The sequence below is a fragment of the Podarcis raffonei genome, chromosome 3, assembly GCF_027172205.1.
Source record: "Podarcis raffonei isolate rPodRaf1 chromosome 3, rPodRaf1.pri, whole genome shotgun sequence".
NCBI classification, from domain to species: domain Eukaryota; kingdom Metazoa; phylum Chordata; class Lepidosauria; order Squamata; family Lacertidae; genus Podarcis; species Podarcis raffonei.
Genome location: NC_070604.1, coordinates 73,189,470 through 73,261,558, shown reverse-complemented (window position 1 = coordinate 73,261,558; position 72,089 = coordinate 73,189,470). Strand labels below are relative to the sequence as shown.

At 42.5% G+C, this 72,089-nt stretch overlaps 1 pseudogene; it reads left to right on the top strand.

Moving 5' to 3' along the window:
• The first annotated feature begins 49,874 nt into the window (after positions 1 to 49,874).
• On the top strand, positions 49,875 to 71,739 carry LOC128411580 (sulfotransferase 1 family member D1-like; annotated as a pseudogene).
• Positions 71,740 to 72,089: the final 350 nt, after the last annotated feature.

Genomic DNA, 72,089 nt, shown 5'->3' with positions numbered 1-72,089 from the left:
CCCCCACTGTGCTCTGGTGGGGGAACTGGTCCTGATCCTCCGCTGCTCCCTTGGGAGTCCCCTCTGGTCCCTTGTTTATGGAGCGTCCCCCCTGGGACCCCCCTCGCCCTTACCATAGGCGCCCCCTTCTGGGAATCTTCTGATTCGCTGGAGAAGCTCATGGAATCTCTCGGGTCACTGTCATATTCCCCTACGCTCCCCTCTGATTCCTCTCCTCCGCTCTCTATTTGCTCTCTCCCCTGCTCTTCTGCTCCTGAGCCTCTGACAACTCTCATTTGCAAAAACTTTTAAAGCATCAAAGCCTGGATGGAACTGAACCTTCTATGAATGGATGGGCGCCTCTGGAGAACAGAAGACCACCTTTAACTTCCATCCATTGTGTTTTGAGTTTACATTGGCCACATTCGCACACCATACACTTAAAGCACTATGATACTGCTTTAAACAGCCCACCAAGGATTCTGGGAGCTATAGTTTGCTAAGGATGCTGAGAGTTGTTAGGAGACTCCCATGTTGGCACATAAGTAGAGGAGGGATACGGAGAGCCAAAGGGTTAGCATGTTGGTACCTGATTTATCATACCAACATTGTTACATCTGAACTGTCTCTCTCTCTTGCTCTCTCGTTCTCTCTCTCGCACACTTATTGTGGGTCTTTTGACTGTGCTTTGAAAATCTGTAACTCATGTTCGAACTTGCAGCAACAACTCATTCTTCTCCTATCCATCTGAGATCGCTCCTACATAAATTAGAATTTCTGCTTCATTTCCTCTAATTTCATACCAATTTTGGTATTTTTTCATCACCTCTGCAGTAATGATCTCTATCCCTACACCATTATTATCAGACCCCAATACAGTATCTTTTCCATCTCTTCAGCAACGATGCCTCTTTTGCCCACAAATTCATTCTAATCAAGACTGGAAGCCAAAATGTTGGATCTAATAGAGACGGTGATATTTTACCAAGCTTTTACTTATATGCTGAAAATCAATGCGGCACAGAGATTGCTCTGCTAAACGAATGCAAGGAGAAAGTGTATTTGTGGCTTGGCTGAGCCAAAGGAAAGTGTAGCAAAAAGAAGAAAGATTACGTAATCCAAATTGTCTCAGCTACCTTCTTTATCATTGTTATTCGCTCTGATTTCTCCAGGGGTGGAATTCAACATGGAATTTTCCATCTTATTTTTCATGAAACTTAGAATCATTTTAAAGAACAGGGTTCATGAAGGATACTTCAGTGAGTTATAAATCTTGAATAACAATTAGATTGTGTTTTACTTCTGATGAATACCTGTTTCAATTCAAGTTAAAAATGATAATCAGGAAATTGACTCATCATCACTGACACATCAGTTTTTAAGGGATTGTTTTCAGGGGCCTTACAAATTTGTAACATGAGCTCCAACCTACACACATACCACAGGGGGATGCGTCCCATTTTGTCACTTGAGACGAAATGGGAATGTGCCCCCTGCTGCTTCCCTGCCCCCTTGCTGCCACCCCACTGTTGGCAATGCAGCTCTCTCGACTGCATTGTGTGGTGGCACATGTGAAGTGGAGGTAGCGCCTGTCCGTGAAGTGCTAGCAGCAACAGCAGCTTCTGGCAAGATCTCATTAGATTTTGCCAAAGTCTCACGACGTCTCACAAGAAACCAGTGCCACTGCTGCTGCTGCTTCACCACTGGCAGCGGAGGCTGCAGGGCAGGTGGTGGAGGCAAGGGAGGTGCCACCCCTTAGGTTTCTGCCACTTGAGGCAGGTGCCTCAACCTGCCTCATCTGTGGGTTGGACCTGTCACCAGGGCCGTCTTTACCTGGGGGTGCAAGGGATGCGGGGCACCCGGGCACCGAATCCTGGAGGGTGCCAGGTGCCTGCCGCTGAAGCCGCCTAAGCTCTTAGCTATCTACCTGTTATGAAATAATAAATACCTTAATTTTGATCAAGCTAGGAAAACAAAATACATATATACATAAGTATTACCAAAATGTATACCTACTGTTTCACTAAAGGACTTTTGACTTTGTGCACTCATTTACCAAAGACTCGCCGCGCCAGCGACGGCGCTTGTCATTCACAGCGGCGACGCTTGCCATTCACAACAGAACTGTGCACGCGAAATTAACTCTTACATCAAACTATTATGTTACGTATTGTATTGAGCTGGTATGCGGCAGCGGGGTCAGCAGCAACTTTGACACAACTGATGTTTCTCCTAAGTAGGTGCCTAAACAATGCTTATAAGTTTAAGTGTGGTGGTGTTGTATACTTAAATATAAGTCTATTGTAAATAAACTTTCTTTTGCAAACAAGAGATAAGGCATAAGAATGGTATCTGACATAAGCATAATAAAAGTTAATTTGGGGGCTAAACTAAATTTGGGGGCGCTGGGCGGATCTTTGCACCCTGGCGCCACATATCCTAAAGACAGTGCTGCCTGCCACAATGCCCTTCTGTACACATTCAATCTCGAAAGTCCTGAAAGAAAATTTTCTATTTTAATTCTGAAGCTACTGGGGCTTCTCTATTACGTCCCAACACATCCCTGCTGTCTCTCTCTCATACACTTTTTTTTCTCTCATGCTATTTTTGTTTAACATAACATCTAGCCTGAATATGAGTTTACAGACTACGTTGTAATTTGTTTGCTCCTAATAAAGGTATGATTATCCTGTTAAAGTTTTGATTTTTTTAAAAAAAATATTATACTGTTACAGCTGCAAACCTTTTATAAATAAACAAATGCACTGTAAGGCTTCGGCTTTCTGACCTTCACTGCAAAATCATGGATTATTCCCCCCAAGTCAGTTTTCCTTACAAGGTCAGGTTTGATAGACAAATAGCTAGACAGCTTAACTGCTCTTGCCCATAGTAGATCTCCTGTAGTATTTGATGATTTCTAGTTTGCTAAAACTCCTTTTAGCTTCTGCTGGGAACACTGGCTGTGTGCAAAAGATCCGTAGGTAATGCACACTTCATTAAAAAAATAGTTGTATTATTATTTTTCTTTTTTCTTTTTTTGCAAATCTTATTCCAAAGTAGACTTCATTTTGTTTTAAAATTCAATATTTCACAAGGAAACCTCTCTAAAAGAGCTGTAGGATATTTGCGAAGTAGATATCTTGAAGGTTCTTCCATTTCCCCAGCCTCTAGTGTCACACATTTTAGGACTGAACGGAATGTAAGACAAATTATATGGTTGCTTTAATCTACCATTCACCCTCAGTTCTCCTTCCATTGTAGTGAAGTGGCAGCTTGGTTTTTCAAGATCTCTAGGCCTTGGGGAAATGTACCCTTCCCACATCTTTGGATTCTGACAAACACTTTTACCAACAGTAAATCACAGGACAAGGAGAACCTTGTTTTGATATGAGGTTTTTTTGGCACAATTCTTAATGCAAGAAAGTTTAAAATGAAGCTGGAAACAATCTGTTTAAGATCATTTATGTTGTATTGTCAAAGGCACAAATGCTCTGAGATTCTTCATTTTGTGTTTAAGTGGGACCATTTGGTTTAGTTTAAAAAGCTCTTTAGAAAAATTCAAGACAATGTTCTGCACTATCAAACCCAACACATCTTTTGTCTGACCATCTCTCCCAAATTTGTCCTTGGAGCTAGTAAGACTCCTATTCATGAGATGTACTGTAGCAGTTGGCACCCTTCTCAAATAAATGTTCTTTTCCCCGCCCCCAAATCTCCCTCCCTCTGTGTGTGTGTGTGCTGTAGTTCTAGGGATGCGGGTGGCGCTGTGGTCCAAACCACTGAGCCTCTTGGGCCTGCTGATCAGAAGGTTGGTGGTTCGAATCCTTACAACGGGGTGAGCTCCTGTTGCTCTGTCCCAGCTCCTGCCTACCTAGCAGTTTGAAAGCACACTAGTGCAAGTAGATAAATAGGTATCCCTGTGGCAGGAAGGTAAACAGCATTTCCGTGTGCTCTGGCTTCTGTCACAGTGTTCTGTTACGCCAGAAGCAGTTTAATCATTCTGGCTACATGACCCGGAAAGCTGTCTGTGGACAAACGCCAGCTCCCCCGGCCTGAAAGCAAGATGAGTGCCGCAACGCCACAGTCGTCTTTGACCAGACTTAACTGTCCAGGGGTCCTTTAACTTTACTTTTACCTGCTGTAGTTCTGTTGAATTTTAAGGCATTTATTTGAGAGGTTTCTAACCCCAGCACAGAGCTGCATGCCGGCAACTTGTAACGCAACATTTAAACAGGTTTGAAATTGTATTAGATTTGTACTTTTGACATGCCCTGAAAAGCACGATAACTGTCCAAATGGATTATCCAGAGGCACTGTTGACTTTACTGGATGTAATGAGAGGCGCTGGTACTATTACCCTAGCTTTAAATATTCTGGCACTCCTGCCAGTGCTTGGAAGTCAACACCATTGATTTCAGGAGAATGCTTTTCCTGATGCAAGTGTACTTAGGATCTCAGCCCATGTTTCATAACCAAGTCATCAATAAAAAGGGGGGGATCCTTTCCATACTCCACTCACTGTCCTACAGCCGAAGCCATCTAAATGCTGATTGGAATTGATTCTGACACAAATTGAATGCTCCTGATCTCGCGTCTCAGTGGTAGCCTGGAAAACGGGAAGATTTAAGAGGCTATTTTTAAAATTTATTTTTTGGGAAATTCTTATTATACCAGAGTTCAATACCCTGGCAATCCATAGTCACCCATCTAGGCACACTTAGAACAAAATGTCCACTGCATTGATTATGCACGGGACTGAATAAATCAGTTTAAAGAGTGCATTTACCACTTTCCCACAGCCATTTGGCATATGTTCCTTTTAAGTTTTTGACAAAAAGAACCCTCTTGATGGATGAATTCATCTCATAAGTGGGCAAAACAAGGCCCGTTTCTACAAGAGTGGAGTGTGGTTATGAAGCAGTCCCTCCAGTAACTAAATCGGATGCACCACACTTGGTCATTAATCAACAGACAACATCTCATCCCTACAAACGCATAACAGTAATTCATCACCACCCTGAAAGACCCATTTGAAGTTTCTCCTGCTTATTTAGTCATATTGGAAGTCTCTTTTTAAAACTTCTAAATGTCTTCTCAAGTGACCTTATAATACCAAGAGGCATGGATCTTTCAGCCCAGCCCCGTTTGAATATTATAAAAGTGAAAAATGTGGTGGAAATAGAGGAGATACTCAATTCAGGGGGGAAAACCCTGTTTTGCAGAAGTCCCACATTATCCTGTGTTGAACTCGGTTCATTTTGCCAGGATTCACTTAGATTCTCTGATCCCTCCAGACCATATAGGTCTTTTAACTATGTTTATGCTGCATCAGAGAGATCAGGATACAGAGAGATCACACAGGTATCCTAAGGTCTACAATATTCATAGCCTGTAGGGGCAGGAATTAAACTCCATAAACAACTGTTTTATTACCACATTTTTGTATTGGATTAGATTGTTGTAAGGTGTACATTCTTTGTTTCTTCAGCTTGGAAACTGCCTTGAGTATTGTAAAATAGAAAGACGCTATACAAATTAAAAGTGAAATGAAAAAAATTAAGCCTCAAAGTCCAGTGCAATGTTGCAAGTGATGAACCTCACATTCAGGTCATATCTGCATTATACATGTAAAGTTGATATTTCCTCAGAGTCCCTTCCAACTCTATAATTCTATGATCCTACTTTAGACAGACGTGGCTTTCCCCAAATAATACAGTGGTACCTCGGATTACATACACTTCAGGTTACATACGCTTCAGGTTACAGACTCCGCTAACCCAGAAATAGTACCTCGGGTTAAGAACTTTGCTTCAGGATGAGAACAGAAATTATGATCCGGTGGCATGGCAGCAGCAGGAGGCCCCATTAGCTAAACTGGTGCTTCAGGTTAAGAACAGATTCAGGTTAAGAATGGACCTCCGGAACAAATTAAGTACTTAACCCGAGGTACCACTGTACTAGGAAATGGAGTTTGCTAAGGGTTCTGCAAATTGCTAGGAGATCCCTACTCCTCTTATAGCATGACAGTTCTCAGGGTGGTTTAACAATCAACACCTCTCCAGGGAACTCTGGGAATTGTAGCTTTGTGAGGGGAACAGGTGGCTCTTAACAACTCTCAGTCCTTGATGTGCCCCTGGATTGTCACCTTTCTGCCCTCTTTTCACCTTTTCTAATGGTGGGACACTAGCAGCAGAGATACTTTCCTCGACAGCTAGGAGGGGGCTTCCTAGGGCAGACCACCGCCCAAAGGGAGAGAGATCAACAAAATCTCTTTGGTTCCTGAGATGCCTTCTGAGGAACCATGGGATTGCACTTTGAGGCATGTGAACAGCTAATTTCTTCTAAATGCTCTTGACAATTTATCCTTTCATGAGGTTCGCTGCATCTAATTGCATTTTCTTTCTCATCTGTTAACCATCATTGTGTCAACTGTATTGCCTGTATTTATTACTACTAGCACAATTTTAAAATAAATACATATGTATATATTACATTTATCCTGATAGAGGTGAGATCATAGTGAGTCCATAGAAGCATGAAGCAGAATCCAAGCAAGAGGCTGTCGAAAGAGTTTGCGAGTGGAAACATGACAGGCCTATTAAAGAACGTGAGTCATAAATGGAAGTCATGCAGCGCTGATGCAAGGGGGGCGGGTTGGACACAATGTATTGGGGGTTTCCACACCAGTAGCAATATGTAGGAACAGATTTACAGGATAGACCAAGAATCCTGTCAGATTTAATGAGGAACACAACAGAGTGGCGCCTGCAGCTTTGTACAGCCAACTTATTTGCTTATTCACTCCAATGGGAGCTTCTTCTCCCAATGCAAATTGCAGGCATGGGGAACTCAACCCAGAGTGGGACCACTGCAGAGGATATATGTATTTTTAATGTATATTTGTATTTATCAGTAGATGCTAAATAGTGACACTAAATAGCTGTTGGTTATGAGGGTTATAAATTGTGTAAATACAGACATAAAATATTTGCTTCAAGCTTATTAGGGGCTAATTTGTTATGTTTATCTATGGGGCAGTACATAGCTGCTTTATCAAGTGGGCAGAAGTGGAATGAAATGTAGATCAGGCCTGGTTCACACCCTTAGCAGTGCTACAAAGCTGCCTCCATACCCTTCATTTCACTCTACAGTTTGGGTCCCCAAGAGGGATGAAGAGCAGGAAATAATTGATTGCCAAAAGATCACAAAGGAAACTCTGCTAATTATTCAACCCAAACACTGAACTCTTAATTTCCTCACCACTATTGCCCTATTCTTTCAGATGACTTGCTGAATCAACACACTGGCGAACGAAGAGCCAAAGAGTTTCAAAATGCTAAAAGCAAAATTGCCTTAGCAATACTCAGTGGGTGGCCACTAATAAAGTCCTAGATGGGACCAGACAGTTGGACCTGGGACATGCAGCCCTCCTGTGGGCTACGTTCCTGCAATGCTTAAAGTGTTTTTACTGCTAGTTTCCTTCCTCAAGCAGAGCACCAGCTGTAAGACTTGCCACCCACTGAGCATCACTAATGCAAGTTAGTTTCAGATGCTAGCACCTAGCTTATTGGTCTGTAGCTGTCAGAGGTGATTGGGACACACAAATACCTTTTCATCCAATGAAGTGTTTCTTATTTACTCATCTTAATTCTGGGTGGGTGGGGGACAACCTCACAGAACTCAGTGCAGGCTGTTCAGAAGTAGACATGTTTCAATGCCATTCACAAGGCATCGCCCACTTGATTTTAGCTCCCTTCTCCCATCCACATCGTTCACATGCTTTTGAAAATTATTCAAATATTTCCATATGTGTACATATAGTACATAAACAAGCACATCCCTTGATGAAAATCAACAGAATAATTTCACCCTAGTTAACAATTCTTCTGAATCTCCAGTGGGCTAAAAACTAAATCCAGTTCTCCATGTATGAGTTTATTTCCCTCCCCTCTGGAAGGCTACAATCCTATATACATTAAGGTAAGCCCATTGAATTCCATGGGGATTATATCTGAGTACATAAATGGGTAAGTTTTGCCACCAGCAATGTAGTTCATCATCTTCCTAGCCAAGCTTCACTAGATAAAACATAAGAACATGGGGAGCTGACTTCTGTTGAGTTGGATCATCTAGCTCAGTTTTGTTGGTGTTGATTGGCAGTAGATTTCCAGTAGACAGGGATCTATTCTAAGCCTACCTGCAGATGGTGGAGATTGAACCCAGGACCTTCTGTGTGCAAAGCAGATGCTCTACTAATGAGCTATGGCCTTTCCCCAGTACGGTGGTACCTCGGTTTAAGAACAGTCCGGTTTAAGAACTATTTGGTTTACAAACTCTGCAAAACCAGAAATAGTGTCTTGGTTTGAGAACTTTACCTCGGTCTAAGAATGGGATCTGAATTGTGGAAGGAGACTGGTGGTGGGAGGCCTCATTAGGGAAAGCGCCCCTCGGTTTAAGAACGGTTTCGGTTTAAGAGTGGACTTCCGGAACAGATTAAGTTTGTAAACCGAGGTACCACTGTATTATATTTAGATTCTGTTTCAGTCCTGGATTTTAGGAACAAATTAATCATTTATTTTTCATTTTACTGTCTCAAAAGATTCCTTCATATAACATAGAAGAACTATTGGATTTAATGAGAACTTTTGGTCTGTCTTTTATTATCACAGTTATAGCTTGCTGAAACCAGACATTTTTAGGGCAGGCCCACCAAATATAACCATTGTCTGCCTGAGGTTGTCCAAATCTTCAACAAGGATTATTTTGTATAAGATTATAATAATTAATGTTTCTTTATTTACTGCTTTTCAACGAATGCAGAGAGCCCCAAAGGGCTGATGATATATACATATCTTTCTCGAGCTAAGATCTGTTTGGTCATTGTTTCATTTATTTTTCATTTTTCATCATTTAAATTATTTTTCTCTTAAAGCAATAGCTATATACTTTTTACCCTCTTGAGTAAATATATACATATATCCAACATGATATTATAGTTCAGTTCCTTCCCCATTCAGGTGTAAATTTATGTTCAGCTAAAGATTTAGCCTTCGATCCTAAAATACTTTCAATGGGCCCAGCCATCCCAGAGGGTGCTAGAAACATTAGATCTCCTTCTCTAAGGCCACAAAAAGTTGTTAAACTCTAGAGAAGGACAGCCAGTGTTGGATGTCTCCTCTTCCCTACACCATGGTACTTTCAGGGGCCCTTGAACTTCTGTTGGAGCATTAACATCAGTAAGGCAGAAAAGGTGCATGTCATGGGCAGATAGAGGGCATGTTGGTGGGAGGCAGAACAAAAGTAGGCAAGGATGCAAAGGATCCAGTGCTTTCTGGGTCTCCAAACACCACCACTCCCTGACCTGTGGGAAGAAATGAAATAAAACCAATGGGCATTATTTACAAATTAAAATACTTATACCTCACCTTTGGAATCATGGAATCCTCAAGCTGCCTTGAGAACATAGAATTACACAATATAACTTTAAAAAATACATAGCATTATATCCAGGAAATAATCAAACCAAATGGAACAACCCTTCTCCCCGTCCAAAGAACTTCCAAAATTCTCTAAAATAGTGCTGCCTTTCCCAGGTATCGAAAACAACCATAAAAGAAGCTGGATGAACAACCTTTGGGAGGGAATTCCATAATTTTAACACATAACTCATCATATATATAGAACTACCTCTTATCTTAGAGTGCTCATTGAAGATATTATCATTTTTAGAGATAAATCAAAAGCAATTTTCTGCTTAATCTCATCCAAGTTCCAAAATAAGAAGTATAGTATTAGATTATTATCAATATTCATTGGTCTTTTCTTTTGCTCTGACCATGAATGTGAATTCCAAGGGTATCCCATTACCTTTTTGTTCCACAGATCAACGATATCTAATCCAGCATCCTAATCCAATATATGATTGCCACCAATTTCAGGTGTCAGGAATATTCAAACTCCTATATTGATCTCTCTTTTGCAAGAATTTTCAGTTCTACCCCCTCCCATTATTTATAAATTTAATACATCTTATTCCATTTTTAAAAACATATTTTATCTGATACACTAATAGGTAATGTGGGAAACAGAAAAGGCAATTTCAAAGGGCCATTAGATTTTACTACATCTATCTGAGCCATCCATGATAAATTCATCTCATTCCATCTCCTGATATCCTTCTTGATTTCTTTACTATGGATCATAATTATTCTCAGAGTCTTTAAATCCACAGATAAGTTAATGCCCAAATGTTTATTTGAGACTTCTTTCCATGGAATAGAACAGGACTGTCTCCTGGAGCTTTTTGTATCGCAAACCTAGCTTTTCAAATTTGGTTTCATTTAATAAATAGCATGATGCTTTGCTACACTGGCGGAGGATTTCATTCAATACTTCTTTTGAAGACTCTATTAGTTCTGTCAAGGAGATTACCAAACTATCGTCTGAAATTATCTGTACCTTTATCCTATCCGCTGCCTGTTGCCTGCTATAATTCTTTTTATTTGATATATATATATATATATATATATATATATATATATATATATATTCCTGCTAATGAGTTAACGGTCAAAACAAATAACACAAGGAACAAAGACCACTGCTTCCCAAACAGCCACGCTCTCTAAAGTATGTTTAAATAACTAACTATGTTGGGATTCAGAATTAGACATATTTACAAGCCCAGTGGAATGAAAAAATAAAAGTGCTTCTTTTTCTTTTTAGCTTTCAAATCATGGTGGCGGTTGGTTTTTATACACATGTACGTTATTGAAGTGTACCTTGGTTAGATGGGTGTTCAGCAGAGGGGTGGGCAACCTTGATGTAATTTTGAAAGCTTTCTACAAGTGATTGGTTCAGATCTCCAGCAAGAGTGATCTGTTTCTCTTCCAGCAGTCCAGACAAAGAGGGAGAGCCATCATACAGCCACAATAAAACAGGAAAGCAGAACATGAAACCTCATTTTTAATTATGAGCCTGTTACAATTCTGGAACTTCAGAGTCAGGGGTCGTTATACATATGGGAATTAGAACAGGCTAGATTTGCATTACAAACAGTTATAATTAACTGGTTTGGCATCATCATCACTGTACATAACTTCAAGAAATTGATGGGCAAGTGTGAAGAAATAACCAGTCCTCAATACTCTTCCACCAAGACTCCTTCCTTGTTGCCCTTCCGCCAGCAGGTGCAGGCTTTCTTGTTCTAACAGGTTTTGGGGAACTAATTGGTTTTAATGAAAGGGCTCGTGCTTTTCCTATGTTTTTAGCTATTCTTGTTTTTATCTGTAAACTGCTTTGAGTCCCTGTTAGGGAAAAAGGCAGAAAATTTAAAATGGTTTCTCCATTGGGGTGTATGGGGTGTTAGTGGACATGTTGTGCTCCTTCTGGGGTAGTCTGCCCACCTTTAGTCCCCATCCAACACTCAGCTCTCACCTGTGGCTCTTAGAAGCTGTCAGCATGTGACAGAGGTCACACCCTGGGAATGGATTCGACTGGCTGGCTAAACCAGGTGAGGGTAGCCGATGGGTCTCAAACACTCAGTGAGCTAGGGACTCCCCAAGCTCTGGAGGATTAAGCAGACAGGACTAATAGTGGGTCCAATAGTCAAGAAAGTGGTTTCTACACATGCTGCAGAGGGAAGTGGGGGGCAGATGAGGTCATCATCCCGGGAAGGTGGCTAATCTAGGAGAAGGAAAACTATAATCCTAAACCTCCGCTGCCTCATGGGATATCTCCGGGAGAAGAAAGATCTAAGCAGTAGACCCTACACAAATCTGGAATGGAGTCTTAAGATGGTTGGATGGCATCTTGGATGCCACCTCCCAACAGCTCCTGCAGCCAAGCTGGTACCAAACATATTGCTCTGCTTTCCTTTGAACTACATCAGCAAGGCCAAAGGGGGCAGCCCAGGACCTTCATACACTCTGCCAGGGCTTGTGCCACAGGGACGTCACTTCAGTGCTGCTAACACAGCAGTTTGACTTCACCCCTGGAGATGCACGCCATTGTCTTTCAAGACAGATAGATGCCAACAACAAAGATCTCTCCATCCCCTCTGCCTTTATTATTTTATTTATTAAATTTGTACACCAGCCTTCAGCCTGCAGATATCAGGGCAGTTCACAACTTAAAAATATGGGACCTTTTCCCACCAGCCATCATCAACTGGACAGTTTTCTGTGTGCAAGCACAGTGAGTGGTGAGTTTTGAGAAACCATGGCTATCAAAGCCCTGCTTCCTCACAACAGTTGCTGTCTTCAGCTGCTCCAATTTCATGCACCGACCTACAGCCCCTGAGCCTACCTTCAGTTGCCAGAAGGGCTTCACGGTAGCTTGGGAAGCAGCAGGGCAGCTAAGCATAGCAGCTGTCGGAAAGCAACAGGAAAACAGAGGGAAGAATTCTAGGGACATGACTGAGTTGTAATTGTGATCAGGTTGATTAGCAAGTCTGCCACACCTGCTGGGACCAGACGTCAGCAATGACTGTTCCCCCACCACACACACACACACACACACACACACACACACACACACACGGCTTTGTCCTCTGGAAGCTCATCAGCTTGGTTTTTATTTTTTGTGCAATGTACATCTTTCCAAGGATATCTCACTTAAAAATTTGCATCAGTGATTTGCAGAAGGTTGAGATTCCCCAAAGAATCATGGTTTAATTGCTGTTATTATCTTCATAAAGCTGTCCAGGGTGCATGTGTGTGCTTTTATCCCGTGGTTATTTAAAGCTTATCTCAAAGACATTGATAGCAGTGGAAGGTCTAGTGGAAGACTGCAGTCCTGGATTTCCACTAGCAGAGTTATGGTAAAAATAATAGGACTCCTAAATCAATCATTGGCTTTCTCTAATTTATGGCATTGTTGTATTTTCAGGCCCAGCCGTGGCATACACAGCACATCATTATGGGGGAAAGCAGTTACTCGATAATATAAAAAAAGATAACTGCAGAGATAGTTAGTGCCAGCCCTCTGAAGAAAAAAATAAAATACTTAGACAACGGGTAGAAAGTCAATATTATAAATTGAAATGACAAAAAAACCCACCCTGAGATGCCTTAATAATAATAAAAAAAAACCAGCCCCCCCCCCCAAGCTTTAAGAGTTCACATTAGTTTTAACAAGTTGCACAATGCAGTTGATTATATGATACATAGCAGAACTTTCAAAAGCGGAATGAGATGTTGTTAGACATCTTGAGAGTTTCGCGGTGGTAGGAAATGCCCAGCTCTTGACAATGGACCCATGTGATTTGGTGACACCCAATTCCATCCCTCACCCACAGAGTATTTTCTGCCAGATGGTGGATCTGCAGTCCACCAAGAGCAAGAACTAGAGATCTAACCATTCTAGTCAAACTTCCATTTGGAAAATGCTTTGAAATTTCATGAATTGAAATTCATGAAATTCATTTCAATGTTATGGAAGGTGTTGTTTCTACTGCTCAGGCTGTTTTGCTAATGCCTAATGGAGCTGTGTCCATGATGTGCCTTCAAACATCTCCATCAAACATGTTGGATACTTGAGCATTCCTCCAGGCCACCCTTCCTCCACCAGATGCCTTCCAGATGTTTTGATCTACAACTTCCATCAGCCCCAGCCAGCCCTTGTCATTGCTTCAGGCAATGACTCCCTCAGTTGTTATTTGGGAATGAAACCGGAAAGCTATCTGTGACCAAATGAGAAACCGTGATGACTTAAGGGTTTTCATGACCATTCCAGCATATTTGGGACACTCGGAGGATATGAAACTGCATCATGATCTAGTCACAGCTGCACATTGGCAAGAAGCCCTCTGTGACTTCTAAACAAAGTACTTGCTGCTAGACATCCTGGTGTACAATATAAGAAGCCAACACTCTCCATATGCAGACCAAAGGGAAGCCACGTTAATGAAGATGGTTCTGTTTCGGGAAGCTCTGCATTGCACCTCTTCTAAGCTGAATTTCCATAGGAAATATAGGTCTGCAGCACTTATGGGAGAGCATCTGTTTAAGTCAGCGCAAAACTGTGATTTCAGAAGCATTTAGGACTATGCATTTGTTTCTTTTGCTTCTTTACATATACATTCGGATGTGCAGATTTTATAGAAATTTGCATCATGGACTCATCCCTTGAGCCCTTTAGGTATTTTACAATGTTCCTTGTCACTACTGGAAGTCTATACCTGTGGTCACCAGGTGCCTCATCTCAGATGGTGGAGGTATCTGAAGAACAGCCTTTGCCAATCATCTTAACACAGGGGCAGACTGATGTAGGAACTTCAGTACCTAAGGTTGAGTACAAACCACATATTGAAATTAGATTGAAAGCACATTTCCCCTCCCAAAGAATCCAGGGAACTATAGTCCACCCTCTCAGAGAGCTACAGTTCCCAGCACCCTTAAACTACAGTTTCTGGGATTCTTTGGGAGAAGTCAGGTGCTTTAAATGTATGGTGTATATGCTGCCTATATCCCAAGACGTGTAGGCCTTTAAAGGCATCTCTATGAGATGTATACTACATCCAAAAATCCAGCTCTCTTCCCTGGCACTGTCAACTTACCTGAAGCTTCAGAACAGTGTGCATCAGTCTGGTTTGGCGCATAAGCGTGTAATTTGTACATATGGCTCATGATGAGAAGTTACCAAAGAAGTTAAAGTGGACGCCGTGAATTGTGAGATTTATTTATAAAGGTCTCCTGATGAGGTAAGAATACGATATCATGATGTGAGGTAACATGCAAAACAGAGGTTCTCTGCATGAGATGAAAGAAGAATCTTGGCACTAACAAAATTGCAAACAATGTGAAAAGTAAACCCCATTGAATTGTTCCTAGGGCTGCATATAAAAAGCATCTGAGTTGGAAAATCTGCCCATGCAATCCTCTGCACACTAACCTGGAAGTAAGCCCCCTTGAATTCAAGGGGGCTTATTTCTAACTAACCATGTCTGGGATTTTGCTGTTAGGCTTCAATTCTGCACTTGGTTTCTTGGGGGTAAGCCCCATTGGACTCAATGGGACTTCATTTTAAGTGGGGGTATATAGCACTAATCTGCTAATCTGCAGTTTCTTCTTATTTGGGGAATTCCTTTAAAATTCTGCTTCTGTTTGGGTTTTTATTCTTCCTTCCTCACCTTATTGTTTACAATCTCACTTAAAGTGCACTGTAATTCATGAGGCCCTGCTTGGATTCTTGAAGGTCACTCGGGTCTCTGTATGTAGTCATACAATTCTGTTTTTCAAAGGTCAGCAGGGGGAAAAAAGCAAAACTCTCCTTTTGGCCTACTCTGGCTCTGGAGTAATCTGATACTCTAGGAATCAATATATTCTCGAGACAGCGTTCCATGGAAAATGTAAACCTTAATGTTATCTGATATTTGGGTTGTACAAACTCAAGCAAATTGCCGAAACTATAATCCCAGGCTGTGAGTCGCTGGTCCAGATCTAATCAGTAACATGCTCTTCTGTCCATCAGCAGCATTTCTGGTGTAGCAGAGGAAGAATGGCTTGTGCGTTACTGCAGTTATGTTTTTAGCTTTAATAAGATGTGTAGAGGACTGAATAATGCTACATAATTTTAACAAATTATTAGAGCATTTTAAAGCAAGTAAACTATCCTATACGGTTAGTTCATCTGGGATGGTGATTAGCTTAGCGGTAGAACACGTTCCTGGACTGCAGGAAATCCCAGTTCATTCTCTGATAACTTCCATTAAAAGGACTGCAAGGTTTGGGAAGGCCAGAGAGCAACTTCTACTCAGTGTAGATTGCACTAGCTATGGGGGAAAGGGAAGGGGAGAGAGATGGATAGGGAACTACTGGCAGATTGCTGAATACTGTAAAGCAGATTGGTAGGGATTTTATGAGTGTTTGTGAAAAGGAGTGCTTGTGTCATGGGCCAAGGGGAGATGCCTTGGTGAGAGTGGTCAGACAGGGAGGAGTGGGACAAGACTGGAGAACTGAAGGGACTCAACCCAGGGGAGGGGACCAGCAGAGTGGGGGGGGGGCAGTGAGCAGAACTCATTGGGATCTCTGACCCACGGCAAGGGGCAAATAGGTTGCATTGTCATTGGATACTCCAAGTTCAGCATCCCAGCTGATCAAACACTGCCTTCAGCACCACCCCTCTGCCAGTAAAGAATCACTCCCTTCAGTGGAGAGACTAAAAGATAAATCTTACAGTGAGCTGGTCTCATCGTACCTACCTCCATCATCAAGGACAAGGAGACGAGTGCACCAGCACAGGCTGCCTCCTCCACACACTCACCCTACTTGGCAGGCTGCTTGCTTGCCAAGATCTGAGCCTCAGGACATCAGCCACATGAATGAAGGTGCCCACTCTGCTCTTCAAAAGGGGTGTGGGGGGTGTATAGGGTGAAGTCATTGCTGATGTCTGGTCCCAGCAGGTATGACAGAGAGAGAGAGAGAGAGAGAGAGATATGTTGAGTCAACATCTTAGCTTCTGCATAGCCATATACTCTAGAGCTCCGCCATACTTTTTGACTTAGTAACCTGTGACCAGACTTACATTTGGACACTAGCAGATTGTGGAATAAAGCCTTCTGCATGAGTGAGAACCAAGACAGCTTGCAAACACAGGTGGGTTTTCAGGACAAGAGAGGTGGTGTTCACCTCTTTGGGGTCTATTCAGGTTCTCCTGAATATTCTTCTGAGAGGACAATGCTGTGGTGATTGTATATAACCCCAGCCAATGATACTGATTCATTAAATGTGTCTATCATGGGAGAATCACTATGCAATGAGAAGTGATGATAAACGGTGACCATCAGTCATGACATTTCATCTGTTGACTAGCAATAGGGAAGCTTGAAGAATTCAATAAAAGTCAACTCTGATGCAAACTGACTTGATCTATAGCTCCTGGAATAATGTGTGGATCAGATCATAATTACGCTTTGGATTTCATTCTTTGAATGTTGTGGTGAACAGATCTCAACTCAAAAAATGTACCAAAATGTTATTTAAAATGTGTATTTTAGAATGAAATAGGTTATGAATGTATATATTAAGATAAGATACATATCTGAATGCATATTTTGTGAGACAATGCATTTTTTTGAATTTTCGTGCAGATTGATTCAGAAATGGGATGAAACAGATTTGTTCATCACTAACAGCAATAGCTGTTTCACATGCTGGAAATCATCACTTGATATTGTCATCATTGATGGATGGTTTTTCAAGTTCTAATTCATGCAAATTGTAAAGTCATCCGACTTTCAAAAGTGAAGTTCCTTTGAGCTATAAATATAATCAGGCTATCAAAAATAACCAGATGGAGACATTCTTTATCCAAGCAAACAAATACTAGAAAAAAACCAGAAACATGCATATATATATATATATATATGAATATGCATTGAGCACAGTTTGAGGATGTTCTTAGAAACACCTGGCTCCTGCCAATAATTGCATTTGTGAACCCTTGATTGTTAAAATTGACTGGTCTGAAATCTGCTGTTGTAATTATGGTCTTCCATGGTTGCATGGATTCTCAGTAAGCTCTTTCATTTAAAAATGTCCGCTAAAGTCATTCTTTAAATATTTTCATGCTTCAAAGAGGAAAGTGTCTTGGAGCCAATACTTTTTGGGAAAGGCTACCAGAATGAAGGCTGTGTGATTTCATAATGGGTTGTGCTTCCAGACAGCAGGAATTCAAAAGATCCTGGGAAGAAGCAGAAACCAAAGATCTGATGAGATGAAAGCATTAGAAAAAAAACACCCTTCCAAAGTGGAATAGTTCAATATGTATTCCAATATGTATTCTTTTTTAAAGGGGTGCAAAAAAATTCTTGCCCTTACCTAAATCTGCTCTTGGAAACTGAATAGAGATCCCTAAATCAGAACTACTAAAGTTTGGTTTGGAAGGAAGAAAAGTTCAAAGCTAAAATATTTCAGTCATGATGAATTTTAAAAAGGAAGAGTTCAGTATTTTTTCTGAATTAAAGTGAAAATTCACCTGTTTGGTTTTTGTCTGGTTTATTTCTTCTGATAGTGTCCCATTTGACAAGATAGCTACTTAAGCAGGGAACAGAAAAAGAACCCACTAGCTGAAGTATTTTTTGCCATCTTCATCAGGCAGAAGCATGACTGCTGCATGCTGAAGATAAGTAGAACATACACGGTAGGCAATGCCTGCCTGCCTGCTCTACAAGTCCTGGGAAAGACAGAAGGTGACAAGGATCTGTGAGTAGTAGATCTTTGCAAAGCCAATGTGAGAACTTTAGAAAATGAGGCAAAGCAGAAATACGTGGGGCCATCCCTCCACAGTCAATAGTTTAATTTCCCATAGTCAGTTTACTAAGCAATTGCCATTGACATATCTAACACAGCTACACAAAATTAACTTAGTGATTTTTGTAGTCAAATTGCCCTAAATAAGTTTTCATTTCTCAAAAGTGTACACATACTGCACTCTCTCTCTCGCTCTCTCGCTCACTCGCTCGCTTGCTCTCATTTGTATATACAATGGAACCTTGGCTGTCAAACGTAATCTGTTCTGGAAGACCGTTCGACTTCTGAAACGTTTGACAACCGAGATGCAATGGGCGGTTGGCAAATTCCATTGAGAAAATGGAGAAACCCACCTCGGAAGCTGTTTGACTTCCGAGGTGCATTTGAAAGCAGAAGCATTCACTTCCGGGTTTTCAGCCTTCAGGTTCCAAATAGTTTGGCTTCTAAGACGCTCAAAAACCAAGGTTCCACTGTATATATAAAGTATATATAAGCATTCCAAAAACTGGAATATGCCGTAGATTAGCTTGGAACCAAAAGTATGGGTAGGATGGAGAATTGTGTTCAGATTCCCTAGCCACAGGGGGTGAAATGCGGAAACAGCAGATTAAAAGTGGGTTTGATTATATGACTCAGAACAGAAAGGAACATTGTACAAAATGCCTTGTACGGGTAGAATAAAGGATAGAGGCCACAAACTGTAGATTAGAAAGAAGGCCCCTTTCAGATATCTAAGACACAGAAATGCTCCATCTGGAGCAGGACTCCCCTGTCTTTTACTGTTTGTGATGAAAAAGTAGGGAATGTGCTTGTATATGGAATGCACATGTGAACAGCACAGAAGTTAAGTTGTGTGGCTCCTGAACACACCCACACACACCCACGCAAAAGCATATAACGCAGTTTGCATTTGTTCATCTGAATACAGTCCCAGACTTTTCAGTCTGGAAGGAACTGAAAAGACTGTTTATGTATGCTACAACAGCTGCAAGGATGCTCCTTGCCCAGAACTGGAAAGATGACAAGATACCTACCAGGGTGGATTGGCAGGTGAAATTATTCGACTACGCAGAGGTGGCAAGATTCACCGGATAAATCAGAAATCAGGAGGATCAAAACTTCAGTAAAGAATGGGGTAAATTTATATCATATCTGAAAGACCACAGTAAACACTTGAACTCTTTGGCAGGTTTTAAATAACTCTTGCAATGATATATTGACCTTGGAGACAATGGAGGATTGTAAATTAGATGGACTTATAATATGCAGTTTAAAAAGCTACCTAAAGAACCCATGGAGGGGAGGAGGGAAGTCTCGAGATTCAGAAGAATCTTGTGTAATTTTTATTATTTGTGATTATGAATGTGAATGAATTTGTAAAATCAAATAAAAACTTTAAAAAAAAATAATACAGTCCCAGACAACAAACTCTTCAGGCGTAAGGGGGCAGAGACATCTAATGATTAGCAAAATTTGCAGACCAACCTCTGATGACACTACTGTGTAGATTTCAGCTACTGACCTCAAAGTTTCCAGCACTACTTGCCAATCCCCTGAAACAGAGGTTCCCAAATTGTGGTCTGAAGGCAGCTGCTTTGTCACATGATGCTGGCTCCCTTCTGCATTTTAAACTGGGACATCATATCATCTAAAATTACACCAAACAATTTTTGAATACCTTTTTTACATATAACCAGCTAGCCACTGCCGCAACAGCAGTGGGAGTGCGATTATGAAAATGTCCAGGTAGGCATCATGTTTCTCAATACGGTGAACAGTTATGAGATCGCTTTCCCCTGCTAACCTTGTAACACCACAGAAATGGATCAGGGTTCTTTCCCAAAACAGATAATTTCCCTATGCAACCTGAGACTCAAGAAAAGATCAGGAAAGGAAAGGGTGTGTGGGATTTGGTGGGGGCTGAATGAGAGAGAAGGGAAAGAGAAACCAAGAACCCTTTGCCAGATCAGTTTTTATTCCAAGACAGAAGAATTCCAGTACTTGTACATACATACATACATACATACATACATACATAATTTTATTTGTATGCCGCCTTTCCACAGTTCAAACCATGCTCAAGGTGGCTTTCAGCATGAAATAATGTGTAACTACAGCATAACAAAAGGTAAAAGGTTAAGGTAAAGGGACCCCTGACCATTAGGTCCAGTCGTGGCCGACTCTGGGGTTGCGGCGCTCATCTCACTTTATTGGCCGAGGGAGCCGGCATACAGCTTCTGGGTCATGTGGCCAGCATGACTAAGCCGCTTCTGGTGAACCAGAGCAGTGCACGGAAACGCCGTTTACTTTCCCGCCGGAGTGGTACCTATGTATCTACTTGCACTTTGACGTGCTTTCGAACTGCTAGGTTGGCAGGAGCAGGGACCGAGCAACAGGAGCTCACCCCATCGTGGGGATTCAAACCGCCGACCTTCTGATCAGCAAGTCCTAGGCTCTGTGGTTTATCCCACAGTGCCACCCGCATCCCTTTTAACAAAAGGTAGTCATAAACAATAAATAAAACATTGAAACAATACACAGCCAAACTGAAACATTTCCACATGAATCACAAGAAGATCTAAAATAAAGAGACAAAAAACGTACAGCAACAACAGCAAACAACATTCCAGCCCAAGAGTCTGTTCAGCAGCCTCAGGTTTTGTAGATGGAGTCTGTCCAGATCCCCATTTTTGCAGGCCACATGGTAAAAAGGCCTGCAAGGCATGGAGCAAGACTTCCAGACTCGCAGCCAAGATGGTCTCACCTCGTTCATGGCTGGTTTTTTACTAGGCACCAAGTTTCTTCTTTGAGCATAGCTTGGAAAAATGCATAGAACCATAGAACTGTAGTGTTGGAAGGGACCCCAAGGGACATCTAGTCCAACTCCTTGCAATGTAGGAATCAAAACTAAAGAATCCCAGACATATTACCACCCAACCTCCATTAAAAAAACTCAAATGAATGAGTGTCCATCACCTTCTGAAGTAGCCTGTTCCACTGTTGAACAGTTCTCACCATCAGAAAGTTAGTCCCAACATTAAGCTAGAATCTCCTTTCTTGCAGTTTGAATCCATTGGTTGGAGCCTTACACTCTGGAGCAGCAGAAAACAAGCTTACTCCATCTTCCATGTGACAGCCCTTAAGATATTTGAACCTAGCCATCATATTGCCACTCAGTCTTCTCTTCTGCAGGCTAATTCATTAGCATCTCTAAATAGGGAATTAGAAAACAGGTGCTAAGGAGGACTAGGCCTACTGTGGATCTTTGGAAAATCCAGTCTAGTGCACTGTCAAGTCTTTGAGGTTGCATTCCTAAAATGGTATTAAAATGCTAGAAAATGCAGCTAATGAAACATAATGCCATAATAAATTAGTCTGTAAGGTGCTACAAAACTGGTCGGTGTTCCTGTCAACCCATCTGCATGGTACACTTAGTGCTGAAAGTGGGACAGAACAGAGTCCAATGTTGCCTCGCTTTGTTTTAAAAAGACCCAAAACCATCTCACTTGTTTTCAAATCTGGTGTAATCTAAAGAAAAATCTCCCCACAGCCCTCCTCCATCCCACTTGGAGCACTGAGGCAGGGCCAGCCCACCCATGAGGCAAGGTGAAGTGACCACCTCAGGCAGCAGGATCCACAGGGGCTCTAAATCACAGAAGCTGCTCTAATACACCAGATGCCTGATTATTATGAAGCAGCAGTTAATTTCTATTCTGGAAGATGCTATAATACAGACGTTGCTGCACCTTGTTGCACTTAACCGAAAGGCGCTCTGCACATGCTCAAGGATGGCTTTGAGCACTTCAGAAATCCAGAGCTGAGAAATAAATCCTGGAACTAAACCCAAATAAACTGGCTCAGATTATGGACAGTTATGAAAGCGATTTATTTGGAGTAACAAACACCACGAACTTCACGTTGAAATATAGTCCCGTTCCGTAGATGCCATGTCCAAACAGGCTGGGATCTTTCAGAAGCCTGAATGGTGATATCATAGACCACAGCCTGCTGAGGAATGCTGTGGGGCGGTTCCAAGGCAATCTTAGACGGGAAGCAGGGCAAATAAAGCTCCCTTTGCATGGTTTTTGGGTAAGGCAGCTGCATGGAGTTCAGCAGGAAGCTCTTTGTACTGCACACTCCGGTCACAGACACAAAGAAAAAGGTCAAGAGCTTCTGCATCTGTATGTGTCATATTTATGTCACCAGGAATCAAATGCTTACAAGGGGAATCTGAAATGAAGCACAAGTGCTGCCAATGTGCCCCGGAGAACTAAGAATCTGGAAGGAGCGAAGGTGTGTGTGTGTGAAATCTCCCCTTCCACTTGGAGAAATTGCACAGCTAGAGAAACAATGGCTGAGGGGTAAGCTTTCAGCAAGAAGCACAGATGCGTATTCAGCTGTGCAACTTCCATTAAGGCTAATCCCCTTGACAGCCTGCCTTTAAGGATCTAAGAGGGCGAGGCAGTGCAAGTGAGGAAGGGCTATTCTTCTCCACAAATCTTGTAATGGGAAGAGAGGAACAACAGTTGAGTGGTCATCCGAGAGAATTAGGGCAAGAGGCATTAAGATTCTCCAGGGCTGTTGTTAGAAATTATTCTACTTGCCATGATAGATTTAAATAGTGAATTTGATCCAATTTGTTGTTTGTGGAATTATTACCCAGATAGGTTTGAAGGGATACGGAATAGTGGAAGCGAGAGATTCTGAAAGTAATGCCAGTTGCGCTCTGGGAACAGGTCCATGGAGAGAACACGTTTATTCTATTTAGATTTCTAACCGGCTGCCCCAAAAAGTGAAGGAAAGAAAACCCTGCCAGGGTCATAGGATGGGGCAGCTGGAAGAAGCGTCTTCCATCTCCCTCCCGGAAGAGAAATCTGTGGTTACAGAAGCGGAGACAAGGATAGGCTAGAGGGAAATGAGAGGTGGCATCCTATAATAATGCTTTGTGCGTTAAATATTAATGCCCTATCTCATCATCATACTGACTCATAAGGTGACTAAGAATCATAAAAATGCATAAAGCCACAGACGTTTCTGCAGTAGAAAGACCTGACATGTTATCATATGGATTCAGCTGCTGCAGCAAACGGCGTTGAAGGCCGCGGGGGGAGACAGTGGGTTGATCCAACATTGCCTCTCCATTTGCAAAAGGGTGTTGGGGTCAGAAGAAGCTCCCATTCGTGGAAGGGAGCCGGCAATTTTTGCTGATCCACGCTTTCCCCTGCAGCCACCCGCACACCCCTAACAAGAATCTGCTCTGGAATGTTGGGGGACCCTAACAAACAGTGTGGGAACAACCTGGCTAGCTTTAAAAGAGGATTAGACAAGTTCATGGAGGAGAGGGCGATCAAAAGCTACTACACATGATGGTTACTATGTTCTGCCTCCACAGTTGGAGGCAGCCATGATTCTGAATATGAGTTGCTGGAAGCCACAGGGGGCAACAGGGTTCATTGGCCCGATCCAGCAAGCTCTTCTTATTTCCTTAAGTGGAAAGTGACACAGAGGACAGATGGGGGAATCAGTGAAAGCTGCCATCTGGTTCTGTTAGGAGAAGCCTCTATGGGATCCAAGTCCATTCTGTGAAATGAAGAAGTCCTCACAGGTCCTGCATTGTTCTGAAGAATGGCAGACAGGGGGGCTGGGAAATGGATGGAGGATGGATAGTCAAGAGGCCAGGCTTCACAAGACTGATTCTTTGTTGCCTGCCACCTACCACACCTCAGAAGGTGGAGGCTGCTCCGAACATTATTGTAAGGGTTCATAGAGGAATAGACCAGCAGGTTATCCTGGTCTCCAGCTGTTTAGGGCATGCTTTCCATTTCATCCTTAGAGCCAGGGAAAATTCAGGCAGGCCTGGTCAGAGGAGCAATAGCTGCTGTGAGCTTTCTCAGCCTCCCACTGAGGGAGGATTCAGATAGCATTCTGTCAGAATTCCACCTGCCCTGTGGCTCTATAAATGAGGGGGAAAGACAGGCTGGCTTCTGTCAGTGGTCAGAGGGCTAAGAGCTACTGGAAGGTTACACAACATTCCTCTCAGTTGAGAATATGTGACACAACTGCCTCAACTGGCATTGGCTATTTAGGGAGGGGGGTGTCCAGAAATATTCAGGGAGATTCCATTTCTTGGTTGTTGTTTTTCCTTTTTTTAAAAAAGAAACACACGATTTTAAATATTTAACTAAGCCACTCAGAGCCTTCAGGACGGGAAGTGGGATATAAATCTGATAAATGAATTAAAAGGTTTAGAACGAGCAACGAAACATTAAATAGCAATCCAATAACACCAGCTGATTAAACTACCCATTAAAATACCACATACTGTATGCTAAAATAGAACTGAAATCTCCAGAGAGTGAGACCTACTTAGTTTCTGCTAGTAAAATGTTCCAGTGAAAGGGAGGGGACATCACTCAGGGACAGGGAAAATGAATAAAGTCTTTGGCATCCCAAGTGAGAGGCTCTCAAAAAGTACCAATACAGCTAGCTAAGGATGGCAGACAATTGTAAGCCAGGCCAGATTTTATGGTGACTGCAGATCTGAGATTTAGGTTACATCCACACCATACATTTAATGCACTCTTGTGTCACTTTAACAGTCATGGCTTTCCATCAAAAATCCTGGAAACTCTGCTTTATTAAGGGTACTGACAACACCATAGACCTACAGGTCTCAACACCCTTAACAAACTACAGTTCCCAGGATTCTTCTTTTCTATGGCATGAGGTATAAGGGTACATTAAATATATGGCATGGAAGTGACGTTAGTCCTCAGATCTTTTGGAGAGCTCGTTGAATTACAGGATGCACTGAGGGCTGTTCTGTATTCCCCCTCCTGTATTTATAGTTGTGAAGCGGCTTGCAACAGTAAACAGAATAGTAAACATGTTTTTTAAATGGTGCAGGAAGTGACCACATGCCACTCCTGTGTAGGGCCACTGAACATACAACAAATGGCTGCCACGAACTGTACAACATGGGGCAACATTTTGTTACACATGCAATGGTCCTTTGTTCATAGAATTACACAGGAAGTAATGTATGGTCACTTCCTGTATCATTTTTAAAAGCATTTTTTTACCTGGCATGGTGGAGGTGCTGTGATCTGAAGCTGCTCCAAGCGCTTCACACTGTTAAAAGGAATTTTTAAAAATTAAGAACAGCCTTAGTATACCTTATAAGTATTCCTCAGCTGAGGCAGGGGAGTTGACCGTTTTTATGTGCAGATTTGTTCCACACAGGAACAAAGCAGAACATAGGTTAAGATGTCAACAACTAACTGTCTCATATAGAATCAGACCCTATCCTAGTACAGACCACCCTGCCTCTGGAGCCTGTTTGATCTTCTAGAACAGGGCAGGCAATCTGTGGCCCTCCATATATCATTGAAGACCAACTCCCATCAGATCCAGCCAGCATGACAAAAGGTCAGGGATGATGGGAGTTGAAGTCTAACACAATATGGAGGGCCACAGGTTGCCCGCCTCTGCTTTATATAACCTTTGCCTGTCAGGGTAGCCTGTACTGGCTGTGTGGGCAATTGGTCTCCTTGTACCTCTGAATCCAAATATGCTGGACAAAGAATTGGACACAAACTAGAGAGACCTGTGTTGAAATCCTCCCTCAGCCACAATAAAGCTTACTGTGGGTCAAGAGGACCTTAGACCACTCATTCATTTTCAGCCTAATCTAGCTTGCAGGGTTGGTATGAGAATAACATGAGCATTAATTTACCGAAGGATGGGTGGAATAAGAGCAGAACTGATAAATACAGTTTGGCCTACACGTATCATACTTCTTGAGTTCTTCAGCGGCACAATAAATATAGGCTGAGTTGCTTGCTGGGTATGTGATGAAACTCCTACACAACAGCTCTGTTCCATATTTAATTCCAGCACAGACCCACTCATCCCTCATTCTCATCAAAGCATTTGCTTATGTGAATTCCCCTGTAAGGTCCCCAGAGCAGCGGCACTGACAGTCAGTTTTGTGATGTTGGTCTGAACCAGCAAGTAACCACCTACTGAATTAATATCTGGTGTAGCAGTGGGGACAGGCTATAAAACCAGCCGCTTATTTGACAGTCCTACTTCACAAAGAGCTGCAGCATAACGAGTCTGACCGGAATCAGAACCCAGTGAAACAAATAATAAAAGTGTATTAAGATGTGACTGAAGTTAAATGGGTTATAAAATATCGTACAGGGTTTGTTTGTTTGTTTGCTTGCTTTTTGCTGTTGCTGGATTATTACATTTTGAGCTTTTAAATTTGTTTTTCTTTCATTGCTTTATAAATTTCACCCTAGCTGCTTATTGTACTTCTGCTGTGGGACTTTTTTCATCATTTGGTAATAACAAACATTTCTAAAATAAATCCCTTTAGAAAAGATCTGGATACCTTACACCATTACAGAGGAGGAGGACAAGGAGGAAAAGGGCTGCAGGACCTCGCTCTTCGATTGTCCCAATACTTGAAGAGCAAACAGTGCAACCAAAAGACACGTAGAGCAATGGTTCCCTAACTTCCCTCCCCTATGGACCACTTGAAAATTGCCTGCTGTAGCAATTGTAATGTTCTGTGCTAGAAGTGGTGTGATATTTTTTTAAATTGTATTTCAATAGGCATGTTGCGGGCCACCTGAACAAAGCTTGCGGATTACTGGTGGTCCACAGATCAGTTTGGGAACCCTGGCACTAGAGCAAGAAGTCATATCTCAAAGGGGAGATCATTCCACAGACAAGGTGCCACCCCACAAAAGGCCCTGTTCCAAGTTTTTGTGAGATGAACTTCCACAGGCTACAATACAACGAATAGAATATCTTATGAATATCTTAATGGATGGGCAGGTCTGTATGTGCCTAAATGTTTGGGGCATTAAATGTCAGCAAAAAAACCCATAAACATTTTGGCTACTTGGCAGCCAGTGCAGCTCTTTCAGCACAGGTGTCCTATATGTACAAGAGGATGTTCCACTTAGCAACCTGCTTACTCTATTCTGCAGCAGCTGTAGCTTTGGAACCAACCTTAAGGGCAGCTCCATATACAGTGCATTGCAATAATCTGGGCCTGGGACTGGCCATGCAGGGGTCTGCGTGGCTAACCAACTCTGGTCCAGAATCAGTTTTAACTGGGGAATTATTATTTCTTAAATTTGGGGGAACTACTGCAGAAAAGACTCACCCCTAACTCCTGCTGTGGAGAGGGCATCAGTGCCTTCTCCTGTCACTGAGGAGCCTTGTTCTTCTGGGCATGTGACTGAGTAAAACAGGTGTTGGGCTGGCACTGACACCACCTCTGTTTCCAAAGATATGGAGATTCCACTGCTAGAATGGGCAAACCTCACAGAACTAGCCCACACCAAGGAGTGTCTATTTGTTTGCCCAGTCCCAGGACTCTGGCTGCATGCCATGCTGAGAGCTGTGCCCACCCTGCTCTTCAAATGGAAGGTAAAGGTAAGGAGATGCAGCTCATTGGATCAATGTCTTAACTTGTGCTTAGCCATGTGTTTATACCTATGATGTACCTGCTGCACCTTGTAACCTGAGCCTTCCCTAGGTGTTGCTCTGATTTATGCATTAAAGCATTTTGCAGAAACACAGGTGGGAGTTTGAATTCTTTGTCTGACAGTGATGGCCAGGACACAGACCTTACATAAGGGCAAGAAGTGAGGGATACATTCTAGTGCACAGACCTGTAAGATAGCCAGAGAACTATGGGAATCCCCATTCTTTCTAAAACACCGATTTCTGTGACATAACATGAACTCGGAGTCATAGTTTATGCAAACTCTTTTACACATTAGTCCAATTTATATTCCAAGAGACAGAAACCAATATCTTCTCTTGTATAAAACACATTATTTTGGTTCATGTGGAAACTTTACAAATGTGCGTTGTTATATTTTGAATGATGTGAATTTTTTTAAAAAATAAAAAAATCACCTTCAAATAGAAACAAATCAAATTCCACAGGAACAGCTATAAAATGCCTCAGAAAAGTGAGAGTGAGCACTGATAATTGAATTTCCTCTCAGTTTAGAAAATGAGAACAGTGGAGAAAAGTGATGAGAACATCTGGTGTGTTCAGCGGGGTCTTGCTGCCAGAGTTTAATTGTGTTTCTGCTCCAACAATCAGTTGCAAAGCAATACATGAGGGCATGATGGGATACATTAGATATCCCATCATACATTATATATACATAATAGGCCAAACAGGCTCCCCTTGTGTTAGTAGCTAAGGTTGCAATATGGATTCCTCCTGCCCCACTCATGGCAATCTCAGACCCACGGAAGCAGCTGCAGCTGCAGACAATAAGGTTTCGATATGGTACTCATTTACTGAAGAACAAACCCTACTACAGTCAAACCTCAGCTCCCAAATACCTCCATTTTGGAACATTTCAGTTCTTGAACACCAAAAACCCAGATGTAAGTGTTCCAGTTTTCAAACGTTTTTTGGAAGCCGAACATCCGACGCAGCTTCCGCTTGAGTGCAGGAAACTCCTGCAGCCAATTGGAAGCTGCGCCTCGGTTGTCGAACATTTTGGAAGCCGAATGGACAACTGAGGTTTGACTGTATCTGGCTTTCTGTGTTGGGTTGCACTGGAAATCTGATAATTTGTAACACTTCAGAGGTAGCAAAAAAGATTGGATTGTTGTTCTTTTTTCTTTTTTCTTTTTTGCTGAACTCTGAGAGATTTGGAGAACGATGTCCTGGGGGACAACATGGTTTTATACTGTGGACCTGGTTCATCAACACATCTAAAGCCCTAATCTAAGTCGTTGTGAGCCTCCTCTGAAGATCTTAGTGAATGGCAGGAGTGCCAACTAGGCCCCACAACTGTGGGTGCCATGTAGCGTGCATGACCCTGGCACCGAAATTTGTGGATGCCCGGCTCCTTCATAGGGAACTTTGTGGGTGCTCGGGCACCCTGGGCCACAGGGATTTGGCACCTATGGTGAATGGACTGTGCAGTGGGGAGGTATTCTGTCAGGTAACCTTTTCCCCCAGGCCTACAGCTGGAAAAACTCCTGTAAACACCAGAATTCCATAACAGGTGCAGCTGTGGACGGTGGCTCTCAAATCCACAAACTTTGAGGTTGGCCCATCCTGAATGGGGTTGCGCTCCCTCTGAAGGAACAGGTATGTAAATGGGTTGATCCTTGTTCCATCAGTGTTGCCAGATGCACAAGTTAACTCAGTGCCTAGGAGTGCCTTCTACCTTGGCTGTTTGTAGAATGCTCTCCCCAGGGTGGTTCATCTGATGTCTTCATTACATATCTTTCGGCGCAAGGTGAAAACATTTCTCTTTCACCAGGCCTTGGGCCGATTGAGATCCTATATTCTTTGAAATGTGTTTGTGGGAGGAGGGGATTGTTGGTTTGTTCTTGTTCTTGCTCTTGTTTTGTGTTTTTATTTTTTGTTTTTATCCTGAGATTTTTGGATGAAGGGCGGTATACAACATAAATAAATAGTAATAATGATGTCTCTTTGGGACTGTTTCTAGACTCATTATTTCCTTCATTTCCCAGTTCTCTGAAACACAACACAGCCTTCTTTCTTTCTTTCTTTCTTTCTTTCTTTCTTTCTTTCTTTCTTTCTTTCGTGAGAGGAGCAGGGAGACTCTCTTTCACCATTCAGCTCTCAATTCCTCAATGGATTTTGCAGAACACCTGTGATACACAGCATATGTAGTGTACTGATTAATCCGGACTTGTTTGGAGGTTCATTGGTGCAATTTATTAGTGAGCAAAAAGGATGTGTCATGTTCAGAAATCCTAACACCACTTTTGTTTATGACAATTTCATTATGACAACATGTTGAGTGCAGGGGGTTGGCCTCTAATTTATTACCATGCAAGGATTTTTAACCACATCTACCCCATAGTAAATTTGCCCAGGCTGGACTTTTTGCATTACTGCCATTACGAAACTGTGCAAAAAAAGGGGGGGAGACAGCAAATCAATTTCATAGTCGGTGCTCACGCAGCAGGAGACAATTCATACTGACATTTGATACCTGCTGGCTGCTGCTTCCAATTATGCCAGATGCCGGGAGAGCAGGGCTGTCGAAATAACAGTGTCGACGGTGCAATCAGGTTGGTTAAGATTCGGGGAGTGTGGTTGCGCTTGGTTCAGCATGTCGTCAATTCCCCACCATAAGCAAAAGAGTGACACCTACTCCTTTATTTTGTTAACTTCTTAACTGGCAGAGAGACACCCATTAATTCAATGTAAAGCTGCATCTTTGGCTAGAGAACTGAAATCTGCCCAGAGGCTAACAATCAAAAAGATTGGAGGAGATGTGAATGAAAAGTGAAATAAACATGATAAAAAAAGCTATAATAATACAGGCCTACTAGACGGTACAACAAGAGTGCATTGCAGCCCTTGAGGCAAGATCATGCGAAACACTTGTCTGGCGGCTCACAGAACACAAGAGAATGGCCATGTCATCAAATCAGATTCATTGTGCATCCCCAGCATTGACTTAGAACTTGGGTAGTAAGTAGGCAGGACGGAAAGTTGAATACAAGGGCAGGAAACTGCTGGGGCATTCACTGATCTGCTGAGACAGAGCAGGGCACTCATCCCTTTGCAGCAGATGCCTCAGCATAAGTTGGGAAAGGAGGCCAGCAGGGGATGTTTGACAGGAAGCATGAAACTGCACAATTCCCCTGGCTCTCTTTCTTCCTCGCCGGTTTCGAGGGTTAGAAGGGAACAATGGAGCTGTAGAACGAAACGCAGGGCCATTGTTAACCACAGCACACAATGCTTCCCTTAATCAAGCCCTTCTCAGGTGCAAGGAAAGATAATGGTCTAAGATAATGGCTATGCCAGTTAAGCTGGACCCAAGCTCAAAAACGTCCCCTAATTTCACTCCCCAATTCCTCTTTAGCTTCCATTAGAGTAGACCAAGGGTGGCACTGTGGCATAAACCACTGAGCCTCTTGGGCTTGCCAATCAGAAGGTCGGCGGTTCAAATCCCCACAACGGGGTGAGCTCCCATTGCTCGGTCCCAGCTCCTGCCAAACTAGCAGTCCGAAAGCACGCCCAAAAGTGCAAGTAGATAAATAGGTACCACTCTGGCAGGAAGGTAAACGGCGTTTCCATGCGCTGCTCTGGTTTCGGTGTTCCATTGCGCCAGAAGCGGCTTAGTCATGCTGGCCACATGACCTGGAAAAACTGTCTGCGGACAAACGCTAGCTCCCTCGGCCTGTAAAGCAAGATGAGCACCACAACCCCAGAGTCATCTGCGACTGGACTTAACTATCAGGGGTCCTTTACCTTTACCTTTCTTAGAGTAGACCAAGGGTCAAGCTGGATGACAGGAGCATGATTCAATTTTACATGTCACTTTTAAAAAGAGGAAATAGCAGACACAGAGGGGAGGGGCAGTCAGGATCAGGACCACAGCATGGAGAAAAGGGATATAAATAATAAAATTATTAAATTATTATCTGCCGCAGCCCTTTTGAAAATTGCTGCCCCTGCTCCTGAAACTATTTGTTCTGGGATGGAATCTGACCTTGGGGTAAGAGGCAGTTTCTCTCCCAGGGCAAAGAGCAAATTCAGGAGCAGTTTTAATTGGGACCTTGGCATAGATGAGAGGAAGGCTTAACACACACATACCTTGCTATGTTCCATGGTCCTGAATGTGATTAATCATCACACACACATACACACACACCCGGAGAAGGGGGATCATTTTATCTGGCAAGCAGAAATGCTTGCGCTGATGGAGCAATTGCCATAGCGCCATGCTGAATTCCTCCCTCGGATGTAACCTTAAGTGTGTTTTCAATTACCAGTTTTTACTAATGCCAATTTTGAATGGAGAGTTGGTCAATCAACTACAGTGGTACCTCGGAAGTTGAACGGAACCTGTTCCGGAAGTTCGTTCGACTCCCAAAGCGTTCGGAAACCAAGACATGGCTTCCGATTGGCTGCAGGAAGCTCCTGCAGCCAACCGGAAGGTGTGAAAGCCGTGTCGGACATTCGGGTAACAAAGAACATTCACAAACTGGAACACTCACTTCCAGGTTTTTGGCGTTCAGGAGCCAAAACATTTGAGTCGCAAGGCATTCGTCAACCAAGGTACGACTGTAGATCTATCTCTGTGAACTAAAACATTAATATTGTTGCACCCCACCCCAATCTCCGAGCAGTGCAAAATTCCAGGGGTTCCAAGGGCTTACCCAGGATACGTGTTTAGTTTTGGAAATGAGGCACAGTGGTGACTGTGGTGTCTTTATGATTTAAGGTTTATTTACATATATATACAACCTGATCCTATGTAGGATGAGTTCACAGCATGAACTTTTGCATCCAGCTTCTAGATCACATCACTCAACTCTCCCCTCTGGCCTTTTGTCTTTCTAACTAACAGACAGTTGAGGGAGGGAGGGAGGCCCACCCATTTGTTCTCTCCCACTAAGCCACTTCTTTTGTTCCCTTATTGACCCATGTTTAGCAGGCCATTATCAGGATGGTCCACTTATTCCAGCAACTGAATCTGTGCCAGATCCAGGAATTAGAAGTGGCTACGGCCATTCAGCCTAACCTCTCCACACATTCATAATAATATGTTTTGGTATGTAGTGGTGGGTATTTTTCATTAATGAACAAATATCTGTCATATTAGATCTACATTAAATGAATAGTTGGGACTTTCCATTTAAAATGTTACTTTTAAACTGAAACAATGAGACCTATGGCTAATTCTAGCCCATAATAAGCCTCAATGGCTGTCACTTTGCAATGCATCAATGACTCAGTTGCAATTATACACTTGGGAAGTTTCAGTCTAAGAATAATTGGGGGGAAACAAAGGAAATCAAGCTTCTTTCCTACCAGAAGCTGAATTCAGAAATTAGACCTTAAATAAATATCAAATTTTATAGATATATTTGTTTTGCAGGGGGAACAATTCCCAAACACTTAATTGATATGCATGTTAGGGACTTTAAAAAACGGTATTTAGCATGAGCTGTCTTACAAACACATTATACAAACATTGCTTACACTGGACTATAACATATTCCTTGACGTCAAACAAAAGGAAGGCGAGTACATCTAACTAGCTGACATCTATCCATCTGCAACCCTTGTCATATTCTACATCCCTTTTGGAATTCAGATTGTGATCTGCTTTGGACATAGGCTTGTCTTTTTTCATTTATGGTTGCCAACCTTTTAAAGTCCATGGACACATCTGGATTGTTTAGCAAGTGCTGTGAGCACTACCCATTCTGTGCATTTCTCCCCGCTCCAATCAGTCTTCCCTCCATGAGTGACAGAAAGAAAAAACAGGTTACAGACACCTTGGGTTACAGACACTTCAGGTTACAGACTCCGCTAACCTGGAAGTAGTACCTTGGGTTAAGAACTTTACCTCAGGATGAGAACAGAAATCGCGGTGTGGCGGTGCGGCAGCAGGAGGCCCTATTAGCTAAAGTGGTACCTCAGTTTAAGAGCAGTTTCAGGTTAAGAACGGACCTCCGGAACGAATTAAGTTCTTAACCAGAGGTACCACTGTACACACATACTTAGTTTGCTTTTCCAAGGGTTCTGTGTAAAAGCTGGATTCAGTGGAAATAATCTGAGCCTTGAAAAGCATATGGAGCTGAAGAAAGAAATGGGAAAGAGTGTCACTGGGACAGAGCAACGGGAGCTCACCCCATCATGTGGACTCGAGCTGCTGACCTTCCGATTGGCAAGCCCAAGAGGCTCAGTGACAGTGCCACCCACTCCCTTCATACAGAGAGAATGTCATGGGGGTCGACAATAATTAGTCACTTTGTTATGTATTCAGTGGTCTGTGTTTGCCTGGGCTTGAGTCTGGACTAAAGATTCTGAGCCCCTGTGTTCTGATTTGATACATGATATCCAATCACAGAACATTTCATGGTTTGGGCTACTGGCATTGGCTCTTAAGCCCTGAGTTATGATTCGCAGCTTGTGAGTTTAGACAGCCAACCACGTTGAGAGAGAGAGTGGCCCAGGCTTTCAAAAAACACATAAGCAGTTGCTTTACCCCTGTTCTTCAGTTCTATTAGTTCAATAAAGTCCCTTGCTGTTATCAATGTGTCTCACCTCATAGAAACTCACATACACTTCACATCACTCTCACATGGGTTACTTGATCACGATACTCTCACAAGGGTAACTTGATCCCAAACATCACTTTATGTACTTTAAACTCTGACAAAAGTATTCACCAGAGCATGGCACTATAAATGTGTGCAGTTTATTTTTTAGAAGAATCATAAAAGGTTTAACACAGAACAACTGGCTAAAGAACCACACAGGGGCCTATAATTCTGTGAATTCCAAATTCCCCTCTTTTTTTCAAAGACAGTTTCCCATTTAGTTGCAGGTTAGTGGGCAAAGTGGACATTATTTCATGCTGATCAAATAGCGCAGAAATATACTCTGGAGTTCAGGATTGGTTTGTGATTCTCAAAGTAGGAGGAGGATCTCTAAGAAAGTTCCAAGAACTGACAAGATGGTGCCATTTCCCCCTTACTAACAGCCCTTCCACATACCGTACATATCCTGTAGGGAAGGGAAATTCCATTTGGTTCACATTTTAATGAGACCCTACCTAATTCGCACTTGATATGAACTTAGACCATTGATTTGGCCCAATCAGGTACCCTCCCCCAGGAGTTAAGCCCAAACTCTCCTTCAATAGTTGACCGATTAGCTGAATCAACAGAGATATAAAAAGTGAATTCATTCAGGCTGAAACTTAGGAATTCAGCTCTGGCATGGCAAAAAGCCTGATTAAGTACATTTCAAACGTGTTGTACATTAACAGAACTTTAATTTCTTTCTTGAAGGAAGGTCAGAATAAGTATTGTGCAGTATAACTGATTGTGCAGGTCCATTCCTTCACAAGCATGTACTCATGATGTGCATTCATCTATTTTGCATTAGCTTGCAATCTGGCTTAGTTGCACTGATGCACTTAGAGCCCCATGCTCTAAGAATGAGCAGATTTTAGGCTACAGCAGGCCTTGAAATGAACTAGACAGCTAGCAAAATAGAGCCCAATATGAAACAGCTGAGATGGATGATGAAAAGTTTGCCAGTGTGGCCCATGAAACAGTTCATATTATACCTGTCTGCTTGGAGCTTGAAGTCTTGTTGCCTAATTTCAACAACACCCTTGTTGAATGTGTGCCATTTCTTATTTTGTGATTTGCAGACTCCCTGGGGCAGAGAATTTGTCACTTCACTGCTCTGTGTACTACTGCCAAGCATACTGTTAACGTTCAGTGCATGTCAAGTACTGTAATATCAGCATTTTCAATAAAATACATGGTCTACATTTTTTCCCTTTGAATAATTTTTTATGGAATTAAGCTTATCTACTATGTAGAAATTGGTCAGTTATGTTTTGTTCATAATGATAATTTCACTAAAGGTCATCAAATGCAAAATCATTGTACATCACAGTACCGCATCAGCAATGTAGAATTAACTATACATTCTTCCTCCACCCATGAAATGAGAAACTTGATATGTCAATCATTTTTTATCTCATTATATTTATATACAGTGGTACCTCGGTTGATGAACATTGAGGTTTTTGAATGCCCAGAAGTAGATGCTTCAGTTGTTGAACTCGCCTCGGAAGTCGAACATGCCACATGGCTTCCGTACTGAGTTTTCGGAACTCCGACGGTCTTCCAGAACGGATTACATTTAAAAACTGAGCTACCACTGTATCTACAAGTCACACTTTTTCTTAGATCGAGGATATATTTTTCGGGAGAGCTCAAATGTATGTTTTATTTTGACCAAACACAATAAGATGTTACACTGGCATGGTAATTCCATTACCTGACCCTTTGCAAGGGCAGAATTTGTCTTTACAGGGTGTGGGATGCAAGAAACCCTTACACTGTTTTCAGAACTTCTCCATCAATGGAAGCTTCATATACCTAATGCACCCCACATATTCAACAGGGATTTTTTTTACAGTGCAGATCAGTGAGAAGTATTTTCCCTTTTCTCTCTCCCTTGGATTTGAATGTTTCCCCCGGAGTCTAGTTGAGAAAATACAGGTAAGTAGGGGGAGACATAGATGTCATGATCACTGTCAATTTCAGTTCTTTGTGTTTAAAACAAGATAGTGATTTCTGGCCATGTCACTGAAGCAGTTCAGCCGAAAGATTAAAAGCAAACAGTGCTCAAATTCTAATGTATTTTTTTCCTGTACAGAGCAAAAGTCTGCCAAACACATTTAAGTGAAATTTTTGTAGCATTAAATATGGAACTTTTCAGCATTTCATTTGTTCGCATAGAGGATCTTTGAATTGTAGCTGAAGTTCAATCAATTTTAAATTGATTTAAAAACAATATATTAGCTCTTCTACATGCACACACACACACACACACATTTTAAAAGATTTATTGCTGTGTCTTATGCCCTTTTCTCCCCAATCCTGCATCACCAGGGGGTATAGAGCACAGAGAAAGAGAAAGATGTGGAACACGACCTTTATGACCATATTCCATGCTCTTACAGAAAAAAATTAATGTCTCTTAATAAATCTGGGTATGGAGCTTCAACTGCACATATATCACTTCATATGCTGCTATAAACGCATTACTTTATAGTAAGCATGAGATCTTGTGACCTGAAAATTGAGCCTTTATAGTGGGAAATAAATGTGCCGGGTCAGATAATAGAATTACCATGCCAGTGAAACATCTCAACATGCGTCATCATTACTGGATGCAGTGTAATGGCAATGTAAAGCTTTTATGCAGACTTGGAAGAGGCAAGGAAGCAGGGAATGGGCAAGACGTTCTGAGGGCTACAGAAAACCTACCTATTCCAAGGCCTTCTAGATATTGAGCCAGAATGGCTAGTATTGCTGTATGCAACTGTGATACCGTAGAAAGCTGTATAGTGTAGGATGCTGCACAGCAGACTTCCCTAACCCAGGACTCAGCTAGATTGGTAAAGAAAAAGTGCTTTATATGCGTTTTATATGTGATACCAGACAGCGCTGTGGAGTTCCGTTTTTGCCAATGCGTTTTCTCATTATAAAGATTACAACGCATTTTTCTGAAGCACTTCTAGATCTAGCCCCGGTACTCTACAGATGTTTTGAACTTGTGTATCTCTGCCTGGAGTTAATGCATATTGAAACTTCTGCATGAAAAGCAGATGTTCTACCAATGCAATACAGCCTCAGTTTGCTAGAACCCACTGCTGTACTCCCTAACTTTTGCATACCTTGACTATAGACGCTGCAATTGGCAAGCCAAGACAGGTGCTCTGTGTGCTGTCACTATGCAAGAATAAACAGACTATTAGAAGAGCTCTGCTGGATCAATGCAGATGCCCATCAAGTCCATCATCCTCTTTCCAACATTGGCCACCCTGATTTACTTGCAGTCTTGGACCAAGAATTGTATAGAGCCCATAATTAAAGCAGGAAGGCAGCCTCCTTCCTTGCTGTTTGCCTCCCAGCAACTGGTATTCAGAGGCCTATGGACTCTGAACCAATCAGCTATCATCACCAATAGCCACTGATACACCTCTCCTCCATCAATTTCTCTAATTTCTCTAATCTCCTTTCAAGGTCATCTTTGCTTGTGGCAGCAAATTCAGAAAGTTAATTATGTGGACCTGTGAATACGTATTTTTCTTCAAATCCAGTGCTACTCAATTTCATTGGGTCACCCTATTATAAGAGAGGGAGAAGATTATCTATTTTTCTCCACACCACACCACACCATGCACAAACTTTTAAACATCTATCACATCCCTTCTTACTCATCTTTCTTTCTAAAAAGTCTTTTCTTTAAATGCTTTAACCTTTCATTGAAGAGAGAGAGAAGAAGCCTTCATCTGCCCCAACTGCAACAAAACATGTCTCTCCCCTATCAGACTCTACAGCCACAGCAGGCGCTACAACCTTGCAACAGTTTGACTTCATCCCTAACGGTGCACTCCTCCATTGTCTCCCAAGACAGACGGATACCCACAACAATCCTTGCAGAGAAGATGCCCCAACCTCTTAATCATCTTGGTTACTCTTTTCAGCATTTGCCCCAGTACTATGCACTGTATACCAGCACTAACTAAGACCCTCCAATAAGGTAAACACACACACACACACAAACCCTTTTGTTGCTTAATCTTGATGCCCAAACAATTATTTGAATCTTGGATCTTGAATATTGACCCACTATGGTTTTGTGATTTGAATCTTTCTTACACAACTTCTAAAGTGAGAAACAAGATTTTCTTCCTTAGTTGCTAATTAGTTAGAATTTTTTTCTAAATGCTAATCCAGGCGACATGGATAGGGATTGTCCCCATCTTAAGCCTGTAGATGGCGCTCACGTGCATAAAACCATCACTCAACTGACATTTGGAAGAATTTACTAGTGACAGCAAGCCAAATTGCATTCTGTGCCCTCAGATGACCACTGTCTTAGACAAGCTGCCAGTAAAATGGAATCTGGACCCAAAAAGGAAGTGAGGAAAGTAGTTGTGCAAATTGGCCCTCTGTGACTATTAAACTGGTAGGTAAAAAGGTTGCTGAGGCAATATTTATTTAAAGATGGCAAAAGAAACAGGCAGAAGCATTTACCAGATTGCTCAAATACCTTCCTGTGCAGACGGAAAGTGGCAGAGGATCCAGCTGTCCTGGCTTTAATGCAATCTGAAGCTTCTCAAACAACTTATTTGCTGCGTCTAAGGGTTTTTCTTGCTCGCTGCTAGGTTACGTGTGGGATTCGTTTTAAGATCCTGTTGATTTTTAAAGCATTGCTCAATTTGGACTCCCCAATACAACTAATTGAGGTTTTGGTTCCCTGTTGCCCAGGTCATGCTCTGCACTCTGCAGATACTGGACTGTGGCTTTTACTGTAATTCCAGACTGCTGGTGTCTTTTTGCAGCATGTCCTTTCACCGTCACATGTCTCTAGGAAATACAATCATCGCACATTAAATGCTGCAAATTCAACATTTTGTGCTAATTTAGGAACAGCACACACAGTACAGCTGGCGGATGACTACTTCAATTGTGTCACATGATGGTGATCACTTCTGCATTGTAACGAAAGAATGTCGGCATCTGGTTTTTCAAACAACAACAACCAAAAGTATATGAATCCAAAAATATTTTAATATAGAATTTATAATAAAGCATGAAAACTTTGCGTCATTACTTTGTGTTTATGGTCAGAAGTAAGATGGCATCCGATTGACCTTGATCCACTTCCATTCTTGAAAATATTCATGGTTCATTGTGCTTTTTCAAAGGAGGGGTGGTGGGTGAAGCAAAGAAAACTATACTCTGGGATGATGGCAGCATTGGATGGAAGAGAAAAATAAGGAACGCCTGCAGAGGGGAAAGCACTGTTGTTGTTGTTGTTGTTTAGTCATTTAGTCGTGTCCGACTCTTCATGACCCCATGGACCAGAGCACGCCAGGCACTCCTGCCTTCCACGGCCTCCCGCAGTTTGGTCAAACTCATGCTGGTAGCTTCGAGAACACTGTCCAACCATCTTGTCCTCTGTCATCCCCTTCTCCTTGTGCCCTCCATCTTTTTCTTTTTTTTAATAAAATTTTTATTGATTTTCCAACATATATTATAAGACATTACAAACAACAATACAAAAACAAACAAACATATAAACATGTATAATTTCATAATCTTTTTTTCTTATACCCAATTTCAACGACTTCCCCATGCCTCCCTTTTCTGCATCCCTGTTTTAAATTTTTTCAGCAACCCCTGATCTAAATTACTTGTAATTCCCTTTCTTTAACTTTTTTTCTTTTCTCTTATCCAATCATTTATCGCTGCAAATCTGCTATGCTTTACCCATGACATTTTAACACTCACTAATTTTACAACAATTTTTAAGATAAAATTTAAATTTCTTCCAATCTTCTTCCACCGTCTCTTTCCCTTGGTCACGGATTCTGCCCGTCATCTCCGCCAGTCCCATATAGTCGATCACCTTCGTCTGCCACTCTTCCAGCGTGGGTAGTTCTTGTATCTTCCAATACTTTGCTAGTAAAACTCTTGCTGCTGTTGTAGCATACATAAAAAACGTCCTATCTTTCTTTAACACCAATTGGCCTACCATGCCCAGGAGAAAAGCCTCTGGTTTCTTATGAAAGGTACACTTAAGCACCTTCTTAATTTCATTATAGATCATTTCCCAGAAGACCTTAATCCTTGCTTGTGCCCTCCATCTTTCCCAGCATCAGGGTCTTTTCTAGGGAGTCTTCTCTTCTCATGAGGTGGCCAAAGTATTAGAGCCTCAGCTTCACGATCTGTCCTTCCAGTGAGCACTCAGGGCTGATTTCCTTCAGAATGGATCGGTTTGATCTTCTTGCATTCCATGGGACTCTCAAGAGTCTCCTCCAGCACCATAATTCAAAAGCATCAATTCTTTGGCGATCAGCCTTCTTTATGGTCCAGCTCTCACTTCCATACATCATAATGAAGACTAAGTTGCATGGCATCCCAATGTTAGAGGAAGGACCATAGCTCAGTGGCAGAGCATCTGCTTTGCATACAGAAGGCCCCTGGTTCAAACAATGGCATATCCAAGTAAGGCTCAAAGAGACCCCTGTGTTGCATGCCAACCCAACCTCTGAGCGGTGTGAGATTCCAGGGGTTCCAGGTGCTTATTCAGGGTTCAGTTTCCTTTGAATATGGGACAGCGGAGACTGTGGTGTATTTAGGAAATATGGTTTGTTTGCACATATATACAACCTGAGCCTATGATGCAAGGGCTTCACAGAATGAGCACTCCAACAGGGTCTTGCTTCTCCCATAGCCACAGCCTTGGATTCCAGCAAAAATTAGGCATGCTTCTGTCTCCCAGCAGCCCAGTCAGCAGCCTTGCTTCTATCTTCTAAAACACACACCTCAGCTCTCGGCACTGGCCTTTTTAAACTACCAGCGAATTGAGGGAGCGGGACCAACCCAATTGCTGTCTGGCACAGAGCACTTCCTTTGTTGCCTTAATAGCCGATACTTAGAGGGCCATAACCTGAACCAGAAGCTAGCCTGGCTATTCCAGGAATTGAATGTTTGCTGGATTCGGGAATTAGAAGGGAGCTCAGGCATAGAGCCTATGCATTTCCATCCCCCCCCCCAAAAAAACTCATAACAGTTGTATGAAACCTTCAAGTATCACTGCCAATCATTGTAAATAATACAGAGCTAAGTCTGATAAAGCAGTCTTCTATGGTCCTAATGTCCAGCCCAGCCCTATTGTTGTTGTTTAGTCGTTTAGTCGTGTCCGACTCTTCGTGACCCCATGGACCAGAGCACGCCAGGCACCTCTGTCCTCCACTACCTCCCGCAGTTTGGTCAAACCCTATAGATGTGCTCAAAGCTTCTAGTTTCCAGACCTAAACTGATATCCTCTGCAGCCCCTGGTCTTGGTAGATGGTTATCCTCTTCCTTATTGATTTATGACCTTCAGTTTCCCATCTTTCCTCTCGCCTTTCACACTACAATACCCAAGACAGCTTTTGAGGCGAACTTAGTTTTCATGGCAACGGCTCTGCCTTCTTTTTACTCATTGAGTTTGGGTGCTCCTGAAGTCTGGTGCCAGAACTGGGAAAGGATTTGCTGACTACTGAAAGGCATTGAGTCATCCCTCCGCAGGACTTCCACAACAAGCTGAAAAGAATCACCATTTCCGGCCACTCCTGGTGGCAAGGCATTTCTAAATCCAGGCGTTGTTTCCGATCAAAACCAAGACTCTGAACATTTTCTTGCACTGACACAAAGACATTTCCAACGAGCAAGAAAGAATGCCAAGGAATACTTACTGCACGTAGGCCTCACTCCAGCAATAAGAGTATCAAGCCAGATGCAGTCTGCAGGAAGTCCTCCATCTGTAAGTGTAAAATGCCAAGTTTAAAGAGCCAGGCATTTTACTAGTTTTCTTCCCTAAATGAACTTGGCCCAGATTGGTGAATTGTAGACTTGAGTTGGAAAAGTGCTGGAGAGAGATTGTCAAATGTCAGAATACAGAACAGCAGAAGCTACTTGGAAAGACAATTACAGGCCAATGGGAAGAACTGGGGGAAGACACCATATGGTGAAGAACCCTGCCAGTTCTGTTTCAATGAACAAAGACTGAAGACAACCAAGTTATTTTATTGATGCCTGGCCCTATCCAGTTTTCCCTTGAATCCAGACATTAAGCCGGCAACTTCCTCTGAAGGATATCCACAAATGGCCCCTAATCTCATCCCAGGGGCAGCTAGAGTGGAATAACAATAGACGCTGACATCTGTCCAGTGGCACTCGACAACCCACATATCTGCTTCCGGAGGTAGAGAGTCAGCCTTGCCAAAGTTAAAAATAAGAGTCATTTCCAGGAGGAAGTGCAGAGAGCAATAATAAATACACCGGCTCCATGCCAGAGCCAGGCAGACATACACTTATGAGCTCAAGTCTAGAAACAGAATCTGTATGCCTCCCACCTATACAGCCCTAAGCCCGATGAGTCAGAAAACGTGTGACAGAAAGCAGCCCCTCCCACATGCGCATCTCCATTTCCCTATAAATCACCACCTTCTCCCCTTTGAGGAGAGACAAGAGTGCCACTCCGATTGAAACAAAAACTAACAAGCGCTTGCCTTATTTGAATGATCCCTGCCTAAATTACCTTCAGCATTAGCCATAACAGATGAAGAGACAAGAACAGATTGTTCAAATTAATTTGATTCTTCCGTTTCCAATTTCAGTGCTGCAGAGACACACTCAGAGGGCCAGGGAATATTGTTTCCCGAACTTCAGTTGAAATGGTGATGTACATCCATAATTTGGAATTAAAATCCTATCTGCTCACGGAATTCATTGCACAGATTTGAGCTAGTCAGTAAGCAGCTTCACCAGGAGGGAAAGGCGCTAAACCAGGGCTTCCAGTTGCCAGTCTGTATGCATCCCTGCCTCTTCTTTACATCTTACCTCCTGGATCTGGCCACTCAGAAAACTGGGAAAATTCGCAGGGCAGAGGTCCTCCACTACTAATACATAGACTGTACTGAACTTGCATGCTGGCTGCTTGCCAAACATACAGGCAACCCCCATGTTAAATGTTCTGAGTTACTGCATACGTTAGTGAAATCGTGCATATTTGAGACACCAATGAAAAAAGCCTGCAAACACCCCCTTCCACCTCCACCCTGCCCTGCCCCATTCTGCCTCTTTTTGTAACATTTTGGTGACATTTTTGGGTCACTTCCAGGTTCAGTACAATGCACGTATACAAAGCCATGTGCACACTGAATGTGCGTAAACGGGGGGGGGGGTGTTGCTCGTAAAATGAATCTGGGGGCTGTATTCAACTAGCTTTCCCAATGACCCCTCCCCAAATGTGCTCCGGAGGTTTGAGGGCAAACCCCTAGAACAGATTTAGGCAGGGCATGAGCGTATTAGGCTCTGTGGCTCAAGACGCTGATTTTTTTACCTGAATGCAATTATGCATTTATTATTATTTATTAAATTTCTGTACTACCCTTCATCCAAGGATCACAAGGCAAGTTTACAATAAAAATGATATCCCCCTCCCCCCACAGTCTGAATACTGTCAGCTGGCCTATGAGCCAATTGTGACATGCCAGGCCTTTTTGCTCCAAAGTCAGATGACTCCCTGCCTCATCTTCTTCATCTGCTTGATCCAAAACCTGATCACCAGCCTGTTTTCAATGATGCCATTGGCTTCTGGCCCTTTGATCCTCAGGCCAGACCTAGGAGCCCAGTTGTGGTCTCTGCATTGTGATTGGAAGGAGAGGAAACAGTCCACTCTTCAGAGATTGATCTCGGAAGGGCATAGACAACATTTTCCCTGCTCACCAAAGCATCATGCTGGGTGACTAAGAACCTCATCTCTCAGGCCAGCACTGCAATAGGGAGGAGACTATACACCCTGCTTCTCTGATAATGTGTGCTGTGTGTGTCTTATTTCTGGTACTGTGTGTATAGAGTGTGTGGTGAGTGTGCACATGTGGTTTACAGGGGTATGTAATCCTTATGTGTCGTGATGGCCATGTGACAACTGTGGCTACGATTGCCGCTGGCATGTGGCCCCAGAAGAACTGGCCAACCTTGAATGTACAAGCATAGACATGATGCAGCAACATCAGTCAAACTCCGTTATTCCAGTGCTACTTTATCTGTGTCTGGTATACAGGAACTCATTAATATCATTGTCTCTGTGCAGACAGCCTTGGATAAACTTGCACGCCGTTTTTCATACCCGCCCATTCAGAACACCTCCCCACACAGCTAACCTTATGTCGGGGGTGGGGGAAGCCAAGCTCCACACTGGTGCCAGAAGTTTTCAATTGAGGCTATTTTCATCCAGAAATCCCCTTTGTGGTTGTGTCAGTTCTAATTTAATGTCAGCAAGCTCATACATCTCTTGGCTTCCAAGTTGTATTAAAAAAACAGAAAAAAACACACACTGATTTAGATGAGCTCTGACAGAAAATCAATCCTCAGGACTACGCTCTGACCACACCTCCGCACGGTTTGCAAGGGGGAAGTCAGTACTAAAATTAAAAGTGTTGTTAACTTCCAAACTGTGCTCTTTGTTGTTTTATGTCTGGAATAACTGACCAAATGGGACATGTTCACTTTTAATGCTGTTTTATTTATTTTTCCTGCAATATTTCTTTAGTGCTTTTTCCTTTTATATGACATATTAATACATAATTCAGTGGTTTTTATGTCTCCCTGCACAGTCTGCATGATTTCTTGTGCTAGTGAACTCTACTATTTATGATCAAATGGCCCAAATGTCTTTTTTTATTATCAATCTTTTTTTTGGGTGGTGGAGATTGCTTAGTTTAGGTTTCCAGCCATTTTTCTAAACCCGCCGAGAATACTTAACTCTTGAGATTCCAGCATGGCTGTCAGGGAACTGCCATCGGAAGAACAGGAGGTGAAAGGGCTCACAGAGGTTGGGAGAGACTTATCAGCTGAGGAGGGAACCAGCAGGGGGAGAGAAGGAGCTCCAAGGGAAAGTGAGTCGGAGGGATGGCTCAGAGACACTTCCAGCGAAAACAGTGGGGAGGTTTCAGGACCTCCTATAGGGACACCCACTCCTCGCCGGAAACTGTCGCGCCGAGAGTCCAGAAGGCGCGTTTCCGTTAAGGAGTTTTTATGCTGGAATAAATTCCGTAAACGCCCACTGTCGGATTCTACCAGCGACTGACAGAGCCATGCTTAAGGAGCTCCGTTACAGACAGAGGTTTGTGGACTTAGCCAAACTCTGAGGGACTAGGAATTTCACGCACAAGCAGCTCATCATCCCATCACAATGGCTTTTGCGGAAACAACCACCTCCTGCTCCTGGTATCAGAAGAAAACTCACCAGATGAACCAGAAGCTGAGCAAAAGGCTTGTGGTTGAGATTATGGATTTGTTTGGTGCTATTTAATAACCTCAGTGCTGCAAGGTGCTGTGGAAGTGATGTGGTCTGCTCTCTCTATAGGGACTGTTAACCATTCTAGTGTTTAACTCAGATAATGCATGTTAAAATAGCTAAACTATTATTATAACAAATTAAAAACAAATTGTCCAGTAGCACCTTAGAGGTATCTGAAGAAGTGTGCATGTACACAAAAGCTTATAGCCAGAACAAACTTAGTTGGTCTCTAAGGTGCTACTGGACAATTTTTTAATTTTTTTCGACTGCGTCAGACCAACACAGCTACCTACCTGAATCTATTATTATAACACACTCTGATATTATAGCATACTCTCGGACTGCTCTTGGGTCTGGCCCAGAAGCTTCAGCCAATGCAGATTGCTGTTGCTAGACTGGTGATGGAAACAGACTACAGACAACACCTGACACTGGGGTTAAAAGAGCTGCATTGGCTTCTCATCTGCTACCATGTCAGGTTCAAAGTTCTTATACTAGTGTATAAAGCTGTGAATGATACCTTAAAGACCACCTTACGTACTAAAGGACTCTATTGTAGTGGGGTAGGAGAGCTGAAAAAATATTCACCTGGCAGCCAATGTACCCCTTTGGTTTCAGATAGTACATGGGTAGACAAGTCTAAAAAGCCTGGGACACAAATTTTCTCAGCCCTCTAGCACTAACTCTGGAAGTATATATTGTGCCCTAGGAGGCTTAGTTTGGTCAGAATTGAGTATACAGTTCTAAATACATTACTTCTGGTAAATGAGCCACTATAGCCACTAGAAGGATGAAAAAATTGATGTCCCAGGATTTTTAGACTCGTCTACCCATGTGCTATCTGAAAGAAAAGGGGCGCATTGGATGCCAGATGTGAAATATATTGCCATTATTTTCAGCTCTCCTGCGCCACTATTACAGGCTACAGCGCATAATAATATAATAATATTTTTGTTATGCCCTGCCCATATGGCTGAGTTACCCCAGCCACTCTGGGCAGCTTCCAACACATATAAAAACATAATAAAACATCAAACAATCCTAATAATCTGATCCACTAAAAAAGGTCACAATTACTTTAAAATAAGGAACTTATATCAAATAAAGCAATATTCAATACTCCATTAAAATCTGATAGTAAACAGTAAAATTCAACATCATCAAATAATAATTAAACAGTTTGCACTTATCAGTTACAATAAAGAATTACTAATCTATAATCAATAAAAATAACAGCAAATCATAATGCATAAAATACCACAAAGCATACAAAACCATGTGAAAGGATCAAATTGAGAAACAAGGACACACAACCTATAAAATTATTTTTAAAAATATATCCCTGAACTCTTCTTTTCCCAGCTGCTTCTGCTATTCTCAAAGTCATGGTCAGGGAAAGGCTCTCAGGATTGGAGGCTGGGGCAAGGCAGGTGGAGAAGCCATTGCCTGGTGGCCGGCAGAAATTCTCTCTCCTCTCATAGTTCTTCCTCTGGAGCAGCTCTCCTACAAAGCTTCCCAGGGCTGGATGTTCTCGATATGTTCTGTGCAGAGAGCAGATTGTCCAGTGCAGCAGTTGTTTTTTCTCTTTTTCATTGAAATGAATGGCAGCAATTTACTCACGGAGGACCAAGGGATGTGGTTCAGGGAAACATGGGTGTGGGGCCTGGTCCCCGCCCCTGCTTCCTCCAGCCAATCATTATGCTGGAATCACTTAGTTGTGATTCCTGCATTTCAGGGGCTTGGACTAGATGAATTTGGGGTACATTTCACCGCTACGATTCTATGATTCAGGAGGTGGATAACAATTAAGGATTTATTATGTTTTCTGAATGTATTGGAAAACTTACATAGAAAGGTTTATTGTTTTGTGTACATCCAATTGTAAGATAAAACATACGTGAAGGGACTTGACAGGAAGTCAAAATTGAAGAAAATATTTTTAAGATAAAAGGGGGAAAATATTTATTTTCATTATTATCCTTATTATTCTTTCTTTCTTTGTGTGTGTGTGTGTGTGTGTGTGTGTGTGTGTTGTATGGGATGTTTGGGAGGAAATAAGACGGTAAATAACAAATAACAAACAAAATATTGATGTATGTAATTTTTATTTCTCAATTATATTTTGTGGTAGTATGGTTGTAATTTGTTAGTAATATAAAATCATTCAATATAATTTTTTTAAAAAAAAATACAATGCTATGCTTCTGTGTAAACAGAATATGAAAATGAAGGGCTTTAATGATGAGGGGGACAGAGGCAACAGGACATTCACACACACCAAGCAAAGCAGGTATATTTGAGGTTGAAAATAACAAAGAAAGGGAGGCAATTTTTATCAATTTCATATTTCCCCCCCTTCTTGGCTCTTATCTTATCCATTTTTATTCCTGTCTCTACTGCATTTTATTCTTAAGTATCACTCATAGTTTGACTTCACCCCCGGAGGCGCACTCCATTCTCTCTCGACACAGATGGATGCCAGCAACAAATCCCTCATAGCTTTCTTCCATGGCATCTGATATATAAAATAAGTAAGCGAAAGACATATTTTAGCAAAGTCTTTCTATCCTTCTTTAAATACTTTTAAATAGCAGCCCAATACAAACCATTTGCTGCTCAGGAAGAGTTGAAGCCAGGGTTGCTCTGGCATGATCTGAATGAATGCCTGCTCTCACGAGCTCAGGCTGCCTCACATGGAGGGATAAACAAATCTCTCCATTTTAGTTGCTCATTTTTCTAGTCTTGAATTCACCTCGGCATGTTTCAGTATTAGTTTGCAATTTGTTATTTTAAGAAGCCCTCGCCAAAAAAAAGGGCATCCTTTTATTGCACATTTCCTCTAATATGCATATTTTTGGATGCCTAGTGTACCAAATTTGCAAACAGTTTCCTCTAATGTAATGCATCTCTGTATGCTATTTTCACTGACATATACATACTTAGGCACACTTTCCTATAATATACACATTTTGGGAGAGCAAAATTTGGAGAAGTTAAAATTTCAAAGGACGGCTGCATTTTGGTTTGTGTATTTTTCGGGAAGTACATATTAGGAACTGAATTTCTCCCCATCCCTACCTACACATGGTGAAAACGAGCAACTTAAAATGACACCAACAACTTTTATTTGTTTGTTTGTTTGTTTGTTTGTTTGTTTGTTTGTTTGTTTTAAATGCAGTCTGTCAGAAGACTTTCTCCTTGTATTCTTAACAGTAGATTTACTGGGGAAGGAGCTTACCACACCTCCAGTTTGTATCACCTGTCACTACTTATGAAAGCAGGAAGTCTCCTCAGAGACTGGAAATCAGTCTCAGCTGTTTCCCATTCTGCTCTTTCCTCTGTTGTCCTTTCTTTTTGATTCTTCACACAGTGGCTTGGTAGAGAAATCATACAGATAGCCCAGTGGTGTTGGTAACATGACGAATTGTGGTGGTAAAGCTCAGAGGATACACTGAATCCTCTCTGAGGATTACTGGTGTGTAGCTGCTACAGTGAGAGGTATCTGGAAAGCGCTGCTTGGCACCTTACTCCCCCTCCTCATAATGGAACGGCAATTTTTAGCATCCTGTGAATGTAGCTTTATAGTGTTGGCAGTTCAAAAATAGCTACAGCAAGAAAGGTAAGCTCCCAGGGACACAGAAATGTGGCAGCTGGCTATACAGAGAGGGACAGCCAGGCACCTGGAATTTTATTTCAAACTCCAAGGACTGAGCCCAACTCCCACTGCCTGTGAAAAGTCCTAGCATCCGAGACCAGAAAACCCATCAGTTGATTAGAAGTCTTTGCAGTTGTCCAAAGAATTGGTTATTTGCTTCTTTAATGGGTCACCTTTAAGGGAGGCAAGCAAAAGGCTGTCTGGCAACGTGCTGTGTCAGTGTGCAAGGGGAATTCAGAATACCAGGAGCCTCCAAATTAAATTATGTCTTCATCCTTTTAGAGGAAGATAGTGAATGCATTAACATGATTGTGCCTGGCTGCTAGCGCTTTTACTGTTATTGGGAAGCCTCCAGTAGTTCCCAAAAAGAATTTTCTTTGTCGATGAAAGTTATTGTGGTGCTCATGAATCTTTTTCTCTCTTTTGTGGGCACAGGCATACATATGCTCATGCGCATACAATGGAGACCTTCTAAGAAATGGCCTTATTTTGATGCCCCCAATGGGTCTGCCTCTTTTTCTTTCTTCTGACATAAACTGGGAACATGATGGAGCAAAGATGTGCAGTCACAGTAATCACAGATAAGGATCAGGCCTTGGAGAATGTGCAGATCTCAACTGCATTTGGTACACTTACCAGGTAAAATGCACATTCTCCCTTAAGCATAATTGTCTCCAAGAAAAATGCCTCCCTCCTCCATTTATTTTTCAAAAGTGTGCCATCTGTGTTCCCCAGGCTGCTTTTGGCACGCTGTGTAATCTTACATAGCTCACAACAAACACTCCCATTGGGCAGCTCAGTAGCAGGAAGAAAGGGCCTAGCTAAAGATGGACTTTCTTCCACCATCCAACCCTGTTCTCAACACTCTCAGCTGGGGATTTCAGGGAGAAAAAAGTTTGAAGCCATCCCTCCCCCTCCCACAATTCTGATGAAAACTGTCCCCACCTCTGCTGCCGTTAAGGTTAGGAAGAAGCTTAGTAGTGGCATGCAGGGCCATGAGGTAGGATGAGGCAGCCACCTCAGATGGTGGATGATCAAGAGGCGCCCCACTGCCTTTGCAGCCAATGGAGAAGCCAGTGCTGGCTTCTGGAGAGATTATATATATATAGGAATAGGAAATAGGAAAAAAAATGCATGTTTTTAGAGACTATGCGTTCTGACCAGAGAACGTGTCTATTGTAGATCCTCAGAGAATCTACAAAATGCAATAGAGATGTGCATATTCCTCTGAAGAGAAGCTGTTTAGCTCCGTCCTCTACAGCCAGCCAGCGAGGCACCCTTTTCTGCCTCCAAGTCCAAGCCCCTCCCCATGGAAAAGGTTGCCTCACTGGCTGTGGAGAGGAGGAGGAGGAATAGGAGCCACCCTCACCGCCCACAACATGGGCACAAGATATCACACGCTCACACTTGCACGTCATGTGTGTCACATCACAAGCACGATGCGCAGGTGTGTGACGTCACACGACTGCACTGCAGTGGCAGGGACACCCACAATCCCAAGGGCAAGATGGAACCCCTGTTACATTCCCTTTAGTTCAATATCATCTGGGGGTTGGAGGGCACAGGTTCCCACTTCAGCTTCAAAGCCCTCTCTGAAGGACTACCTCCTCTCATATGATCTTGCCCACTTCCTTTAGGGTGAGAAATATATATATAGAGAGAGAGAGAGAGAGAGAGAGAGAGAGAGAGAGAGTGTGTGTAGGTAGATAGCATTGCAATTTTGTGCCACACAGCAGGATATTTAATGGTTATATTTTGCCTTATGAATCAGTTAAGCTCAATTCTGCACAGAGCATAAACCATGCCACCCAAATAAAGCCACGAGATTAATTCTGTTTGCCTTTGTGTATTTCAAGAAAGCAAATACACGTTGATCAGTCGTTTCAAAATGTGCCCTCCCTGCATGGCACACCATTACTTGACAAATACTATCAAACAACTGACTTGTGTTCTGGCACCTTTTTCTGTTGTTCACCTCTTTAAAATGCTGTTTAGAAAGGCACTTGCACTGCTATAATTAAGGTTTGTCAATGCCTCCATTAAAAATACAAACTTCCAGGGGTTTATAACTGCCATAAAAACCCTGCCTCAAGCTAATTTAGATAAGAGGTATTTTCCCAAGTTGACAGTAGTACGTTGACTTCAATTTAGCGCAAGTGTCACAGCCTGTCTGTGCTTTGACGCCATTTCCTCCTTTTCTCCACCTCTCATTCTCGCTTGCCCACCAATTCACTGATTTATTTATATCAGATAAAAATTCATTTTGCCTGTTTCAACTAGCAGGAATCAGTCAGTCCTGCACCATCGCTGAAAGCAAAGGGAAATAGCCAGATATGTAAAACCAGCAGTGTTGGCTGAATTATACAGACTCTGTTTGGTATTAAAACTGAGGTAGCTCATCTGTGGTCTACCAGATGTTGCTGGACCACAATTCCCATTATCCATGACCAGAGGTCAGGCTAGTTAGGGCTTATCGGAGTTGGAGTCCAAAAATACCTGGACAGTAAAAGTTCCTCACTCCTGTTTTAAAACCCTAAATATAGCCTACAAGCAGAGTATCTCAAGGATTACCTCCTCTCATATGATATTGTCTGCTTCCTTTAGGGTCCTCAGATGAAGCATGACTAAGCTGCTTCTGGCGAATCAGAGCAGCACACAGAAACGCCGTTTACCTTCCCACTGGAGTGGTACCTATTTATCTACTTGCACTTTGAAGTGCTTTCGAACTGCTAGGTGGGCAGGAGCTGGGACCAAACAATGGGAGCTCACCCTGTCGTGGGGATTCGAACCGCCGACCTTCTGATCAACAAGCCCTTGTTGTTGTTGTTGTTGTTGTTTAGTCGTTTAGTCATGTCCGACTCTTTGTGACCCCATGGACCAGAGCACGCCAGGCACTTCTGTCTTCCACCAACAAGCCCTAGGCTCTATTTATAATATTCCCAGCCATATTCTACACCACATATTAAACATAACCAGAGTGGCCATTTTCTAACTTTCCCACAGTCCAAAAACCCAAATGGGCAATTTTCTGTGAAGTCAGCTAAAACCTCCTTTCTCTGTGGCTTCAGATCTGTTTCCTGTTATCTTCAAATTTATTCAGCTCTGTGTACATTTTAGTGCCTTGTTTGGCAACCTAGAAAACAACGACGAGCCTGCTGTTAATGTCATTTTTCAGTCTAGATGAAAAGCAGTGATATTAGATGTTACTTTCCCCCTTCCATTGCTTGAAGGCTACCTCAGTTCCTTAAAAATAAATGGGGGAAGGGAGGGGCTGCGCCACATCTTTCAGGCACACTTTAGTGCCTTCTGAATGATATGTGTACTTTTTTATGTTTATGAATATACCATCTAGCAAAAAAAAGGGAAAAAAGACCAGCAGCCTAATACTTTGACATGAAGGTCATTTGAAAGTTTTACTGCCTGCGAGGCAGATCCATTTTGTTGACAAAGAGCTCTCTCAGGACTCTTTATGCTGCCCCAGCCTCCTTTCCTTTCTTTCTGTCTAGCATTTCTCTCCCCCCACCCCTCGCCCCCTCCCTCCAGACTAATTATCAACTCATTAAAGCTGTCCTAATGAATTATGTTACAGCATTAAGGAAGGACTCTGGGAGAGACGCACATTTAAGTGTAGGGAGGTAGGGGACAGGGAGATCTCGACTACTGTCAACACTGGCAGCTTCAGCTAACTTGATCTGACTGAGCCGAACTCCGGCGCTGCCCCCTCCCTTCCAAATATCATAAATATTTCAGCCAAAATGAATTTTAGATTGATATAAACGTGCTCTTGGGAGGAATTGGCTTCCTAATGTTCCTTGGCTCCACAGAAACTGAAATTCTCCAGAAGGTTATGGCTTGCGAATGTCTGAGTATACCGCTCTTTGAACTGTGTTCTCTGAGCGTGCGTCTGCATAGATAGGTATTCGGATGGCGTGAAATGAGGTGCCCAAAAGGAACTTGTACAGTTATCAAGCGCCGACAAAGATCAAGGAACAATGCTTCATCCTCATTCTGTCCTTGGGTATTTAAAATTGTCTTGATTTACATTTGGATTAAAATGAAATCCACTATGAATATCTCTACCTGGCATCCCATTGAAATGCATAGGAATTGCATGGGAGCACACTCAGTGAATAACTCTCATATGCATCACTGGACCTTGTGCAGGAGATAACCCCTCTGGACAGTGCCCAAAGTCTGCAGTCCAGCACACTGCGGCAAAGGTCAGTTCCACATGACCTGTTTATTGAGCATTCATCCTGATTTGCCTGTGTGGACATTAGTCAGACTGTTTATAGAAAGGTTAAATGACATTGTGTGAAGCAAATGTTATCCCACGCTTTCCAGTGCCTTTCCCCGTCACTTTCCTTAAGGCAAAAGTCTGAGTTTTGGAGGAAGAAGTGAGTTTGCTGCACAGGAGCAGCAAATCAGCTTTGATTATGCAACCTGAATTTGTCAGCATGTGATCGGATCCCATCCGAAAATAGTGATAGTCTGAAAGCACCCAAAATCCCAAGGATGTGGTTGGAATTTGTTGTGTATATGCATATATCTATCTGAAACAGTGAGGATTATAGCCAAAGAAATTAGGATTCATGAGTTTGCATAGTCCTCTCACTGATATTAATTAGCTGTCTCTTTTTTCTATTAGCATTGTCCAGTTGCTGGCAGCACTTTTATTTGATTTCCGTATTTATATACTTGGAAGGAAGGCTTTCTCATTTCAAATACTCATCAAATAGAAGAGGCTTTATCCCCCTTAATTTATACTAGCGGGATTGTGGATTTATTACTTTGCATCTATTAAAAATAAAGGACAATGGCTGTATTTTCAACATAAATTCTCCTCCACCACCACAAATTAGAACTGTAATATGAAACTATAGCCCTTTTTAAGCATTGTGAGCGGAATTCAACATTGTGCTAAGGCAATCATTCTGACAATGCAAACATTTGTGCTTTCCAGACAGTACAATCTCCTCTCTCTCCCCCCCCACTGTTCTGGGGGTTCTCCTGGACCCCCCAGCTTATTTGGGGGCACATGGGGTAGGAGAGTGACAGAAGCCACACTGTGTTAGCAGGACTCATTGGAGGACACTGAATAATAAGATTAATGTTATTATTTATGAGCAGCTCCCAACAAAACATCAAAAACACAACTGCAGCTATTTAGTTGAATCTGGCCCTATATATGTGTGGAGCAATGAATATACACACAAATGGTCGTGATGGTGGGAGTCCATCCTTGTAGCCACCATCTCAACTTACCTTATTTTGTATCAATATCTGAAAACAACTTGTGTCTATACTTGTACCATCTAATAAAACATTAGTGCTTTTTATGATTGGAGAGGTGGGTTCTTTTGAGAATGGAGGACCATGAAAATCTGGGAGTGTGTTGTGTTGTGGTAGTGGTACAGAGCAGAATATGAAGCTTTTTGAGATTTCTGAAATGAGGGTATACTTTGTCCATTGGGTATACTTTAGCTGATTAAACAAACTCCTTAAAACTACAGAGGCCTCCTATCTGCAGATGGTTGGGAGCAGATGAAAAGGTTACAGGGTGCAATAACTAGAAGAGGTAGGGCTGCATATCAGAAAGGACTCTTACCTTACCTGATGTCAGGGAATGGTTTGGATCTGAAGATGGGGAAATGCAGTCACAGGCAGATCAGCTTCTCTCAGAAGAGGAGGGGGAATATTGCCCTGCTTCCCGCCTCCATCGTTTTCAGAAGCAGAGAGACAGGCAGACACAGAAGCTGAACAGATTAGGGAGGAGCTACCCAGCTGTGAGATAATGACAAGAGATTCAGAAAGGAAGGGGCAGTTGGGAGACACATCAATTGAGGGGGAAAACCCTTCCCCACGAACTCAGAGGTCCAAACGTATCAGGGAACAAAGGAGGAAGCGGGGACAACTTCTCATTGGTGCACTCCTTGCTGCGGAAGTAGGGAATCAGATTCCGAGTAGGCAACTGCCCTCCTTGCAGAGAGCTGTGTATTTTGTGACTGCAACATGAAACTGCAATAATCTATCAACTTACTGTGAAGTTACCAAAGAGAGGAGAGGACTCTCCGAACATAACACCTTACTAGTTTTGTACAAGTGACTAGCTGTGTTGAGCTTGCAGTGAGGTGTTTGTAAAATCCGGAACCTTCAAGCAAATACAGAGCCAGAAAGTATGGACTGCTTTGATAACTGCTGTCATCTGCTTTACATGGCAATGCTCTACATGTTCATGTATCAGAAATCAGTAGCTGGAGGCTCTGGGGCCAAATCCGGCACCTGAAGATTACCAGTTGACTTCAGACTGACAGTTGCCAACCCAAAAACATGTGTGGAGAGAGCAGTCCTCTGAGCCCACACACCTCCATCTTCTTCTCAAGGTGGCCTTCTTCTCTTAAAGCCTAGTTCTGACTCAGCATACCCATCAACTGCCCTGGGAAAAACAGGACATCCCATTTTTTTCCTGAGAGCATGGTGGCCATTTTGGGCACCTTGCTCTGATGTGATTTGGGGCCAAGGTCTACCCCCGAAAAAAAGCATTTTTGGGGGGAGGAGGTCTGTGATCTTGTGTGGCACCCGAAAATGAGCCAGATCATGTGACTCACATGGGACTTTGGACCCAGAAGATGGTGTCCCAGATTTGAGCCACATTGTGTTGTAGGCTATCTGGGTTGTACCACTTCAGACTGAAGACAGGGACTCGCATGATAGATTCTCCAAGTGGTGCAACAACAAAACTGCTAGAACATTTGCAAAGGTAAGCAGGGTCAGGTGTGGTTTCAAATTGGGTGGGGAACCATGTGCTTAGATTCTTGCTTTGCAGGGGGTTGAACTCACAAGGTCCTTTCAACTCTATGATTCTGTGATTAAATGTTCATCTGTACAATCTTGTAAGGTCCCTCCTGCTGTCTGAAGTGCTGCTATCTAGATCCTACTTACTGTATTTTTCTGTGTATAAGACGCCCCCATGTATAAGATGACCCCTATTTTTTAAAAACCAAAATCAAGAAATTAAATTGTTTAGCTTTGGGGCGGTGGGGGAGGTCACTTCCGCCAATTACTCACCTGCCTGCCCGCCACTGCCAATCGCTTGCCACAGCCACTGCTGATTGCACACCTCGCTGCAGCCGCCAATTGTCTGCCCGCTCACCGCTACCAACAGCCCACCCGCCCACTTGCCGCAGCCACCAATCACCCGCCCAACCACTGCTGCCAATCTCCTGCTTGCTGCTGCCATTAATGGGATGTTCCCTCTCCGCATTCACTATCCGTGTATAAGACAACACCCAATTTTTTCCTTTTTTTTTTTTAGCAAAAAGCATCATCCTATACATGGAAAAATATGGTAGTTTACCACCTCAGGGAGGCCTAAAATTAATTGTTGACCTGAAGTGCAGTCCAATTTTAAGCATTTGGTACAGAATAATTTACTTATAGTTAAACAACACCAAAGACTTAATCTTGTCACATTTTTGAGGGGGTTTTTTGTTTTTGTTTTTTTTAATGCATTTTGATGCATGCATTTTTAAAGTACATTTGTCCTGCATACATTTTCTGTGGCACTTTCCTTGATGACAGTAGCAATTCTCTGCTAGAGAAATATTATACTCTAGCCCATACTACATATACTGGTTTTTAAATGGATTCATTATCACTAAGGAAAAAGTAAATACTTCTAGGAAAGCCTACAAGCTGACATTTCCACGTAGACCTCAAAACCTTTCACTACTGCAGGTAATAATTTAAGCTGTCTTTTGAAATAAAAGGCCATAGATAACTAAGGTCTTTGTACTTTAAGAGCTGTCAATAATTGGTTACTTTCTTAGCAAATGCATAACACCCTTGACCCCAAGAAGGGTTTTAAAAGCTGCTACTTTCCGGCAGGAACTAGATTTTAGTTATTGCTTTTCCTCTTAGAAAACTATAGTGAGTCACTCCTGTTCTAAACCCTCAACTACATGTATGTGGATTACTTCCAAATGTTCTTGGGAAATTATCAACCTGTGTCTGCATTAAGGGCACCATCATCATCTCTACACACTGCCAAGGAGAGGTTTTCCTACATGCACCACCTGAAAGGTTGAAGGTACAAGTGGAACATGCATCCACTCTTGACTGCTCCTATTCTTGGTTCCAGACAGCCTCACCCTTCTCCAGAAAACACCGTTACTTTCCCTTTGGGGTAGCCCACCCCACCCCACCCCCCAGCAACTGAGGGGTTTTGTCTCTGGAGACTTTCTACATTCCTGCAAAGCTTGGGTTTCTCCCAGGCCAGCTGATATCTCTCAGGATCCCCTCCAACTCTACAACTCTATGATTCTGTGATTCTCTCAGCTCAGCAGCAGTATTTAGGATGTAAGGAACGGCTGTCCTAGGTTCAGAAGGTCCAACCCTGAGTATTTTCCACATGCCATGGTAGACCTTTTATCTCGCAAAGCATTTTGCAAGCAGGGGTTATTTTCCTTGCTGGTTTTCAGAAAAGGATTAACATGTTTTAATTTTGTATCTGTAAATGTTGCTTTCTGTCCTGAACCTATGGAGACTGTGCGGGTTAATAATCCATATAAATCCAATATTGGCTGTGTGAGCCATACAGTCCTGTTAAGCAAAGTGTCCCCCTCGAGGTTTCCTTATGGCCTTGCTGCTGATAGGGACCATAAACACCAAAGAGCCTTCAGCTATTCATACCACATGGAATGCACGTCTCATACAAGCTGTAGTCTGTGATAGGGAATTGGGGGTTTCGACTGATGAATCTATGAATCTGTGACTGCCTGTGCATTTGCTTCTTTGGGCCCATAATAAAAAAAAATATTATAATAAGACTACATCTACAGTTTTCTCTCCCACAGTAAGGCTTCCCCAAGCTTTCTTTTGCAGGGAATATGGGGCATAAAAGTGTACAGTGGTACCTCGGGTTACACACGCTTCAGGTTACAGACTCAGCTAACCCAGAAATAGTGCTTCAGGTTAAGAACTTTGCTTCAGGGTGAGAACAGAAATCGTGCTCCGGCGGCGCAGCAGCAGCAGGAGGCCCCATTAGCTAAAGTGGTGCTTCAGGTTAAGAACAGTTTCAGGTTAAGTACGGACCTCCAGAACGTATTACCAGTAAGTACTTAACCTGAGGTACCACTGTATTCAACTTTGCTTCTCAAGGGAAAGATACAAGGGGATAGACCCTCCAAGTATCCCAATTTTCCAGGGACAGTCTCAGATTTACAGAAGCTGTCCCAGTTTCTGATTTGATCCTGAAATGTCCTGCTTTTCCTTAGGACATCCCAGTTTTTACTTGAGAAATATTGGACCGTATGGAGTTATCTGACCCTCAAACCAAGGATGAGTAACTATACTACCTTTAGAAGACATCTGAAGGCAGCCCTGCATAGGAATGTTTATATTGATATATGTTTTATTATGTTTTTATATATGTTAGAAGCCATTCAGAGTGGCTGGGGCAACTCAGTCAGATGGGCAGAGTAATAAATAATAAAATTGTTGTTGTTGTTGTTGAAGAATAGGATGTCCCTATTTTTATCAGAGAAATGTTGGAGGGTGTGTAGAAAGAGGATGCCTTTGTTGTTTGGACCAGAAGTGTGCAGGATCCACTGGAATATCTATGGCCGGTTTGCAGAAATCTCTCCCAAAGAAGGCAGTGATAGCCACCACATTAGTTGGTTTCGGTGTTTTTTTTTCTTTAAAAAAATGTTTAGGGTTACTCTCATTTTCCTACTCATCTTGAAATACTGCCCCTCAATGAGGACAAACTTAGATTCACAAAATATTTAGGGGTATGTGTACCCCTGCGTCCCCCCAGAAAAAAGCACTAGTTGGTTTTAAAAGAACATGGAGGACAAGGCTATCAACAGCGACTAGCCATGATAGCTATGTTCTATGTCCACTGCTGGAGGCAGTATGCCTTTAAATGCCAAATGCAGGTGGGCAGAGTGCTGTTGTGCTCATGTACTATTTGAAGGCTTCCCACACGCATCTGGCTGGCACTCTGAGAACAGGATGCTGGGCCATTGACCTGATCCAGTGGGCTCATATTGTGTTCTTATTCTAAAGCCAACCTATTTAATTTGCGCTCCCAAAACATTACATAAATCGAAATGCAGCTAGCCTTCAAAATTCACACTTCTCTGAATATTGTCATGCTATTCTCCAACAACAACAAACATTTATTCGAAATGGTGTATATTGGAGTAAACTGTGCATAATGATCCACATATTAGTGAAAATAACATACAACAAAGCATTGTGTATGGGGAAATTGCTTGGAAGAATGTGCATATGAAGCAGAATTGCATACAAAAATGTGTACATTAGGAGAAATCAATAGTAGAATGCTGATATTTTTCATGAGGATTTTTTTATAAAAAAACAAAGAATTCACAAACTGATGCAGAAATGTTACTAACTGAACTGAAGATTGGAAAAAAGAGAAACCAAGATAAACAGAAATTGACAGATTTACCCATCCCTATCAGCAACAAAATGTTTTTTTTCTCCACCTGAATTAGTCAGCTGAAATGAAGAGAGCTAACCAGGAGTAGATCTTTATCTAAAATGACTGGTGTGCTTAGTTTCAGTACTGAAAACAAATTCCAAGGCTCCAAATATTCTTTAACACCCTGTTCTTTAATTCTAATATTTAATTTAAAATATTTATTTTTAATATTTGATTTGTAGCAATAGTATTACAGGGTATGTGATATACCTGCTTGGTACTTGACAGCTGATATGTCTTTTGATACCAACAATAAAGACTTGCCAATAAATCTAAGACACATTCGAAAACAGATTTCAAATTTAAAAACCTGCATTTTAAAATGGAATGCCAAAATGGCCAGTTCTGTAAAACATATTTTTCCAGGCCTTCCTTATGACTATTGTTGCAGCTGCAGAGAACAGTAGTTTGCAGTTTCTTAGGATAAGTATTTTTCTACTGTGGGTTGAAGGTGCAAAACTCCACTTTAAGGTTGTTTTGGAAATCTGGGAAATGGTGTGCGTGTGTGTCCATCAAATCACTTTTCATTAAAGCTGAGGAGTTATGAGTTGGCAAAGTCAGAAAGGTCCCTTTGCTCAAACCATGCTGCCCTTGACAGGAACATTACGTTCTGGTTTGCCTAGACTGAACTGGAAGGGCTAATGGGGATGCTTTGGGGCATAAAGTGACCCCCCCCCCCATTTTTTGTTTTATTATTCTTTGCCTATACACCCACCCACCCACGCATGCACCTATTAACCAGCAGGTCTCTAAAAGCACGGATATGCATTTCAAACGGATACCTCATATTATATTTGTGTGGGTATGAGAGTATACATTATGAAATATTAAACGGAAGCATTTTGTACAATAAAGGACAAACTAGCAGTCGAGCTGTAGATTAGTCTTATCACTCTTCTGCAGGAAACCAGGAAGAGATGGAGAGAGAGAGAAAGGTGTGTGTGCATAAGTCAATTTCTGCCAGAGGAACAGCACAGGACAAAGCTGAGGTAAAAGCAGGTGACAAAAGGAAGAAGTCAGGCAGATTCCACCCACCTTCCTCTCTCCCGTTTGCTCACTACCTCCCTTTATTTTTATTAAATGGAAGGGGGTTGCTTTTAAACCCTGAAATAGCTGTGTGTGAGAGAGAGAGAGCAATCAGCCTGGAAAATGCCCTCTCCCCGTGTGTTTCTTTTGCCCTTTTCCTTCCCACTGAGGCTGGCAGAGGTGTGTCAGCGACGGAATGACAAGAGCCATCAGGCTCCTGCCACCGAAGCACGTGGGTGAATTGGGCAGTCGGCTGTATCAGCAGAGGCCATCGGCACGTTCAGCCGCCTATCAGGACTGCGCCTGGCAGCTGGGGAGATACATTTAGATAAAGCAGGCAGCAATCGTTGATAACAAGTCCCTCAAATGTCAGGCAGCATAAAGGGCAGTATTGATTGCTGCCTCACAGCCCGCCTTTCCTTTTCTTTGGTGCTCTATTTCCCTCCTCTCTCTCCCCTCCCGCCGCTGCCGCACACACACACTCTTCTTCTTCTTTATTATAGGAAAGACTGGCTGGGATAATCTGCCTGCAGAAAAAGGCCATTGTGCTACAACGCACATTGTGTTAGTCGCTAAATAGAACTTATCAGCGTTCCTCCAATTCCGCTAGCCTCTGTTCCAATTCATCCCTCCCCACCTTCTCCCTGCTTCCTTGCTCTGTTTCCCAGATGATCTCGACCCTTTCGCCTTCCATTTTGGTTATTGTCATTAAAAAGAGTGTGAGGAGGCAGGCCGGTGACTTCCTGACCACCGGCTAATCAAAGCTAAAGCCTGCAGCCCCCTAATCATCCCTTCCCCTGTCCTCACCCAATGGAAATTCATCTCAGATTCCACATGCTTTGAGAAACCAGTCCCAAAGCAATCAGGGCCATAGGAACCTAAGAAGAGCCTGTGGGATCAGACCAGTGGCCCGTCTAGTACAGCATCCTGTTCTCACAGTGGTCAACCAGCTGCCTGTGGGAAAACAGCAAGCAGGATTCAAGCACAAGTGCACTTCCACCTCCTGAGTTTCCCTGCAGCTGCTATTTAGAAGCAGAGCAGAGCCATCATGGTTAGTAGCCATTGATAGCCTTCCCTTCCATGAATTTGTCCAATCCTCTTTCACAACCATCCAAATTGGTGGCCATCATGGCCTCCTGTGGGAATGAGTTCCACAGTTTGGCTATGTTTTAAGGCTGCAGTCCTGTGCACACTTACCTGGGAGAAAGTCTCATTGAACTAAAGGGGACTTACTTCCGAGCATAGATGTATAAGAAGTTTGTCTCTCCATCCTGCCCTGTCCTCAAAAACAATCACCTTCTTCTCCTACTGCAAAACGCTTTGAAACTCTATCAGGTTTCAGAAGTGAGACAGTTGCCGCAGGCAGGGATGGGGGAGGAATTGGATGCAGTTCACATTTCAAGGCAAACATACTGAATTTGCACTTTCCAAAACGCCATGCAAACCAAAACCCAGCCATCCTTCAAAATTCACACTTCTCCGAATTTTGCAGTGTAGTTCTCTGGCCAAGTAATGTGTGCAAAAATGTATATGCAAAGGTAACGTGTGCACATTAATGTATATATTACTGAAAACAACATACAAGAACACATTATATAAAGGAAGACTGCTTTGCAGAAATATGTGTATGAGGAAAAATTGCACTGAATTTTCATGAGGGTGAAATTAGATAAGGAAGAACATTAAAATGCAATTGTATGTAATTTGGGTTATAAACATTGGTGTTGGGTGAGCAGGAAGTCACTAGATTTGCTGAATTGGAATAGAACTGTTGAGTAACAAATGTAACTTTCAATATGGAAAAAGAAAATATTATTGTTATTAAATAAATTGCACTGAATTTTCATGAGGGCTTTTTTTTAAAAAAAAAAGGAAATGTTGCAGAAATGTGGAGAACCAAACATAAGACTGGAAAAATGAGAAATGGAGAGAAGCTGAAATAGTCCTTTCCTATCTACTGCTTCCCCACCAAGAGAACACTTGCACCCATATAGGAGTATTGAGGATCTTTGGTTGTAGCACACTCTGCAGAGACACTTCTGGTGGCAACCAGAATGAGATCCTTCTCTGTTGTGGCACTCATTTGGTGGACAGTCTCCCTCTGGAAATAAGGCGTGCAATGAGTTTTCAGTGCCTTCTGAAAATGCATTGAGATTTGGCCTTGAGAAGTGTTCTGGTTACTGAATGTATGGTTGCATTTCAATATGTACTACTTCTTTTTGGCTTTAAACTTTTATTGGCTTTAAATTTTGCCTATTGCCCGAGCAATCTTATTTTAAGGTTGTAAATCACCTTGGGATTGGTATGGAAGGTGGTATATCAGTGTTTGAAATGAATAAATAAATTTCATGTGAGGGGCAAATGCCCTGGGGGAAATTTGGAAAAGAGAAGCAAAAGGTGCTCATTCCTCAGCTACTTATTTGCTCCAGACTCTCCTGTCTCAAAGTGCTCTTTATTCTTAAAAAGAAAGGGCTGCCAAGGTTTACTTAAACCCTCATACAAAAAAGGTGACTGGGTTCTGGTTGGCAACACGACGACATTGGTCTGGATATCTGCTCTGCACTCTGTTCAATTCTCTCTTTTTTAAACCAATGTGGATTTCAAGCCAATTCGCACCCTCCTCCTTCAATAACGAACAGATCGTTCCCAGCTATTAGGGAGGGGGGAATTGCAATCCTTGACACTTATAATCACCATTTTAATTATTATAATTTTAGAACATGTACAATGCCAATAATAGGGCTCTGAAACAAAAGGCACGGTGTCCCCAGAGAGATAAATGACAATGGGTTTTGTCTCATGTGCTTGCTGTAATTGTGGCTGCCTGATCTGATGCAATTTTGTGCTTTTATATTTTTAGTTCGATAGCATTTTCAAATGTGAAAGGCTTTATGAAAGATAGGCACCAAGGGCCAAATCCAGTTGCTGCTGGCGCTACTCCAAGCACAGGTGACATCCATGGAGGCCTTGCGGCAGGAAAGCAAATAGCTTAAAGGCTGTGAAATCACAGCAGAACCAGCTGAAAAATAAATGGCTGGCTGGACAATGTCAGCTTCAGTATTTGCAAAGGAGGGTGCTCAGGAAATGCAGCTTCACTGAGCCCCCCTATTTGAAAGAGAAAAAGTAGTCAGAGAATTCTATCATGCTGTCTCTGCTCTTCCTGGGTGCTGCAAGCAAAGTGACAATGGTACCTCTGTTGAGATGGCAGTGCCTTTGCTGGTCTTGGGGGCCTTAGTAAATGGCCAACTTTGCCATCCTCAGGAGTCAGCCCTGACTTCAGTGGTATCATTTGACTATGATGCTAGGAGGCTGGCATTGAAGACTCAGGAGCATTGGGGTTTTCTTACAGCCCTGTGCAAACATTCCTTTAAAACAGAATGAATACATAGAGTCAACCTGAAAATGCACAGGTTCCATATATGCAATCCACATCCTCAGTTTTCGTACAAAATAGATTCCATGAAAATTGTGTCACACGCCCCCCAAGCTGCTGTCAGTCCCTAGAGCAGTGGTTCTCAGCCTGTGTGTCCCCAGATGTTGTTGGACTACAACTCCCATCATCCCTGAGCTCTGGCCTTGCTAGCTAGGGGTGTTGGGAGTTGTAGTTCAACAACATCTGGGGACCCACAGGTTGAGAAAGGCTGCCCTAGAGAGTATTTTCCATTGATGTCATGGCACAAGAAGACATGGTTAACCCCCTTCCAGCAGGCCACAATTAGGGCCCTGCTCTCCTTCCCATAGCAACTATTTGAAATCTTGTTAACCATGGCTGTTAATTGCTTACATGCAGTTAAGGCCTTGCCCACTTTGACCTGTTAGTCTTGCTTAAGGACGTAGAAATGTCCTGCCTGATTAGATCAGGGTCCACCTAATCCAGCATTTGCTGCAAGATTCCCAGCAAACAGTGATCACTTAGTGATCCACCCCAAGTTGGCTGGTGGTTCCCGTGGACCTTCCGCCCATTGCTGACCTACATCACATACTGAAACTGAGATTATGTGCAATTCTCAGGGACACCTGGAAATTGCATTTCTGTTGAAAGAAGCTAGAGATTACTCTTAGGACCCTCACCAAATGTCAAAACTGCCAACATGGCTTCAGTGTGGTCATCAGAATTCAACAGAGGAAACAGGAGTACATATTTGTGGCACTGTGGTGCCTTGTCTCTTTCCTAATATCCCCCTTTCTCTCAACAGCTTAACTAACCATTCCTATATTGCTTTCTTCATCTTGTCAGATGAGTAAACTGCTTTTTATTCAAAAACGGGGTCATAAAAATCTGAACTGGTCATATCTGCTTTTACTGCCAGAAAAAGTCTGACTAGAATGCCAGTGCAGCATAATGTTTTCTCTATTTCTTTTTTAGATGCGTAAGAGTCATCCTTAAAAAGTTCCTAAGAAGCTTTACATCACATATGGAAGATTTACTAAGGCCCACTTTGCCCCACCGTTAAAAAAACAGATGACAGAATCCATTGATACATTTGAGGGATGCAAGATCTGGAGAGAAGGCTGCTCCGATCCTTAAACGAAGTGGCGTTTTGTCATTAACATTCCCCAAAGATCTTTCATTCTTAAATAAAGTTTGCACAGGTGGAATGGGAGAGTTTGTCTTTTCAGAACTAGTCGCTTTGATCAGTCGCTCACTCTGGAGAGTGGAATATTGAATTCCTTTTGGAGTCATGCTATGCTTAAGCATTTTCCTCTTAGTCTGGCAGCAGCTTCTGGACTTGTGATATATGAGAAGCACCCCTCCCCTCCATTCTATTTTCCTTGACTTCAAGACTTTCAGAGGACATTGCATTTGCAGGACCTGGGAAATAAGACACCACAAACAATTCTGAGGATGCACAGCAACTACTAGTACTGTTACTGCAATGCTACATTTATTAAGCACCTCCAGTGTGCTACGCAGTGCTCATCACAGTGTGCTTCTGAGCTTCCCAGGACTTGTCAGGAAGAAAACATAGGGCCAGATAGAACTTTTGCCTGATCCAGCAAAGCAGTGCTTAGGCTTTTCTTACAAACAGTAGGATTTTCACCAAATATTTCTAGAGACATACAGTCCACACTAAACGAATGGCGTAGGTAGAGATTGGGAATTGACAAATGAAAACCTGTGCTGTGGTTAGAAAGAGTCATTTGACAGGGAAATTGTGCGTAAAGTGAAAGGTTGGACCTTATAAACAGATTAGTTTGTGAGAGGACCAGGTACAAGACACAGGAGACATTTGCTGGCTTGGGAAAAATATAGACAACTGTTTCTCAGGTGGTAACTAGGGGTATCATCTAAATCTGAGAATTCATCTGAGTCTAGCTTGGATATAAACCCCCAGGGCTCTGAAAAGCCCATCTCAATGGGTGGTATACAAATATAATAAATAAAACAACAAATAATTTATAGTACCAATTTATATCAGCAACAATTCAGCAGCAAATAATACCAGTAAAACCAGGGCTAAAGATAGTTCAACGCATTGTACAAATATCTGACATGTATAGGTATATGTACAACCTTCTTGTATAAACCACATCCCTTCCCTCCAAATCTATCCATTTAAGCAGGATTCTATACACTTCACGATCCAGTCCCCTCCAAATTATGTCCAGCCTCTTCTCTCCTTCATATCTGCAGATAATGACAGCAAATAATCCCCCCTCCCATCTTCTGCAAGGAAACAATATTTCAATACAGAGAAAGGAGAAAATCATGTTTCTGTAACCATTGTTAAAAGTATAACTCAGTATTGTATGATAACATCCTTAGTGCACTGCAACAGTTGTTAGGAACTTGAGGCTAAACACCTTTTGTCCTATCAATAACAACATGAGGTATTACAGTCTCGTTCCTAACCAAATAAACACATATGAAAACTATTCATAACTGGAGCTGTGCACATAGCTTTGGGCAAGAACTGAAAAAGTCAGAAATGGGTTGCATTCAGTCTTCCTCCCAAACTGTTCTGTTCTCACTATTGCAGATCTGTGCATGGAAACTTGTTTGCATAAAAGTGGGTCCCTGTAGCTGAATTAGGTCAACAGGATGGGGGCACTTCCACCTCCAAGTGAGGGGTGTGGCCTGGCGAGAGAACAGCAGCTCTGTTGCACACATGGACACAAGTGTTTTCGCCTAGCTGAAATGAGTCCTTGGACTTTTGCTTGTCTGAATGGTAGATACAGAGTGGTGTGTGAGTGTGTGTACAAACCAGCCTACTTTACAAAGGTTAAATTTACATTAGTTGCTCCTCCCATGTTGCAACTGGCCCTGCCCACTACTGGCCCATCATGTGGCCCTGAAGGTTGTCCAGAGGGGATGTGGCCCTCGGGCCACTAACTTGATGTAGAGTATCCCTGAGTGCCAATTTCAGAGTCTAGTGTCCCTATTTTTCAGGGACAGTTCCAGATTTACAGAAGCCATCCCAGTTTCTGATTTGATCCCAGAATGTCCCTCTTTTCCTTAAGACGTCTCTTTTTCATCCAAGAAATGTTGGAGGGTATGGAGTTATGCAACCCCTGAACCAAGGAGACAACCTTTAGAAGACACCTGCAGGCATCCTTGCACAGGGAAGTTTTTTAATGTTTAAGGTTTTATTACATTTTTATATATGTTGGAAGTAGCCCAGAGTGGCTGGGGCAACCCAGTCAGATGGGTGGGGTGTAAATAATAAAGTTGTTGTTGTTGTTGTTGTTGTTTTGGATGTCCCTATTTTCATCAGAGAAATGTTGAAGGGTATGCCATTTGTTGTTCTTTTACTCTGTCCAGACTCTTTAATGTTAATTTATAAAGCCCTAAATGGCTTAGGACCCTATTAGATGGACCTTCAGGCCTCTACTTAAGCCCACAAGTTGCAATTCCAAACCATTACAATCATTTTTATTTTTATTTTACCATTGGTTTCTAGAGTTTCAGGATTGCACCCTAAGTGCTTTTTCACCTTCCTCTACACCATTTCTGTAGCTGTCACCCTCTTCAGCACTGCATAGAACAATTTCCCTTCTGACTAGGCCATATTTCTGGCAATCTGCTTCTTTCTCTCTCAGCTCCCTGTCACATTAAGAAATCTGAAAACAGGAGCTAAGATCAGTGGCATTGAGTTGAAAAAGGAAATGACAAAATAAACATTCAGCAATCTATAAAAAGGGGGGGGGATACAGGCCATTTATGACAATACAGAAGTATACTTCCAACGAACACTCTGTTGCCGCTGACATCTTCTAAGTAGATAAAATGCTAATGTCTACAGGCAGACAATGCCTCAGTCTAAAAGGAGACAGATTATTTTTCATACCTAATCAGGGCTGATTTGAACTGCAGAGAGGCTGCTGTATCTTGCAGTTCCCTTCAGAATCTGACATCCTAATCACTAGCACAGTCCCTGTGATTTGAGGGTAAACTCACAAACCGGCATGGACAAAGTCTGCCCCATGCAAAGGTCACGCTGAGCGAGGTCATGCAACCTGATCATCTCAGGGAAGGCGGCATTTGCCTCTGAGGCGCTGTCTTTCTTCGAAGCGTGGGCAGCAGCAATGCTAGAGCTTCCAGGCAGGCGTTCACTGGCGACCCCCTTCAAGCAGTCGGAAGAAGTCAAGCTCTGAGTGTCAGGCTCTGTCATTGCAGACGCAGCACAAATACCTTCCGGTGATGCCACGGTCGGGGTAGAACAGCATTGTCAGAGCACCAGCAGCAGCTCAAGAAACCAGCTGTTCTGACAGGGCTGGCAGGCATATAAAAAACAAGAGATAAGGGGAAAGCTGAAAGCAGTGGCTTATCGAGTGCATAGACAGAGTGCAGGGAGGGGGGGGTCAAATATCACTCAAAGAATTGTTCAGCTTGTAAACCATTTGAAATTAATGGATTTAAGATTTCAGTAGTCTACTCTGCATATAATTTAGTTGGCTATCACCCATAGAAAATAAATATCTGCATAGTGCAAGGAAATATTTTCAAATTACATATGTGGAAAATCTGTAATCATCCACAAGAATCTGGTCCTGAGAACTACAATACAGTCACAAAAGCTGTATTCCAAGTCCTGAGATTTGGATTGTCCCATTGAACCCCACTGAAATTAAAGAATCACTGCCAATTGTGGAGATGTATTTTAATCCCCCCACAAAAATTAATACAAATACTGAATATTTCTTCTTCTACTATTACCATAACCATTACCAAAACCACCATCTTTCCAGTTCCACTTGGCTCAGATTCATGTTTTCTGGATACTAAGCCCTCAACAGCAACTTCTGAAATTCACCAAGTTTCATTTACAGTTTGGATAAGACCTTCCTTTGATTAAAAATGAGTTTCATTATAATTACTTATTTAGACAATAGGCTATCTTGCAGACTTTTGCTTTTAATGTCGCTGTAGGGACCTACTTCCCAGAACAATAAATCTAAAGCAGTGGGCCAAAGGCTGGTGTTTTCATGTGAGCCAAGAGAATTCCCCATTTGATCATCAACCCTTTACACAGTTCCAAGAAATGTGCACTTCATAATGGAAAACCATTTTGTTTCACTGATTCCAAGACCTGGAAGGGATCTTGTTTGGTGCGTGTTTGTAGTGACACAAAACATCCAGAAATGCCAGAATTCCCTAAGAGAAATGCCTATTCATTCTCCTGAAAAGTTCCTTCAGAGAAGGAACTCTCGCAGCTTTGCTGAGGCATTAGCATGACCCACTGACAGCTGCTCTTCCAACTGACGATCTGTCAGAACCTCCTCTTCTGCTACTTCAATGTATGCTTACAAGTCCATAACTACTCCAACTCCTCCGACCTCTGACTTGTATAATTTATCATTTACTTGGCACTCCACCCACTATCGTACTGTATCTTTGTTCATCTGGCTTTAAAAATCCGAAAGCACAAATATATGAAATGTGATGAATCACATAATCATAATAATGAGGGACACTTCAAAGGTTTGTCATTTGTTGGAGAGCCCTGGACTAGGCTAGGTTCCCCTGGAACTTTGTTTTTGCACATAGCTTGATCTATAGACCCAGGACCCTAAACAAAGTATCTGAGTGTGTATCTCCAGAATAAAATGAACCCTTTCCTCCACAATTCCCATGTCTTTTGCTACATAATTCATGCCAGTCATAAAGACAGCCCTGTTGTGAGTCAGTCAGTATGACTGGTAAGAATAATGACAATTACAAATATGAAATATTACGTGGAGAAGTGTTCTGTGCCCATGAGAGAATTTGCTCAGATTGCATCATAGATAAAGCCTCCCGTTTCCTTTTATTTTGCCTTGAGGCTTTGCCATCAAATGTGATATAGGTTTGGGCCATGCACTAGGTGTTTTCAAATGAGGTTACACACACACCCCTCATAACAATCCCAAAGCTATTTATTTTTCTTCTTAAGCTAGCTTCTCCTAACAATGTTGGAATCTGCCACTAGAAGAGTGCAGCCTCTTTAAGAGAGAGAAGTCAACACAATTTGACACCTGTCTGAGGAAGGGCAAGGCAGGTGAAAGCAAGAGTTCCTGCACACCTGTATTGAGAAGCTGGAATCACAGCTTCAGAGCAATTCATACCGAACTCATACTGCACTTTGATTCTACACTGTGACACTAAACTAATTACAGGAAGGAGTTGAAAGTGTCTTCAGGTGGCAAATGGTAGGTGTTCATAGTGTTCCCTGGTGGAGAACTTCCAGGCCAAGCCAGGTGATCTTCTGGCCACCTACCCCAAATCATGCACAATCTGAATCATTAAAATTCTGCACATGATTTATAATGATGGGGATCATAGAATTTTTAAGTTGAAAGGGGCCTTCAGATTCATGTATTCCAACCCCCTGCAATACAGGAATCTCAACTAAAGCATCCATGACAGATGGCCATCCAACCTCTGCTTAAAAGCCTCCAAGGAAGGAGAGACCACCACACCACCTTCGGAGGGAGTCCATTCCACTGTCAAACAGCTCTTACTGTCAGAAAGTTCTTCCAGCTGTTTAGTCAGAATCTCCTTTCTTTTAAGCCATTGGTTTGGATCCTACCCTCTGGAGCAGGAAAAAACTCAATCTTCCATGGGACACTCCTTTATATATTTGGAGACTGCTATCATATCTCCTCCCAGTCTCCTCTTTTCCATGCTAAACATACCCAACTCCCTCAGCTGTTCCTTATTAGGCTTGGTTTCCAGACCCTTGATCGTCTTGGTTGCCCTCCTCAGCACAACTACCAGCTTGTCAATATCCTTCTTCTCCCCTTTTTGGGCAAGGTTCTTGAGCAGGTAGTCATGGACCAGATCTAGGCACTCTTGAAGGAAACTGGTTTTCTAGATCCATCTCTATCAGGGTTTAGGCCCAGTATTGGAGAAGTGCAAATGATATGCCATTTTCAGTTGCCTTCTTTTCATAGAGCTGAACTTTCCTGGAATTATAAATGGTGTTGAGCAACTGGTCACGGTTGTCTTCTCCATAATTAGTTACTACTCACCTCCCAATGCAAGTCCTCCTTGAGTACTTCTGGGAAAGTGACTGCAATATGATCTCTGTGTCCAGGAATGCCTAGGATATCACTGTGCATGATGCCATTCTGCATGATGGCAAACACGTACCCAGAACCTGGCACCTGAAATGAGTTTCTGGGAAAATTTGTGGCAGGGCAAGTGACTTTGGAATCCTGGTATGACCATGTAAGAGGCTGGTGGGAGAAAAAAATGAGCCACTCTATACTGTATCTCTTTATACTATATGTCGTTTTGTCTAGGAGAGGCCCTTCTCTGTTTCCAAAAAGGTTATCACTGTGCCAGAAAAGACGACTGATAATGACAGTAGCTTTCCTTCAACAAAGTTTACTTTTCTGCACAAACTTCCAACTCAATGCAACTCAACAACCATATTCAGACTGGCAGTGACCTTAAGCAGTAATGCAACAGCCTGGGTATGTATAAAGGTAAAGGGACCCCTGACCATTAGGTCCAGTCGCAGACGACTCTGGGGTTGCGGAACTCATCTCGCTTTAGTGGCCGAGGGAGCTGGCATATAGTTTCCGGGTCATGTGGCCAGCATGACTAAGCCGCTTCTGGCGAACCAGAGCAGCGCACGGAAACGCCATTTACGTTCCCGCCAGAGCAGTACCTATTTATCTACTTGCACTTTGATGTGCTTTCGAACTGCTAGGTTGGCAAGAGCAGGGACTGAGCAACGGGAGCTCACCCCATTGTGGGGATGCGAACTGCCAACCTTCTGATCGGCAAGCCCTAGG